This window comes from Salmo trutta, chromosome 19 (genome assembly GCF_901001165.1).
Source record: "Salmo trutta chromosome 19, fSalTru1.1, whole genome shotgun sequence".
NCBI classification, from domain to species: domain Eukaryota; kingdom Metazoa; phylum Chordata; class Actinopteri; order Salmoniformes; family Salmonidae; genus Salmo; species Salmo trutta.
Window position 1 is genome coordinate 47,893,117 of NC_042975.1, and position 70,893 is coordinate 47,964,009.

The following is a 70,893-nucleotide window of genomic DNA, read 5'->3' on the forward strand; positions in this document are numbered from 1 at the left end:
GGGCGTAGACGTCCCATCAGGGTGGCGTGTCAACATAATAGAGCTATAATGAGCTCCCTAATAGGACCTATTTATCACTATGGGAAATGTCCACACCATAGAATTACATGTTAATGATAGGATCTCTGTGGTAAACACAGCTATCTAAGGCTGCAGATACAGCCTAGTGTGAGAGTACAAATACATGTAGTCCAGCTACAGCGGGGTTGAAGCCACCTAGGGTTCTTGCTAGGAGAGATGAGTGGAGGCTGTGGGCTATATCTGCCTATAGAGGATGTATAGGACCGTATTATAGTGTAAGTGTTTTGAGTGCTGAGATGACAGATACCAGAATGACTGATGTTTTCCTCCGGTCTTAACTCTGTTCAGTCTCAATTCTTGCGTAAAAGAGGGGGAAATGGAGAATCTCCTCCCGTCGCAGTGCTTAATACGTCCCAGATAGTTGCAGTGCTTTTTTTTTAACAGGGGAAAATACTCCGATTCCTGGGCCAACACTGAAATCTCAACACATTATGATACATCTGTGTCCTTCATCAACATTTCTTTTAGGCTAGCTATTAAGACTTATCTTTGGTGGGGAAATGATGTCATACGTGATCTGTGTTTGTGTATCAGTGGGTGGCTAAGATTGATAAAGATCGTCCTACTTGAGCAGTACTCTCCCAGAGACTGATTTGTTCTGTCGCTCAAACGTTCACCCGTGAAGAGTTAATTGAAATGTTCTGATTATTATCGCAACCTCTTCTCCACACGGGATTTTGGCAACACATTTGCGACGGGGGCTCTTTCTGAAATGCTCCTCTAATCTTTATAGTTCTGTACTCACAGTCGCACATGTTTTATTTCACAACGCTACAGTGTGATGCCGCGATTAACGTTTAGAGATGTTTCGGTGAGTTACAGTGAGTCCAGTAAGACAGATTTACATGTGCAAATCATTACAGCTGTAAGCCAAAGCAGTAACATCTTCTGTTGCTGTGCTTTTCAAATGGCAGTATGAAAATGTATGCACTCATTACTGTAAGTCGCTCTGGACAAGAGCATCTGCTAAATGACTAAAATGTAAATGGTTGGTTCTGGAATAATATGCAATGGTCCTTGAGCATTACGAAACCTTTCTGTCTATAGAATATATTGTGATAGCTTTGCATAATTCTTACCATGTGATTCAACATCCTAGATGTTTAAATATTCCAGATAATTGTTTTATTGTTTGACAGGGGTTGACATAGCTCTCTTGATTTTATTGATAGTTCTGTCTTGATTTGTTTAACATCTGTATGCCTCTTAACCTCTCTCTCTCTCTCTCTCTCTCTCTCTCTTATTCATATAATAGGGGAGGGGACATTTATTTATATAGGCCATTATTATTATACTTTTTTTTACAAAACCTCATGCACAGAGAAACATGTACATGCTCACATACACACCCCACTGATCTCTGCTTGTGGTCCTGAACCCTCTGCCTGTGGGTCACTGGGATGTCTCTGGGGGCCCCTGGCCTGTGAACTGGCTATTAGCGGAGCTTGACGGTTGCCGTATGTTAATACACTCCAGGCAGTCTCCAGTTACTTCTCTGTGATGCGGCATCTTTGACCTTGTGCTGTTGCCACGGTGCCTCACGAGGACGCTGGAATGAAAGTTTCCTGGATCTTGAGTCTTCCTGAGCGGCCTCTCTGAGCCAGGTTCTCTGAATACTGAGAAAACAGAGAGAATGGAAATAAGACTAGTTTTCAGGCTGAAACCATCTTAGACCAATGCTTCTGAGTCCATTTATAGATGCTCATAAACGTATTTCTGTCGTTTGGAACCCACTTCAATTGATAAGTGTGGTTTTTATGTGAACCCACTCAGTTGACAAGACACCTTGGGCAGAAACTGTCAGCTGCTAAGCACATGCCTTACACTCAGGAAGAAGGAAAATGACCACTGAGTATAACATTCCAGTCCATTTAGAGAAAGATGTACATGGTACAGGGTCAGTGAACAGCAGCCTTTGTGCATTGTACTGGAGAGCAGGGTTTCCAATAGCACAAGACACAGGAAATATTTTCACCCATTCAGCAAATGTCTGCTCTTGCACAGCTTGGTTGTTATCACATTTTAGTGTCTTTTCAACAACCACAAAAATAAATCTGGTGGCTGATTTTCTAGCCAGCATTGCTTTGATTAATATACACTGGGACACAAACAAAACGTGCAGCTCCTGTGGCCCTCCAGGACCAAGACGGGACTGGAGCACAGTGGTCCACACTGACTAAACACCTCCCTCTGCAACTGGATCCTGGACTTCCTGACGGGCTGCTTCCAGGTGGTGAGGGTAGGTAGCAACACATCTGCCACGCTGATCCTCAACACTGGAACCCCCCAGGGGTGCGTGCTCAGTCCCCTCCTGTACTCCCTGTTCACCCACGACTGCATGGCCAGGCACGACTCCAACATCATCATTAAGTTTGCAGACGACACAACAGTGGTAGGCCTGATCACCGATAACGACGAGACAGCCTGTAGGGAGGTCAGAGACCTAGCCGTGTGGTGCCAGAATAACAACCTATCCCTCAACGAACCAAGACTAAGGAGATGATTGTGGACTACAGAAAAAGGAGGACCGAGCACGCCCCCATTCTCATCGACGGGGCTGTAGTGGAGCAGGTGGCATGTCCACATCACCAACAAACTAGAATGGTCCAAACACACCAAGACAGTCGTGAAGAGGGCACGACAACGCCTTTTCCCGCTCAGGAAACTAAAAAGATTTGGCATGGGTCCTCAGATCCTCAAAAGGTTCTACAGCTGCAACATCGAAAGCATCCTGGCTGGTTGCATCACTGCCTGGTACAGCAACTGCTCGGCCTCCAACTTCAAGGCACTACAGAGGGTAGTGCGTACGGCCCAGTACATCACTGGGGCTAAGCTTCCTGCCATCCAGGACCAGGCGGTATCAGAGGAAGGCCCTAAAAATTGTCAAAGACCCCAGCCACCCCAGTCATAGACTGTTCTCTCTACTACCGCATGGCAAGCGGCACTGGAGTGCCAAGTCTAGGACAAAAAGGCTTCTCAACAGTTTTTACCCCCAAGCCATAAGACTCCTGAACAGGCAATCAAATGGCTATCCGGACTATTGGCTAACCGGCTATCTGCATTGTGTCCCGCCACCCACCACCCCCTCCTTTACGCTACTGCTACTCTCTGTTCATCATATATGCATAGTCACTTTAACCATATCTGCATACTACCTCAATCAGCCTAACTAACCGGTGTCTGTATGTAGCCTCACTACTTTTATAGCCTCGCTACTGTTATTTTTCACTCTTTTTACTGTTGTTTTAATTTCTTTACTTACCTATTGTTCACCTAATACCTTTTTTGCACTATTGGTTAGAGCCTGTAAGTAAGCATTTCACTGTAAGGTCTACACCTGTTGTATTCGGCGCACGTGACAAATAAACTTTGATTTTGATTTCTATAATGAGCAGGATTAGGGGGACGCAGGGGCAGAAATATACAACTGGAGAACCATTTTAGGGCTGCAAAGCCAGTATTCACAGACTGTTTTGGCAATTTAAGGCAATCTAGGTTAGAAAACAATTTAGCCATTGATCTTAGTATGTTCTCTCTCTAAGAGTTGACACCTCCCACTGTGCTAAAGCTGTGCTAAAAACTCTGTCCCCTGTTCAGACAGTAAAACCTTACATTGTTCCCCACTAAGGTGTGTCAGGGGAATGTACCAACAACCATATGTATGAAACAGCTACTGAACGAGCTGAATGGATTTGTTATTGGCATTTAAAATACTCTGGAGACAAAACCTAAATATTCCAAGTAGAAAACAGTTGTTTTCTTTTCTTTTTTGAGCAAAGGTCATGCTGGGAGCTGGATTACACATGACCATGTGTATAGTTTTAACAGCGTAATGGGCTAAACTCACTAGTACATTTCAGTGGAATATGAGGCCACAGGATGGAGATGGTAGAAATTGTTTTGGAATGTCTGACTCAAGAGCCCGCGAAGGGAAAACATTAAGGTTCTGACCAAGAAAAGGGAGCATGCAAGATGTAGATTCAGAAACAGCCCAGCTGTCCCTCACTGCGGACATACAAGATTGCACTCACTGAGCTAAAGGCTAGAGCTGCCGCTTTCAAGGAGCGGGACTCTTAACGCGGAAGCTTATAAGAAATCTCTCTATGCCCTCGGACGAACCATCAAACAGGCAAAGCGTCAATACAGGACTAAGATGGAATCGTACTACACCGGCTCCGCCACTCGTCGGATGTGGCAGGGCTTGCAAACTATTACAGACTACAATGGGAAGCACAGCCGAGAGCTGCCCAGTGACGCGAGCCTACCAGACGAGCTAAATTACTTCTATGCTCGCTTCGAGGTAAGTAACACTGAAACATGCATGAGAGAATCAGCTGTTCCGGACGACTGTGTGATCACACTCTCCGTAGACGTTTAGTAAGACCTTTAAACAGGTCAACGTTCACAAGGCCGCAGGGCCAGATGGATTACCAGAACGTGTACTCCGAGCATGCGCTGACCAACTGGCAAGTGTCTTCATTGACATTTTCAACTTTTCCTTGTCTGAGTCTGTAATATTAACGTGTTTTAAGAAGACCACCATAGTCCCTGTGTCCAAGAACACTAAGGTAACCTGCCTAAATGACTTCCGACCCGTAGCACTCACATCTGTAGCCATGAAATGCTTTGAAAGGCTGGTCATGGCTCACATCAACACCATTATCCCAGAAACCCTAGAGCCACTCCAATTTGCATACCGCCCCAACAGATCCACAGATGATGCAATCTCTATTGCACTCCACACTGCCCTTTTCCCTCCTGGACAAAAGGAACACCTATGTGAGAATGCTATTCATTGACTACAGCTCAGCGTTCAACACCATAGTGCCCTCAAAGCTCATCAATAAGCTAAGGACCCTGGGACTAAACACCTCCCTCTGCAAATGGATCTTGGACTTCCTGTTGAGCCACCCCCAGGTGGTAAGGGTAGGTAACAACACATCTGCCACGCTGATCCTCAACACAGGGGCCCCTCAGGGGTTCGTGCTCAGCCCCCTGCTGTACTCCCTGTTCACTCATGACTGCATGGTCAAGCACGACTCCAACACCATCATTAAGTTTGCCGATGACACAACAGTGGTAGGCCTGATCACCAACAACGACGAGACAGCCTATAGGGAGGAGGTCAGAGACCTGGCCGTGTGGTGCCAGGATAACAACCTCTCCCTCAACCTGATCAAGACAAAGGAGATGATTGTGGACTACAGGATGCACCTGAGCTCAATTTGGAGTCCCATAGCAAAGGGTCTGAATACTTATGTAAATAAGGCATTTCTGTTTTTTAATTTTAATACATTTGCTAAAATTTCTAAAAACCTGTTTTCGCTTTGTCATTATGGGGTATTGTGTGCAGATTGATGAGGAAAAACATTTATTTTATCAATTTTAGAATAAGGCTGTAACGTAACAAAATGTGGAAAAAGTCAAGGAGTCTGAATACTTTCCGAAGGCACTGTATATTTGTGTTTTGAAGTCCACGCGTGTATTAAACGTGTCTGGTTTCAAGGCTTCTGCAACTGTTCGCCTTACGTGCAGAGAGCAGGATAACTGCCAAAGTGTCTTCTTTGAGGTGCAGCTGTTCAATAACATGGTGGAAATGGGCTGGAATAGTTGATGTGAAACAGAGATGGGCACAGTAATAATGGTGGAAATGTGAAGCAGTCTACTAATGTCTATAAGTTTCATTGCTCTACCCACGCCAAAGAAGAGAGCAACGATGAAGATGGCAGTGGTGGGTCCAGTGCAGGGCACTAGCATGGGCAGCATACAGGCCCGGAACACAAGTTCCTCAGTCAGTGGTTCCTCAGCCACACCAGGTTCCCCCCACACACCCGCCCAGGACCTGGGGGTCTGCAGCAGGGTGAGTATTGTGATGGGTACAACAAACACATGCACTCATGGTCATATCGACACCGACACACTGCACAGACTCACTAACACCAGGCCAACTCTGGAGAACTTACACACCAACACTAACAGGAGCATGCCAACAGACATATTGACGCTTATGCATGCTTGATCAAACTCACCAAGGCCTGATTTAATTTCTTTGGGGTTTTCCATAGCTGACTGGGTCAGGGGAGCAAGAAGAAGACATTTAGGATTGAACTTGAGGGATCAAAATGCAGCTGAGAATGTCATAGGCTACAGCAGATCCTACTGTACCAGTAAATATCACCCTAACTAATGTTTCAGATTTAGACTGTTGTAAAATAGCATGGTTTCATACTTTCATATTTTTTAGTGTGGGAAGCAGGGGCGCAACTTTCACTGTGGATGGGGGGGACATGATTCTGAAATTGCATTTTCATCATTGGAATGTGATACAAAACGAGCCGACGGTGTACTTCAGGACCATACGGACGCCTCCGAGCGGTCGGGTAGGCTGTTTGGAGTGTTTATCCAACCTCCACTTCTAAAACTACAGTTGCGCCCCTGGTGGGAAGTAGAATGTAAAACAGGCGCAATGCTATGGTGAGAATGGAGTCTTCCTGGGCCATACATCTTTACGTCTACATTATAACAAATATATACCTTTTTTTCCCCCAGTGCCGGCAACGATTTAGCTAAATGCATATAGGGGAAACACTGAATACGACACAATATTACACTATGGACAGATAACTCTGACCCAGTCCACACAGGTACCAGTTGGTCCTGTAGCTTGCTCCGCCACATACAGGTAACTGCCAAAATAAAGGAAACACCAACATAAAGCGTCTTAATAGGGCGGTGGGCCACCACGAGCCCCCAGAACAGCTCAATCCTTGGCATAGATTCTACAAGTGTCTGGAACTCTATCGGAGTGATACGACTTTCTTCCTCGAGAAACTCCACCATTTGGTGTTTTGTTGATGGTGGTGGAAAACGCTGTCTCTGGCTTCATTCCAGAATGTCCCATTAGTCTTCAACTGCGTTGAGATCTGGTGATCTGGCGTTGAGACCAGGACCCTAAGCAGGATGGGATGTTAACTGCTTAATTGACTCAGGAACCGCCTGCTTTCAATAGACTTTGTATTCCTAATTTACTCCAGTGTTTCCTTTATTTTGGCAATTACTTATAAGGTCCCAATGTAAGAACAGGCTAGAAATAAACAGGATTGAATGGACACCCTGCACACTCCATCCAGCATCGACAAACTCTTTACATTATCATCCTTGTGGCATACGTGTTGAGATCATGCTGTTTTTAAGTCATCCCCTGACATGAGACGGGGTAGGCCTACGAGAGCTAGAAGGTGAACGGCGTGAGCATGCACAACTCTCTGATGTCAGATGGTGTAAAACTCAAGCGGATTATCAGTAGCCTATAATAGCTTCAGACGAGCTACTGTTTCTGCGCTAACTCTGACCTCTACTGGTCATTACAGGTATCACACATTCATCTGAAAAATATGTACAAAACAGATACACAGTGAACACACAATAATGGCAATAATAACAATATACTTTATTACTATGGACTCCCAATATCTTCTGGGCATTAAGAGCATGTTACATTGTCCACAGCAAAGAAGAAATAACCATCATGCCGCAATCTTTCCATTATATCGCTTCCCTGACCAAAAGCCAAATGATTGAATTAGTGGATTAGAAATCATCTACTTGTCATTTAAAGGGGAAATGTAAACCAGAGAGAATATATTAAGGAAGCCTCATCTGCCTGCCAACTATTTAAATGGGTCAAATTTCACTAAATGGAAAAACCCAGCAACCTTTTCCTGGTGTGTTTACAAACCAACCGCAAGACACTTCTTTATCAAAAAGGCAAGGATATCAATGGTGATGCTTAAGGAAGTGGAATTCCCAGACAGTCATCAGCTCTTACAATATTTACTCAGGAAAGCAAAAGTGTTCCTCTTGTTTGAAATCCCATACTAATTTGAGACCCCATACGAATTTGAGACACTGGTGATTTTTCTCTGAGGTCCATTCTCTCGCTTTCCCCCGAACATGTCATTAGAATAGACATATCCGAAACGAAAGTTTGAGCAAGCAGTTAAACGTGAAAACAATACACTCAAAAGCTAACTGTGGTAGGCTACATAATGTGCCATACTCTCCCCAAAATATTGTCTAACAAATATCCAAACCTTGTTGCAATGCTGGACCATGGTGACTAATGGCATGAGCCAGTACTGTAATAATACATGTTACCTTATCATCAACCAGAGGGTGTCCATACGGTATTATAGTGAGCATGTAAAAGTTCTGATGGTACAGGAGCATTGTGACTTGAGATCAAACTCAACGCTAAAGGATTGGACATTCCTGAAAACGCCTGATGTTTACAGCCAGCTAGCTACCACTCCAGACAGAAAGAACCAAATGCTGTTGACCTTTGGTTATGCTCTCATTCATCAAACAGCAATAACATACGTATTGCTTACACTTTCTAGATTAAAAAAAGAGAATCAAAACAAAATCACAGTAGTACAACCACCATGTAATAATAGTGTTATATAACGAAAATTCAAACAGACAAAGATGTGGACGCAGTGATTGCAGATTTACATTTGCCATGTTGTCCCCACTTTGTGAACTTTGTTTTGATAGAAAGCCTGTTATTTACTTCACCCTGTCTTCTCTTTCTCCTCCACAGCAACCCTATTACAACCTCTATATTATGCACATGGGCCCAATGACAACTTCTGAATCTCAATTCCCGAAAGGACAGATGATACAAACGGCGCTTGTCTTCACTATTTTTCCTCTGGAGTGTGTCCATAAAGCCTCTGGTTTAACTGTCACAATGATCCTCTTATTTCACCTTCTCACCATCAACGATCAGCAGTCTGACTAGGAACCACAAAGGCCATAAAGGATAGTTATGTAGTCAGCCATAGTTGAAAGAACATCCATGATTTCTTTCGACCACTTGTGTGTGTGTGTGTGTGTGTGTGTGTTTAAACAGCCAGTGCTACAGATAGATACTGGATTAGTGCTGGATTAGCTAAAAACATTTTTCATGCCTTACAACGCCAACCACATTTTTCAAAGATGTTTCCAATTCTGTGCATATTGGTGAATAAAAGAGTGTTTTGGGGGGGGGGGGCTGCTCCTTGGGCACAAACCCTTCTCACTTAATTATGGGTATAGGTCAAGATGAAAAAAAAACAAACAAGTCAGTCAGTTCTTGAAGATCCCACCACCTCCATCACCATATTTTTCTGTTCTGTCAGCTCCACCCCAGTACTGTCACTCTACCCCTGGGCCTCTGGAGGTGAGAGGAGGGGGCAGGGCAGTCCTAACAGCATCCTCCTCCAGACTGCCTTACTGGGGTGCTATCAATCTTCAGGTTGGGCTTGTCTCCTCCTGTCGTGGCCCCGGGCCCCATGCGCTTCTTAATCTCGGCCGCCATGGTCATGAAGGATTGCTCCACGTTGGTTGCGTTCTTAGCACTGGTCTCGAGGAAGGGGATGGATAGGGAGTCAGCAAATTCCTGTTTGAGGAGGGTGAGACAGATGTCAATAACCAGTCTGACTGCAGTAGTAGGGCGCTTCCATTGCAAGTAAAACACAGTGTGTCCTAACAGTTGATAATTCAGCATGTCGACTATAGTACACTTTATTCAAATACTGTGGTTCATCTGTATCCGATTCCGGATGTTTCCTGTGGACTCACCTTGGCTGTTGTATAGTCTACTACTTTCTTGGTGGTGAGGTCACACTTGTTACCCACCAGCAGCTTGTTGACATTTTCGCTGGCATAGCGGTCGATTTCCTGCAGCCACTGCTTTATATTGTTGTAAGACTCCTAGAAAATACCTCAGTTATGTGTGGTCAATAAATAAACGTTAACTCATAGATGTCAATGAATCTCCTTTGCGGAGGGGCGTCACTAACCTGATCTGTTACATCATAGACAACGATGATACCATGGGCTCCTCTGTAATAGCTGGAGGTGATGGTGCGAAACCGCTCCTGACCAGCAGTGTCCCACTACAGACATAAGACAAGAAAGACAAGAAAAACAAGACGTTAATTAGCTAAAACACCACATGGCTGCAAGCATGAAATGAGATGACACTTCCTGACAGCTACCAGGCGTGCTGGATTCAACTCACAATCTGTAGTTTGATAGTCTTGCCGTCCAATTCAATAGTTCGGATTTTGAAGTCCACGCCGATGGTGCTTATATAACTTTCCGTGTAGGTGTCATCCTGAAATGTACAATAAAAAAACAAACATATAAATCAACAAACTCGCACAGACACACAGTATCCAAACGTCGATTGAAAGCTGAAAACTGATCAACATGCCAATAACACTGATAGTTTTTTACCGCAAATCGAAGCAGGAGGCAAGACTTGCCCACCCCTGAATCGCCAATCAGAAGCAGCTTGAACAGGTAGTCACTACGGGGAAAACCAGGTTAGAGGCTATCAAATAACGGTTAGAGACTAACATATCTATTCTATCAAACCGCCAGCATTGACTTTCATTTAGGTCTCTGGCGAGTTAGGCTAGCTTATACGCAATGCTGTCATTTCCATCTGAAATTATGTTATTATAGCGAACTACAGCTGCAAGGGTGTACAATGAAATGTCCAAGAGGAAAACGTGAAAGAAAGAGAAAGGTGACTAGACCCATATCTCCACTCCAATTCATTGGTTCATTCAACAAACTAGCTAACCAACGTTAGATCAACAATCTTATGCAACTTGATGTCAACATAGCTATTGGTATGATGATGACAACATTGTAGCTACCATGTAAAACAACCCGATATCATAGCAGATGTTCAGAACAAATATGTAAACAAGTGATGACGCAATATATTTTGTTAAGCGTTTGAGTTAGCTAGCCACGTCTCGTCATCCACGGTTACTGGACATGGAGCTAACAAAAACAACAAAATATCAAACTTCACTCACTATTCAGGATTCATGGTGTGTCCAAAATACGTGTTTTCTCGGCTCTTGTCTGGGTCACACGAGTATCCTCTTGGTAGCTAGCTAGCTGCGTTGCTAACGCGTAGGAAGAAGGAATACTTGTTGTTAACGACGTTAGCTAGCTCCACAAACCGCGTTTGGCAAATTGTTCTACAAATTCACGAGCCAGGAGGCTGCGTACAGGTTGTTGGTTCGGTGAGTAAGTGTTCAGAGACTAGAATTCGTTTTGTTGGTTGATACACATTCCTTTCTTTCGCGTGTTGTTTTCCTCTCTGTCTCCCTTTTTTACTTGTCTTCCCTGGTCTTTTGCGGCACTGTGCGCAGGTGTCATTGAGTGATGACGTCAAATTGTGGTCCTACACAGGTGGGAAATGTAGTTCAGCCAAAAGCCCTTCTTACGTTATCTGGTTCAGCTGTCTCCGGGGATTCAAATGTGGCCTGTAACAGTACACTGACACGTTCTTACCAAAGGAAGCACAAATTTGTTTACATCCCTGTTACTGAGCATTTCTCATTTGACAAGATAATTCATCCACCTGACAGGTGTGGCATATCAAGAAGATGATTAAACTACATAATCATTACACAGGTCCACCTTGTGCTAGGGACAATAAAAGTCCACTCTAAAATGTGCAGTATTGTCACACAACGCAATGCCACAAATGTCTCAAGTTTTGAGGGAGAGTGCAATTGTCATGCATGACTGCAGGAATGTCCACCAGAGCTGTTGCCATAGAATTCAATGTTCATTTCTCAACCATAAGCCGTCTCCAACGTCGTTTTAGAGAATTTGGCAATATGTCCAACCAGCCTCACAACCGTAGACCACGTGAAACCCCGCCAGCCCAGGACCTCCACATCCGGCTTCTTTACCTGCAGGATTGTCTGAGACCAGCCACCCAGAGAGCTGATGTATTTCTGTCTGTAATAAAGCCCTTTTGTGGGGAAAAACTCATTCTGATTGGCTGGGCCTGGCTCCCCAGTAGGTGTGCCTGGCTCCCAAGTGGTTGGGCCTATGTCAAATCGGAGGGCCTACTGTCTGGACCTCTGGCAGTGTCTATGGGGGTACCACAGGGTTCAATTCTTGGGCCAACTCTTTTCTCTGTATACATAAATGATGTCGCTCTTGCTGCTGGTGAATCTCTGATCCACCTCTACGCAGACGACACCATTCTGTATACTTCTGGCCCTTCTTTGGACACTGTGTTAACAACCCTCCAGACGAGCTTCAATGTCATTCAACTCTCCTTCCGTGGCCTCCAACTGCTCCTAAACACAAGTAAAACTAAATGCATGCTCTTCAACCGATCGCTGCCTGCACCTGCCCGCCCATCCAGCATAACTTCTCTGGATGGTCCTAACTTAGAATTTGTGGACAACTACAAATACCTAGGTGTCTGGTTAGACTGTAAACTCTCCTTCCAGACTCACATCAATCATCTCCAATCCAAAGTGAAATCTAGAATTGGCTTCCTATTTCGCAACAAAGCATCCTTCACTCATGCTGCCAAACATACCCTCGTAAAACTGACCATCCTACCAATCCTCGACTTCGGCGATGTCATTTACAAAATAGCCTCCAATACCCTACTCAACAAGCTGGATGCAGTCTATCACGGTGCCATCCGTTTTGTCACCAAAGCCCCATATACAACCCACCACTGCGATCTGTATGCTCTCGTTGGCTGGCCTTCACTTCATAATCGTCGCCAAACACATTGGCTCCAGGTCATCTACAAGACCCTGCTAGGTAAAGTCCCCCCTTATCTCCGCTCACTGGTCACCGTAGCAGCACCCACCTGTAGCACGCGCTCCAGCAGGTATATCTCTCTGGTCACCCCTAAAGCCAACTCCTCCTTTGGTCGTCTCTCCTTCCAGTTCTCTGCTGCCAACGACTGGAACGAACTACAAAAATCTCTGAAATTGGAAACACTTATCTCCCTCACTAGCTTTAAGCACCAGCTGTCAGAGCAGCTCACAGATCACTGCACCTGTACATAGCCCATCTATAATTTAGCCCAAACTACTACCTCTTCCCCTACTGTATTTATTTATTTTATTTATTTTGCTCCTTTGCACCATATTATTTATATTTGAACTTTGAACTTTCTTCAAACTACAAATCTACCATTCCAGTGTTTTTCTTGCTATACTTTATTTACTTTGCCACCATGGCATTTTTTTGCTTTTACCTCCCTTATCTCACATCATTTGCTCACATTGTATATAGTCTTATTTTTTTTTCTACTGTATTATTGACTGTATGTTGTTTACTCCATGTGTAACTCTGTGTTGTTGTATGTTGTCGAACTGCTTTGCTTTATCTTGGCCAGGTCGCAATTGTAAATGAGAACTTGTTCTCAACTTGCCTACCTGGTTAAATAAAGGTGAAAAAAAAAAAAAATGCACCCCCTGCCCCGTCATGTGAAATCCATAGATTAGGGCCTAATGAATTTATTTCAATTGACTGATTTCCTTCTATGAACTGTAACTCAGTCACATCTTTGAAATTGTTGCATGTTGAGTTTATATTTTGTTGAGTATAATAGCGCACAATCACGATAATATAGATATTGAGAAATGTGAACAAGTACCACATAAGATATGACAACAAATTAGAGGAAACTTATTCAAACAAACTCCCAATTATCTTTTTGAACTTCAAAAATGTATTATTTATCATTCACTGGTTTAAACAAAACATATCGTGTTTGAATGTCCTTTTTAAAAAGAGGCTGGGGACAAAGTAATATGTCATTACATTTTCCGTTCTACCAGTGGTTAGTAACAAATCATCATCATCATCTGTGATAATAGAAATGTGAAACTAAAGGTCTTTGCTAAAAAATAAACAGGAAAAGAACTGCAGTGCCAGGTTATAACAGAGTATAAATATTAATATTTACAGGATGGTATTTATTGTCCTGTATGTATTCCAAGTAGGACTACTAGCTTCTCTCTACAACTAAAGTTTCACGTTTGTTCACTGTCCTCTTTTTCTTTCATTTCTGGGTAGATTGATTGACTGTTCATATATGTTCAATATGACACACACCTAACCCAAACATTTCTCATGCAAATGTCCAAACCATAAATAAAAGTAGGATTGAAAATTTAAAATACATCTCTACCAGAAGACAACAATACGTGGTACTCTCACAAACTTGAGTCTTTCGTCAAACATCTGGGTCCAAAGTAAAACACAGAATGGTCAGTCCTTCTGTATACAGAACCCTTTTAATATTTTGCGCGAAACCACCAGACCGTTCTTTTAATAGCCAGTTCCACCAAAGCATTAAGGCAAAGCGCAAACTATCTAATATAGTTGCTTATCCTATATTGTTGAACCAGATAAGATCAATGAGATGTTTACAGATGTGAGAGTAGGCACTTAATTATGGAACCAATTATCTTCATGGTGGGCTAATAGTATATACACACACATCTGTTAGTACAGTGGGCTTTCTGTCTACTGAATGACAGAGTAAGGCATATTGACTGACAACTGTAGAGGTCCTCGTTTTTTCAATCAAAAGTTTTAAATGGATGAGGGACCTTCACAGTACAGGGGGAAATTTGGTTCAAGTATCTCCAAAGGGGAAGGCACACAGCTCCAGCATCCCAGGGGACGTAATCGATCATTAATGACCAGTCCCAAAATCCCAGTTAAAGGAGAGAAAACACTGCTTGACAATCATCCCATCGGTGCAGAGGGCTTTAGATTTGTTGCTGGGGTGGCAGGTTCCTAGGCTTGTTTCATACTGTAGGATGCTGAGTGAGTGAGAGCTTGGTATAAAGCAGGGATTGTGGAGGTTTAGTTCCTGGATGGGTTGGTATTCGTCATTGTCGTCCCTTCTCTCACTGCAGCACACACTTGTCTTTGTTGCTGAACTTCCTGCGTCTGAGCTCCAGCCCTCGCTCCAGGCGCTCATCCTCCTCAACGGCCCTGAGGACACATGCACACACACACACACACACACACACACACACACATAAACAACCGGCACGCTACTGCATCATATCAAACATATGGAACATGCGCATGTAGCACATGGGGAAGTGTGAAACGTAATGCTCGGCCCTTAAGTGTCCCGCTTGCGTCGCCTCGTTAGCTAGCTTTTGAGGCGGCGCGATCGGCTGAGACGCTTGAGGGAGGACGGTCACGTGTTTTTGTGAGGCAGAGGTCCCAGAGTTCGCGCCAGGTATGGGCTCGAATCGGGAGGGAGTGGTACTCGCTAAGTGAGCAGCGTGACGTCCTATACACATGCTTGGTTTCATACTGTATACGCAATGGCTGTAGCAAACAGATGGGCTAGTCTCACCCTCGCTCTTTGGCGTCCATGTCTCTGACCAGCTCGTCCCGCTGGTTGACCAGAGAGACCAGTTCCTGCAGCAGGAGCTCCTCCCGGTGCTGCTGGGCCTTAGTCTTCTGCCACTCTGAGGAGAGGGAGGACGAGGGAAGATAATATCACAGTCATTATGCACGGCACGACTGCTTTAGGTCTACAGTCGTCTCACCGGTTGTGTTCAATGTAAACGAAGGTTCTGCTTATGCACTGGACTAACCTTCATTAGCCATCATGGCTCTGAGTTCTCTATTCAGTAGCTGAAATCTTTTCTCTAAGTCCTGCTCCTCCTGCCTGTGAATACAATACAATACAATACATTCGGTTAGCTGCCCTCTGCTGGGTACACAAAACAGAGCATACTATGGCATATATAGTTAGATGGCAAACTTCAGGTCAAAACCATTTACTAGTAACATAAACGTGTTACGTGTTCTTAAGAATAATAGATGTGTGAGTGGTCTGGTATGTGTCTTACAGCAACTCCAGGTGGTCCTGTCTCCTGATCAGGGCGTTCTTCTTGTTGACCAGAGTGAACCACTCCTGGATGAGCTTCTCTTCCTCGTCCCGGTCGCTACCTGGAGCAAGGACACAATGTCCACAGTTAAAATGGCACCTTAAAAGGTGTTTTTTTGTTGTTGTTGTATATACTGAGAAAACGAATCCTTTGATAAACACACGTAACGGTATGCCTGACACGGCTCATGTTAGGTTCAGCACCTTTTGATATCTTTTGTCATTCTCACCTGATTCCATCAGTCTTCTGAGTCTCCTCTCCACGATGCCTGCTCTGTTGTCGATGTGCTTCTGTTCACTCTCCAGGGCTTGCAGCTCACTCAGCACATACTGACTGGTGTCCTGCAGACGCTGACCATAAAGATACAGAGACACACGTTGCCAAATCGAAACAGACAACAGACAGATGGGAGGACATGGAAGGACAGACACACAGATGAACATAGATAGATGACAGACAGGAAAAGGTCAGAAGATTAGAGGGAGAAACAGAAATAAAGGCAAAGAGAAGACCAGGAAGTAAATATGATACACATTAAGAGTAGTGACGGACAGGTTAAGCCATGGACTAAGAGCCACAGAGGCCTCGCAGTAAAACGGTAGTGATGGACAGTTTAAGCCATGGACTATTAGCCACAGAGGCCTAGCAGTAAAGGTAAAAAGAGAAGCCTAAAGAGAATACAAATGTAAACAGTCAAGTGGATAATAACATGACGTAAAGGTTTGAACTGACCAGAGTATCCTCCTCCTGGCTTGGGACACTGGACTCCTGGACAGGCACTGGGCTCATTGTCTCTGCATACAGATCAAACAGTTAGACTGGTCATTAGAATATGTACTGAACAATGAAATCACAGAGAATGCAACGTTTCATATCACGCTTGAGCATTGTGTCAATTTCTGTTGTTGGCTCCTTCAGGTCAGGTAAAAATCTCCTGGTAAATCTCCTACCTGATTCTGAGGAACCGTTCTTCACCGCTCTGTCTGATACACTTTCAGCTGACTGGACAGGAGACACAAACACAATAGATATTATAGGTAAAGAGAAACATGGCCTCGTGTCAATAGCAAAACACTGACAAATGAACAGAACATCAATCTCCGTTCAAATGCAAGAAAAGAGTTTTAAAAGATGGGGAAATGGCTTGGGAGAAAAGACCGTATTCAGCATGTACCTCTGTGCTCTTGGATGTGCTGCTCTGTTGCTCCAGCCCATCCCCTTCATCCATGGACTCACTCTTCAGCCGCAAGCGCCTTTTCTTCACCAGGTCGGCATCTCTCACGTGACCAAATCCTGATTTCGCTGCAGAGGCGTGTGACCTGGGTGGAGGCACTGGGGTCTGTGACTCACCCGCTCCCCCTTCCAAACCCCCAGCTCCGCTCCCCTTCTCCTCCCCCTTTGTCAACCGTTTTGTCCGAGGGGGTGGCACTAGGCTCCCATTGGGCTTAGATGCCTGTTCTGTCGCACTGTCCTCCAGGGAGATGCTACCTTCCTGTAGCTTGCGGGCACAGAAGCGAGCAGCAGCATCCACATCAGAACCCTGACTGGGCTCAGTCACTGCATAGCTGGACTGGCTGCTGTTGTGCTCGATCTGAAGAACACTCAGCTCCTGTCCCGTAAAGTGGGTGCGGATCTGACTCAGGTAAGTCATGACGATCAGGCGGTCTGGCACAGAGAGCAGTACCATGTCTGAGGGCTCCATTAGACGGGAGATGCCCAGCGCGGCAAAGCCATCAAAGGCCTGAAGGAGAGGGAGGGGTCAGGACAAAAAATGATGACTTCTGTGTTCCTTATAGACATGATGTGTATTTATTATTATACATAGTGATGTACAGTAAATATGACTTTTTCACCTTCTTGTTGTTTAACTTGATATCGTTGGTTTCCAGTGCCTCAAAATCTCTGAAAAAAAACCCACCAGTAGTTAATAGAAGGACATGGATGGAACTTCCGGGTACTATTTTGTGAGAACTTCTGCTGTATCCCTTTACAAAGGTGGAATAATTATACCTTTCTTACATTCAGCTGTCTGGGTTGACTTCAAATACATGCGTGGACTCATAATAAAGTTGCGTGACTTTCCACATTCAGACTAGGATGGAACATTGTCGGTGGGAATTGAACTGATTAGTGATTAAGTGCTTACATCTTGTCGGGATAGAAGTGGTGTAGGATGGCACAGAAAGCCAGGCCATTGCGCCAGGAGGTGTTAAAGTTGGTGACCTTCACTCCCTTATACCCCTTCGTAACCTCCTGGCACCACTCCAGCAAAGACTTGCTGGAGGTGACCAGCCCGGGACTGGGCAGTGGACCTGACATCTGAGAGGGACAGAGGGAGAGAGACCTGTTATAGCTACTGACATTCTCATTGACATATTCAATGTTCAGCTGTGTTTGAAATATAATGAACTGTTGATACCTCTTATAAAAGGAAATATGAGAATCAAATTTACCTCCTGGCTGAGGACTAGCACATCTTTCCTATAGGCTTCATCCTTGTCCGCCGTGGTAGTGGAGGACCCTGGGGCAACTTCCTGAAGGACCACAGGAAAGGAAAGGGTTTTCAACTTGCTGCGTCGGGGAGGTACAATCGTGTCTGACGCTTGACCAGAGGTGACCCCCTTATCTGCTGGGGTCTGTCCATTGGACTGTGGCTCTTCACTGCCTGGGCTGGTGGCTGGGGGCTGGTCGTTCCTCTGGGTTGTGGTGTCTGGTGTGGATGGCTGGGCGGCTTTCTTAGAGCATATCGTTGGGACAGCCAGGTCACCAGACGTCTTTTCCCCCTCGGCCGTCTCAGATCTATAGGGACAGAAATGGTTGAGATAAGATGATGGGACAGCCAAGTAAAGTTAGCTGATAGGTATAAATTCTGATCTCGTTTCAGTTACTATATTGTCCTGCAGACAAACAAAAACAGTTTATAGTTATGCACTGATCCAAGTCAACATTATTCAACTGGGCAAGGAGTTACAAGAGCCAGATGACATGACCTGATTAACGTCAAACCAGGCATAGCCAATGCTAGACAATGTCCTGCCAACTTACTGTTCATCCACCCAATCCACTGGTGTATCTACAGTGCACAGAGTAGCATCCTGTTCTATCTCAAGACCATCCTCCTCAACCACTGATTCAGGCACCTTCCCATTGAGGACTGTTGCCCCGGTTTCAGTCAATAACAAGCGCTCCTCTTGGCCAGGGACACAGTAAACTGTAGAGAGCGCACCGCTGTCTACTTTAAACCCTGTGTCAACAGGTACCTCATCTGTCACCGTTTCTGTCATCGGGATACTTTCCTCAACCTCCGCTGGGTCCTTTGAACGGACTGTCGAGTTCACAGCAGAGTCTGATGATGTCATTCCCTCAGTGGTTGCCACCACCGGATTAACCTCAGTAATCGTTTCTGATGGGCTACTATTTGATGAGGAGGCGGCTATGGTAGAGGGCTCACAAATGATTTCCTGCCGCCCTTTCCTTCCATCTAGATCTAGGAGGTTTGGCTCAGGCCTGTCTAGACTGGCTTCCTGAGGGATCACTGGTAATGGAGTCTCTTGTTCCTCACTGGCCTCGGAGGCTGGGAGATCTTCTGGGTTCAGAAAAGGGTCGTCCTCGTGGAAGGAGGGGATCAGGCGTTTCCTGAAGCGCGGGGCAGGCACAGGCACAAACACAGGCACATCTGATGGCTCTTCTCCTGCCATCTGACTAATCTTAGCCAGCAGCAACATTTCCTCTTCAATTAGGCTCAGGTCCTCTTTGGGGGGTTCCGTAGTGATTACGTGAGGGACCTTGGGACATGTAGTAGGTGTTCCAGGTTGAGAGGGCCGTAGAGGCCATGGGACCACTGAGCTGACAGAGACATCTTTCTCTGGGACATCTTTCTCATCATCACCCTCCTTTGCTAGATGAGGCTCGTCATTGGCTCCCTTCTCTCTGGCTGTCACCAGAATGCTATCTGAAGAAGTGGTTTCCATGGCGAGGATGAGTGGTTTTGGAATGTCTTCCTCTTTAGCGTCAGTGTTAAAAGTCTCCTTTATTAAGCTAGATTCGCTGCTCTCTTGTGCCATTGCCTCACTATCCGTATTATCGGTTGGTGGAACAGTTTCCTTTTTGATTCGCTTTGGTGGAGCCAGGCAACTGGCAACCGGTGCCGTGTCTTGACTAACTCTCTCTGGGCCTACTTCCTGAAGAGGCACTGGAGGAGTGTTTTTTTGTTTGTTGCTGCGGCGACGGGGAAGTGGCCCCAGTTGAATGGTTCCAGTAACAGGTCCTGCAGGGGGGGGCCCCGCCGATATGGCCTGCTGTGTGGACACACTATCAAGGCGGCTGACCTCGTGTGGAGCAGGTGGTGAAGAAGAGAACGCCGCTTGACTGTGAAACAGAGATATCAACGTTAGCCATCTGGCAAGGCTACGATAGCAATTTCCACAAAATGCAGACTGCCACACAATCCTCGACCACGCCACGGTCAAAAGACAACGGTCCAAAAGCCGAGGCGTGGCAACAGTAAACATCAACACGGCAAGCTCACTATCAGCTATGTCCAACATTTCGCTGGGTTCGGTTTAAAAGTTGTTTGCAAAAACACTTTTTACTTCCTCATGCAAATGCACATTCAGAGGATTAACATCCAACACTTAAACCCTCTCCTCAGGCATGGTAGTAGACTACACAAAGATCTGAGAACCGCAAGTTCATGTGAAGTAACTTGACGAGAAATCCCGAAAAAAAGAGAATTCAAAATAAGCAAAGACAACTGTACCACTCCAGATGCCTGAGTACAAAAACCCTGCCACAACCTGACAGAGCTCCATTCCTACTACATGAATGCAATCTGTCTCATTAAGCCATGCAGGAAAGGAGTGCAGAGAGCGACAGGAGCTCAGGCACTTACCCTGCATCCATGTACAACTCTGCTAGCCACACTGTGCCCATATCCTCCTGCCCCATCTCAAACTCCAACTCATCTGAATCGCTGTCAAGCATGAACACTGTCTTGGTCTTTCCCTTGATCGTCTCTTTACGGGCTTTAGTGTAGTTAACGATGGGGGTGGCGTCGTCTTCATTGTCTTCCAAGCACTCCTCATTGGCTATTTCATCCAGCTCTGCTTTTCTCAGTGGTGGGAAATCGTCTGAACAGCTTTTTGCATCCTTTTCGTTTTCTACAGGTGGTAACACAGGTGGACGTACATCCTTCTCTGGTTTACCCTTCACAGTGTTCGTCTCCTTCAGTGGTTCTGTGCTTTTCTTCAGTGGTTCTGTGCTCTCCTTTAGTGCTTCTGTGCTCTTCCTCAGTGCTTCTGTGCTCTCCTTCAGTGGTTCTGTGCTCTTCCTCAGTGCTTCTGTGCTCTCCTTCAGTGGTTCTGTGCTCTCCTTTAGTGCTTCTGTGCTCTTCCTCAGTGCTTCTGTGCTCTCCTTCAGTGGTTCTGTGCTCTCCTTCAGTGGTTCTGTGCTCTTCCTCAGTGGTTCTGTGCTCTCTTTCAGTGGTTCTGTGCTCTCCTTCAGTGGTTCTGTGCTCTCCTTCAGTGGTTCTGTGCTCTCCTTCAGTGGTTCTGTGCTCTCTTTCAGTGGTGCTGTGCTCTTCCTCAGTGGTTCTGTGCTCTCTTTCAGTGGTTCTGTGCTCTCCTTCAGTGGTTCTGTGCTCTCCTTCAGTGGTTCTGTGCTCTCTTTCAGTGGTTCTGTGCTCTTCCTCAGTGGTTCTGTGCTCTCTTTCAGTGGTTCTGTGCTCTCCTTCAGTGGTTCTGTGCTCTCCTTCAGTGGTTCTGTGCTCTCCTTCACTGGTTTGGTAGTCTCTTTATGTGGTTTGGTGGACTCCTTCAGAGGTTTGGCCTCTTGCTCAATTTTGGTGATTGGGTCCTTGAACATCTCTTGCTCCACAGCAGCTAAACACAAAGTCTCCACTAAGCTTAGTCTGCCAGTCTCTTCAGTTGTTTCATTCTTGTGGGTCAACTGGACCGGTGTTGAGTCCGTGACCATGACTGGGAGTTCCTCCAATGCATCAGAAAAGGCTTCAGGTGGTAGGATCTCAAACTCAGATGGAGAAAGTGGTCTTGAGTCTGGTTCTCCTACCTCATCATCATTAGACATCATTAGGCCAGATGGCTGAAGTATGGAAGTCACAGTCTCATAACTAGGGAATGGGGATATTTTAAAAAATATTTAGGGGATATTTGAACAACGTTTTTAGGTTACATGTACAGCAGGCATGGAAGATGCAGTTCTTTTTCAATGGACTTTAAGACATATTTCAAGGTGACATTCTACAATTCAAATTTCCATCAAATCTTTAAACATATACACAGAGTACAAAACATTAGGAACAACTTCCTAATATTGAATTAAACCCCCTTTTACCCCCAGAACAGCCTCAATTTGTCGGAGCATGGACTCTACAAGGTGTTGAAAGGGTTCCACAAGGATGTTGGCTCATGTTGACTCCAATGCTTCCCACAGTTTTGTCAAGTTGACTGGATGTCCTTTGGTTGGTGGACCATTCTTGATAAACACAGGAAACTGTTGAGTGTGAAAAACCAAGCAGAGTTGAAGTTCTGGACCCACTCAAACCGGTGTGCCTGGCACCTACTACCATAGCGCGTTCCCCCGTTTAAAGGCACTTAAATCACCCTCTGAATGGCACACATCCACAATCCATGTCTTAAAAATCCTTCTTTAACCTGTCTCCTCCCCTTCATCTACACTGATTGAAGTGGATTTAACTATTGACCAATAAGGGATCATAGCTTTCACCTGGATTCACCTGGCCAGTCTATATCATGAAAAGAGCAGGTGTTCCTAATGTTTTATACACTCAGTGTAGATGTGAAATCTTTTGAATTGGTTGAAACAAACGTTGCTATTTAAGCTTTGCATCTTATTGACGACATGTTTTCATAAGCAAAAGCTGGCGTTCACAAAAATAGACATATTTCAGATTCAGCCTCAGAGTCAAGAGCACTTAAAAGTCCCTAAAATGCCTGTGGCCATGCTGATCAAAGATGTCAAAGCTGAGCAAGCCTCGGCTGCCTGTCAGACTTACCCTCTGTACACGGCCCTCACTAATGCTCTCATGAAGACATCAACATCAAGACCCTCCTCCTGTACAGCTACGGGAACCTGCTCCAGCCTTCCCAAAACCTGCTCATCTTCCAACTCCTCTCTTGTACTTAAATCTGATGCGTCCACAGAACCTTTCTTCCACACTGGATCTAGCTGCCGCTCATTGTCGGCTTGTCCTGGGCCGACTACGGAGGAACCAGACTCACTTTCGCCTTCTTCAATCTCAGTGTTGACAACAGCACATTTTCCCAGGTATAAGTTCTTCTTCTTCTTAGGAAGGCGAATGGGGGCCTCCTCCTTTGATGGCGTGTACAATTCCACTGAACTGTCACAGTCAAAGTAAATGTCTGTTTCTCTATTTTCCTTGGAGGGAGATGGGAGGGGAGTGTCCTCTAGGTACTCAGTCAAGTGGATCTCTGCTACAGATCCCTGTCCAGATGGGCTGCCACAGACAGATATGAAATGAGACACTTGATTGGATACTAGTCTGACACCAGCACAAGGACCAGAATCCATAGAGATTTCTACTAAGGGGAATACGACTAGTCTCCAGAAAAGTTACAGCTCAAACGCAGTGTTATTGGCACTTTTGGGTGAGCTTTAAAACATGTATAAAATGTCAACACCACCACAAACATGCATGTCCAATGTAAATGTACCTCACACAGACACTTCATGCCATGCCATGAGGAGTTTAACCCCCAGTAACTTACCCCGTTTGCAAGGTACTCTTTGTTGCCTCCAATGTGCTCATGCCTACTCCCTCTGTCCCTTTCTCTTTAGTTTTCTCCTCTAAAGCAGCCCATAGAGGCTTCTCTGCCTCTACAGCCCCCGTGCCGGGAGGACGCTTCATGTTGCATGGGTCCTCTTCGTTTAAATCTGACTCTCCGGCTGGAGAAATGGCTGCTTCCAATGACACAAGCGCGTCTATCTGCAATGAGCGCTTCATGGTGGAGCTACTGAACACCTTCGTGGGGAGGTGCAGAGGGGGTGTAGACGGTGAAGTTGATGGTTCACTGTCTTTACCCTCCTCTACAACTGTCTCCTTCAGAAGTGATTCAGGAGACCGGGCTGTGGGCTCTGGGGTAGGTGGAATTTGGAACACCTCTGATTCATCTGAGGTGATTTTCTTGTGACCCTCATCTCTGCTAATGCCAGCTTCTGGCTTAACAGCTTTGTCTGAGCTGAGAGGGCAAACATATGGGAATTACCTCAGTATTACTGTATAATTAGCCTACACACAGTGAATATTTACAAGTTCAGACACACTCAAAAGAGCTGTAGGACACGGCCAGGCATCGTCATACATTTGAAGTGTTGCCAAGGATACCCACCAGACTACAATTCACACCTTTTATGACAAGCTTTAACTGGGGTAACTCTGAGGTCATCGATTACTCTCAGTGGTATAGAGGTGCCTCCCGTCCACACTTACCCTGTCTTCAGTGATTCTACGTCCGGCACTAGCATGTTCTCATCTACTTCCCCCCGTTCCTCCCTGAGGACTTCCTCTTTGATCGTCTCCTCTCCAGAGTCCTGCTCTGGTTTCTGATCCTGAGCTTTCTCTTCCAGGGCCTCCCAGAGGGGAACCTCTGCCTGCGCCACTGCATCCTCAGCTATGGTCTCTAATGTCAAGCTGGGTTGGATCATAGGTTCAACAACTTCATATTGAGGGGGTTCAGCCATATTGGGTGTCTCTAGGCTTCCTGGCGTGGCATCCATGGTTTTATCTATAGCAATAGAATTACTGATATTTGATAGTAAATCTATTTCTATGGTTTTATCTACACTGACACTGCCTGACAAGGGAAATGTGTCTGCTTCTGATGACACGTGGTCAGAAGAACTGAAAGAGAGACAGAAGGTGAGATGGAACAGGATATGGAGTGGGGACAGAGGAAGAGAGAGTTTAGACAATAAGAAAAGTTGACAAGGTTAAAGGACATTTCGTAGAGAGGAAAATGTTAACAAGGTGTGCTCTCACTTACCGCTCTTTCTGAACACAGCCAGTATCCCCTCGGTGGGCTTCCAAAATGCCTGCCTCCTCTTTCGTTGCATTCCACTGTGAACTATGTGACTCCTCTTCACTCCTGTTAGCTTGAACATCAAGGGGGGCTGATTTGTGCTCATCAGCTTGTGATAATGAGGCCTTCTCCTCCTGGGGTTGATTAGTCATCTGTTTCTTGTCCTCCTCTCTGCAGCCCATAATCTCCTCAGCCCAGGATGGCCTTTTTGCTTTGATTGGCTTTCTCTCCAGAGGAGGGAGCTCTTGAGTATGAATACTGGATGACTCAGCTGGCGTGGATGTCAAACTGGGAGGACCAGCCTCCAGGGCAGCCATGTTTTTCATCATTTCCTTGTCTTCATCTGACTTGTTGAGGTCATATAAACAAGGAAAATCAGGTGTCGGCCTTTGTTTCTCCTGCTTCTTCTCCATGGGCTTCTCCTGGCCTTTGGCGTGCTCCTCGGCTGCGTCTTCACACGTGGTGTTTACAATCTCTGGAAGTAGCTGCGTGTCAACTGGCCTGTGCTCTTTTGATGTTGGCATTTTTGATGTTGGCACTGCCGGTGAATTTACATCAGCTTCCTGTTCAACACTGAGAGACAGGGACACTGATGTCAAGGGTTTGAGCGTCAATGGAGATATTATTCTCAGAAGTGGGTGTGTACGTGTGTGCACGTGTGCATATGTACATGTGTAAACACATTTGTGTGTGAAGAAAAGAGGTGCCATTCAATAAACACTTAAAGAGTGCCTGTATAAAATAGCCAAGTATAGCGTTCAGGCTAGTCAGGATGAGGATAAATCGTCACATAAGGATGAGGACGGGAAAAAAACGACTTCTCTAAGAAGCTGCCTTGAGAGGAAACAGCAGCACTGTCTGCTTGCTGACAGAATGTCACACTTACCCTCCATCCAGATGTTCCATTTGAGTCTTCAAGATGCTGAACGGCGACCTCTTTATTGTGTCCGCTTTTGATCCCTCTTCGCCTGCGTTGTCCTCCAAAAACAAGTTACCTGCCGTGACTGCTGGATCAGGCGTCTCTATGACTATGTCATCAAAGTCGAGCTCAGGCTCAGCCAGTGGCGGCTTGTCTGCAATAAAAGGTGTTTTGTCCAGGGTCAAGGGAGAGGAGTCCTCTGGCTTGGCAGGTTGATAAGGCACTTTCTTGGTCTCATTGGATGTCTGTTTGAAGCCAGACTTATTTTCGGCCAATGGCGGGTTATCAGCACAGAATGCTCCCAGGACGTTGGTAGAAGGCTCTTTAGGGGTAGTGCTCTCTGGTGCTTCTGTCTCCGGGCTAGAGAACGGCCATGGAGGAGGGAGCGCTGGAATAAGCTCTGCTGATTCAGAGACTTCTGTGGGCGTAGGGCCAGGGATACCAGTTGCTGGGCTGCCATCTTGCCCAGAACTGAGGAACAAAGATACTTGGTGTCAGAGCTCAGACGTCGAGAGCAGGGAGGTTTCTGGGCGCACAGCAGGCAGGTCACACACATCAGGGTCATGATTGGAAGCACGCAGTAGTGTTAGGGAGGGTTGTGTGTTTTATAGAAGGTGAAGTTAAAGTATCAGTAACAAGATAGAGAAAGGGGATGAGTAATCATGGGTAGGGAAGCATGCTATGTAGCTGGGTATAAATGGAATACACAAGACACTACAGACATAAATTCCACTCTCATGCCACGCTTTACCACTCCTTCCTGTTTGATGCCATAAATAGGCCTATTTCTGCCCTCTATGAGTCAACAGAGATCCATCAATCAGGAAATCTCCCTACAGCATGTCTCTGCAACATTGCTGTGAAGCTGAAAGGCTGGCAATGATTTCCTTCACTCCATTAAACACTTGCAGCCATTGGCAACCATTTTGCGAATTAGTCTCAAAATTATAGCAACCAATAGCAACGAAAAGGCTAAAGCTGCCCCATTTGTCAAACAATTGTGAAAAACGATTCATCAAACTTGGGGCTTTCAAAGTCAGCACACACAAACCTCATGCATGTGCTTATCTCAAACTCACCCCAGACGTTTTCTTCGCGTGCTCATAGTGTACCACACACGTACAGCTTAACAACCATATAACCTCTCACACTGTCTCACACTTCAACAACAGCATTTCAAAATGGAAGCGTGAGGTCCCAACTGCGAAGTGGCTGTACAGTATACCACCACTAGGAACTCACCCTTTAATGGTCCTGCCATCTTTCAACCCCACGTCTATCTCTGACTCCGGTCGCCTCTCCCGGTCTCTCTCCAGAGATGCAGAGGCTTGTTGGTTGGCGATCCTGATGGTGCCAGCAGTTCTGGGGGAGCGGAGAGACTCGTCCCCTCTGTTCAGGGCCAGGGGAAGGGTCTCACTTGAGACAGACGGGCTCTGCTTCTCTGACAGTTTCGGCCCTGGAGGGGTCAGGAACATAGACCAGTCAAACAAGGTTCAACAACAATCTTAGTTATTATAGGGAAAACTACATATTATGCTATAATACAATACATCAATATATTCTGTACATATAGCAAGAACATGGCAGAATATCTCACCAAGTGTAGAAGGACTGTGGTATTCCTCTTCTGTGAGAGTGTTTAACTCCCTCTGGATCTCTGTAAAAAGAAAAAGGCACACATAATGTCTATGGGGATAACATAGAACAATGTTATTTCTGTTTAAACATTAGTGGGTACAGTATGACATTGCTGACACTCAGCAGTGCATGACGTGATTCACAGGGGCATCTTGTCTGAACTAAGATATTACTGGCAGCGGTAACAGAATGCTCTCCTCCACTACAGCTGCAACAGGGCGTGTGGGGGGGGGGAGGGGGGGGGTTCGGTCTCCTAGGGATTTTTTCTGAAGGTCTATGTCCCTAGAGTGGGAAAATGTGTGATAGCAGCGCAGCAATTGGAGCTTTCTCCGGATCTCACTCTTTCTTTCATCGCCTACCGACGGCCTGTTGCAGCTGCCGCCCGTGCAGTTCATTTTCTTTACGGAGAGCTTCTCAGCTCTGTTTCGGAAGCGGTGCGTTGATGATATGCTCTTATCTATTCAGTTGTGTGGGTTTGGAGTTGGACACGCTCTCTCTGCTGTACGACAGGCAGTTCAGTTTGAGTTGAGTCTCCCCGCTCTCTCTCCCTCTTCACTTCCCCATGTGGTGGATATCAAGTGATCTGTAGAAGTGCTCGCAATAGTTTCCTAGTTCTATTTTCTATTAGTTTACAATTCTAAACTTGGTGAAAACTGGAACAACATCAAATAAGGAACATGTCATTTTCTTACCCTCGGCTCGCAGGCCTGCTCCTGCCCATTATTCCCCCCCACGGCTATGACTAGAATATTTCATACAGATATGGTCATGCAAAATGGATCCAATAAGACCCCATTCAGTTGTTTGGCTATAAAATGGCTGTTTTAGCTCTGTGTGTGCAATTTCATGCTTCTATCACCAATGTTACAATCCACAAACATAGCTGCCCCACTACATGGCACTCTACGGCTAAGCTTCCAACATTCTAATGTCAATGGCACAATATGGCCGATTGCTGGTGCTTTCAAAGTTGGCTATATTATATATCATTTGAAAGGTCATTTCATGACCTTTCAGAATCACTTGCTTGTCAAATAATTTATCCAGGTAATTCTGATATGCACCCTAGAGGTCAAAGGTCAGAGTTCTGTTGACATGAACATTCCAAAACAAATGTGTCTGACGGATAGCTGTGAATCTAAGAATTCCAAATGATATACGATTAAAGGGTATACGTGAGCAATAACTTGTTGTATAGCGACGTCGTTTGTAATAAGGGTAAAATCCCTATGGGGAAAATGAATGGGATGGAAAGATGAAAGGAAAAGTGATACTGTCACGCCCTGGCCATAGAGAGGGTTTTGTTCTCTATTTTGGTTAGGCCAGGGTGTGACTGGGGTGGGCGTTCTATGTTCCTTTTTCTATGTTTTTGTATTTCTTTGTTTTGGGCCGAGTATGGCAGCTTTCTATCGTTGTCTCTGATTAGGAATCATACTTAGGCAGCCCTTTTTTCCACCTTTAGTTGTGGGATCTTGTTTTTGTGTAGCTGCCTGTGAGCAGCACAGAACGTCACGCTTCGTTTTCATCTGTATTGTTTTTTGGTGAGTTGCATATTTATTAAACATGTGGAACTCTAAGTATGCTGCGCCTTGGTCTACTCCTTTAGACGATCGTGACAGATAACCCTATTATTGTACTCCTATCACACACATGCTACAACTCCAGCGACCTAGACCTTCCAAAAACAATCCCTATGAGACATCCTCACCAAATTTGGGGGAATGGCTCATGGACTATACAGACAACAGGGCCTTTGTGCAGGATATATTCTTAGCTAATTACAGCACTTCATTGGTACTGTGCCTTCAGCACCGCGCATAGGCATCGAAATGAATTTAGTAACAGCTAAAATTGGCAGTGGAATACTGTGTTTGTCTCAGTCCTTTGCCAATAGGCAGTGAAACGCAAGGGACAAACTAGCCAGAATGTTTTTTATTGATGAAACGAGGCTGATGTCATAGACCCAGTCTGCCCCCCCCCCCCCCCCACGCCCTGATGTTATTCATGCTGTGAGACCTGTTGGTTCAGTACCTGACTGGGAGGCAGTGAGAACTGCAGAAGCAGAGGCACGGACAGTCTCAGGAAGCAAATGAACAGGTTTGGGTAGAGGGGCAACGGCTAGGGCACGTTTACAGTGGTTGTTAGAGCGAGGAGAGGGAGGGTTGTGAGAGAAAAGACATTTGACAGGAGGTGAGGACTTAGGGAAGGGGATGGAAGGAGGAGGACAGTGAGGGTCACACAGAGCATCCAGGTCTGGGCTAGTCAGCAGAGGGACAGGGGCCATGGAATCCCTAGGAGAGGGACAGGAATAGGAGGGGGACAGGCCAGAGACAGAGGGGCCACTGGGGCCTGACACGGGCCTGGGCCTCCCCCACTCCCTTTGCCGGATGGAGGCTGAGAGCAGAGAGTTGATGAAGGGGAGAGATGGGGAGACAAAGATTTATGATTGTGGGTAAAGAGAGGGAAGAGGGAGAGGGAAGAGAAAACGTATATAATTAGTCCATCAACCACCATTAAGGGTAAAGACACAGCAGCAAGTAAGAGGGGGATGGAGAGACGGAGGGAGAGGGAGATGGAGAGGAGTATAAATAGAAAAAGATGGAGAGGGGAAGGAAGGAAGGATAAAAAAGAGAAGCAAAGAAGTGGAATGATATGACAGGTTAAAAATGAAATGACTGTCATAAATCAGATACAACTTCACAACTGACATTTCCAAGAGAACTAGCTAGCTGCTGCATAGCATATACATAAGTAATACTGTTGCTCTCTATTGTTTTTTCTTGGCAGTCCGATATCTTTGGGGAAAGTATCTGATTCAATGGAACATTTGACGCCGTAATGTGGTGACTAATGTAGAATCACATCACAGGGGATCCATCATTTTGTAATGTTACAATTGTCAAGACAATACAACTGAAGAGAAGCAATCTACACAGGCTATAACCACTGAAGGAAGTAACACAAAGTGGTCAGCGCTAGTGATAGAACGTGTTTCCATACTTGGCGGAGTGTTGGCGAGCTGAGGTTTGGGTAGGGATGGTTCTGCCTGAGACAGGGCAGTAACAGTGTTTTTGTCTTGAGGAGATGCAGCAGAGGAAAAGATAGAGGGGGAGGACGGACGCTGATGAGTTGATACAATCTGAGGTCTGAAGACATTTGAGCGAGCTGCAGTAGAGAAAGAGAGGAATAGAGGGAGAGAGGGAGGGAGGGCATCAGGCATAAAGGAGACGACAGGACAGAAAGACGATAGTGAAAAACTTATTAGCATTAGAGACTCAAGCCGAGTCCAACTTAAAGATATAGAATGGTCAATGTGATAAGCAAGTGACCTATGACCTTCCATGCATCCGGTACCTCTCTGTGGGTCGGAGGGTAGAGAGGGGTGTTGTGAGAGGCCAGAGGCCAGGGGCTCAGCTGGTCTTAACTGGGGCCGATCGGGGGCCACTTGGCCAACACCCCGGGGCTTCAAATCCACTGCAGGGCCACACAGAGCCCCTGGGAGACTACTCAGAAAAGACACAGGCGCTAGGAGCAGGGAGAAAAGGAAAATAGGGAAGAAAAATAGCAGAAATTGATAAATAGCAGAAGCCAATGAGTGAGAGCGAGGACTTGGTGGAAAGAGGGATACTGCAAATAGACATGCTGTATGACATGCAGTGATGTTACTTTTACTTTTCTTAACCACAGTTTCCTGTTAATAATGCAGAGAACATTTCTGTTAACTTACAGTAGTAACACTGGTATTCTCTTCAGAAACAGTCTTCAACACAAGCAAGCAGGTTCAAAAGTGCCACTGGTTGATGCTGCTAGTCATTTGTACGTTGCTCAAATCACTCTCATAAGACAGCCCGACCCCCAGATATTACTACATCATGCCCTTGCCGGGGAACACTTTTGTTGAACAAAATTAAAAGGCAATTCATAAGCAATTTAGGGAGTTCCATCATGCAGATTGAGAAACAAGTGAAGCTTCATTAAGCACTTGTCAAGGCAGCATCATTCAGTCGATCTGCCTGGCGGCAGGTACCTGAGCCGCTGCTGGGACGGAAGATTTTGGGCAGTGCCGGTGGTTGATAGTGGGTAAAGGCAGGCAGTGAGGGCGCTGATGATACTGAGGGTGGTTGATAGCGGGTAAACACTGGTACTAAGGAAACTGGGGGTCCTAGGGGCCCTAATGGCACTGAGGGAACTGGGGGTCCTAGGGGCTCTAATGGCACTGAGGGAACTGGGGGTCCTAGGTACCCTAATGGGACTGAGGGAACTGGGGGTCCTAGGTACCCTAATGGCACTGAGGAAACTGGGGGTCCTAGGGGCTCTAATGGCACTGAGGATGAAGGCACCAAGGGGACTGGGGGCACTGGTGGCCTGGGGGGCTCAGGGGAGGGTGGCACAGAGCGTGCATGTCTGGAGCGGGTTTGAAGACGGGGAGAGGGGGTCAGGGGGACAGGCAGGGGGGGCCTTGAATGGAGGACAGGGACAGTGCCAGCTTTCCCACTCTCTTTCCCACAGGCTATGGGATAAAGAGGGGGATGGAGAGACGGAGGGAGAGGGAGATGGAGAGGAGTATAAATAGAAAAAGATGGAGAGGGGAAGGAAGGAAGGATAAAAAAGACAAGCAAAGAAGTGGAATGATATGACAGGTTAAAAATGAAATGACTGTCATAAATCAGATACAACTTCACAACTGACATTTCCAAGAGAACTAGCTAGCTGCTGCATAGCATATACATAAGTAATACTGTTGCTCTCTATTGCTCTCTATAGTTTTTCTTGGCAGTCCGATATCTTTGGGGAAAGTATCTGATTCAATGGAACATTTGATGCCGTAATGTGGTGACTAATGTAGAATGACATCACAGGGGATCCATCATTTTGTAATGTTACAATTGTCACTTGTACGGAAATCCATGGATATGGTTTTTCTTTCAAAATGATTGAAAATCCTTCATACATGAGGTACTATGGTGGGATGATGGGAAAGGAGTCACAGGGGTGAAAACCAAAGTCTAGAACAAGAGGAAGAGAGGTAGGGTACCTATGACAGGGGGATGTTTTAGAGAAGGCCTCCTTTCTGGGGGGCGCACTGGACGAGCAGGAGGAGCTGGCAGAGAAAGTGGAGAAAGAAAGCGTGAGAAGGAAAAAGTAGGGCCGGGAGATGATGATAGAAAAGTGAGGATGCCGTTATTCGAGTCATGTGACAGAAAGAAAAGCAGATACAGAACGCCATAGTTTTGATCTCATGACGTTTTGATCTCATGACGTTTATGATTCAAGTATACCTGCGGCCGCTTTGCTAATGCTAGCCCCAGCACTGGACCTCCTGTCGTCCTCCTCGTCGCTCTCGTTGAAGTCGTCAAGGTTACCGATGTCTGTGGGTTTGACGCTCATCAGACTGGCCAGACTCTGCATGTCCTCGTCACTGCGGGAGAGCAACACAGCATTGTCACCTTGACACGTAATGAAGTCGTTACCGACGTTATTACTGTAGTACGGCTGGTAATTCTGAATCTACCGTTAGCGGGATGTTATGGGACGGACTCACGTGGCTTTCCCTTCTCTGAGAAACACACAGGACAGGGAGAGCTTCAGAGTGGCCTCCAGCACCTTGACAGACAGGGGCTTCAGCTTCAACGTCAGGTCTTGCTGAGTGGGAGTGGGACTGGCAAACTTCTTCATATTCACGTCCACTGAAGCCAACACCTTACGTTGACCCTTCGTCTCCTGCAAGACAAAGCAGCAGGGATACATTCATGAGTGGGCTTTAGTGGCACCGTTAGCCGACCTTTAATGAACGTTCATGTTTCAATGCCGGCTGTTGTGAGCGACTGTAATTAGATTGAGGCAGAAAGTACACTCACACTCTCAATGACAAACGTCCAGTCCTTGTCTTCAAACACATCGGAATGGGGATCCTAGTGGGTAAGCATAGAGAATGAAAATAACAGGGAAACATAACACATATTCCACCCATTTTTGTACGTTGTCAATTTACAATAGAAATGTATAAAGATGAAATATCACAGAAACAAATAGCTCTAGAACAGTGTACTCATTGAATAGCCGTGGGGTGAAATTTACCCTGAAGAGTGTGAGGGAGATATCCACATTTTCAGGTACGGGCCACACCACCATCCCCCTGTATGGGTTCTTGATGCCCGGCTGCCATCCATGAAGCTAGAGCGAGAAATCAAGACAACAAGACTACATCAAAATGTGATACAAGTCACGGCAATGGATCCCTGCCATCCAAGTGGGATAGGTGAGCTGCTGTCTGTCTTGTAAGTACATCTGGGTGAGTATTTACCTTGGAGCACATGCGCCTATTTCTTCTGGTCCAAACCACCCTCACTTTATCTGGTTGCCTGAAATCATAGAAAAAGGATGATGCATCAAAACACGAGACAAGAGACAGTGAGAAATGCAAGAAATTGTTTTGTAACTTCCTTACATCTCGCAACGTACGAGAAACTGTTGAGCATGAAAAACCCCAGCGTTGCAGTTCTTTGACACACTCAAACCAGTGCGCCTGGCACCTACTACCATAACCCGTTCAAAGGCACTTTGATATGGCTGCCATATTTTGTCTTTCCCATTCACCCTCTGAATGGCACACATACACAATCAATGTCTCAATTGTCTCAAGGCTTAAAAATCTTCATTAACCTGTCTCCTCCCCTTCCTCTACACTGACTGAAGTGGATTTAACAGGTGGAATCATTAAGGGATCACAGCTTTCACCTGGTCAGTCTGGCATGGAAAGAACAGGTGTTCCTAATATTTTGTGCACTCAGTGTGTTTCACAAAAATACAAACACCAACACACAAGTTCTGTATTATTTGTTTGTTACTGTCACGCCCTGACCATAGAGAGCCCTCTGGGTTCTCTATGGTGTTGTAGGTCAGGGCGTGACTAGGGGGTGTTCTAGTCTTTTCATTTCTATATTGGTGCTCTTAGTATGGTTCCCAATTAGAGGCAGCTGATGTTCATTGTCTCTAATTGGGGATCATACTTAAGGTGTCCCTGTTCCCACCTGCTTTGTGGGATATTGTTTTGTGTCTGTGCATGTAGCACCACTGTGGTCACATTTTCGTTGTTGGTTATTTGTTTTTTGGTAGTTTCACTTTGAATAAAGACGTGGAACTCATATCACGCTGCACCTTGGTCCGTCCTTGTTAACGATCGTGACAGAATATCCCACCACAAAAGGACCAAGCAGCGTGCCATGGAGGATAAGGTGAGTTGGACCTGGGAGGAGATCATGAGTGGATGCGAGACCCTTCCTTGGCGGGAGTCGCAGAGGACTCAGGAAGGACAGTGACGACGCCTGGGACCGCGGCCACAGAAACCCCGAGATTTTCTTTGGGGGGGCACGAGGGGTGGTCGGCCGAGCAAAGGAGAGTGCCAGAGCCCGCCTGGGAGTCGATGGAGCAATGTGAGGAGGGATATCGGAGAGAGATGTTGGCTAGGAGTATGCGGCAACGCAGGCGTTTGGAGGAGTGTGTCATCAGTCCGGTGAAACCTGTGCCGGCTCCACGCACCAGGCCTCCAGTGCGCCTCCTCAGTCCGGTACATCCTGTGCCAGCTCCCCGCACTCGTCCTGAAGAGCCAGAGACCGTCAGGTGTTGGTCAGGTGTGTTCTGCACAACATTCGACCTGAAGAGCCTGTCAGCAGTCTGGTACATCCTGTGCCAGCTCCCCGCACCCTCCCTGAAGTGCATGTCACCAGTCCGGTGCAACCAATGCCGGCTCCACACACCTGGCCTCCAGTGCGCCTCCCCAGCCCGGTACGTCCTGTGCCTGCTCCCCGCACTTGCCCTGAAGAGCGTGTCATCAGTCCAGTGAAACCTGTATCGGCTCCACGCACCAGGCCTCCAGTGTGCCTCCCCAGCCCGGTAAGTCCTGTGCCGGCTCCCCGCACTCGCCCTGAAGAGCGTGTCATCAGTCCGGTGCCACCTGTGCCGGCTCCACGCACCAGGCTTCCAGTGCGCCTCCCCAGCCCGGTACGTCCTGTGCTGGCTCCCCGCACTCGTCCACCAGTGCGTGTGTACACCAGTGCGGGTCTAAAGCCCGGAACCTCCAGCGATGGTTCACAGTCCAGAGCTTCCAGCGACGGTTCACCGTCCAGAGCTTCCAGTGACGGTCAACGGTCCGGAGCTTCCAGTGACGGTCAACGGTCCGGAGCTTCCAGTGACGGCCAACGGTCCGGAGCTTCCAGTGACGGCCAACGGCCCGGAGCTTCCAGTGACGGCCAACGGCCCGGAGCTTCCAGTGACGGCCAACGGCCCGGAGCTTCCAGTGACGGTCCACGGCCCGGAGCTTCCAGTGACGGTCCACGGCCCGGAGCTTCCAGTGACGGCCCACGGCCCGGAGCTTCCAGTGACGGCCCACGGCCCGGAGCTTCCAGTGACGGTCCACGGCCCGGAGCTTCCAGTGACGGTCCACGGCCCGGAGCTTCCAGTGACGGTCCACGGCCCGGAGCTTCCTGCGCCGGTGCCATGGCTGGAGCCTTCCTCTGCGCCGGTGCCCAGTCCAGGCACGGCTTCCAACCCAGCTCCGTGGCCGGAGCCTTCCTCTGCACCGATGCCCAGTCCAGGCACGGTGTCCAGTCCTGCTCCAGGGCAGGAGCCTTCCTCTGCACCGGTGCCCAGTCCAGGCACGGCGTCCAACCCAGCTCCAAGGCCGGAGCCTTCCTCTGCGCTGATGTCCAGGCACAGTGTCCAGTCCCGCTCCATGGCAGGAGCCTTCCTCTGCGCCGGTGCCCAGTCCAGGCACGGCGTCCAGTCCCGCTCCAAGGCCGGAGCCTTCCTCTGCACCGGTGCCCAGTCCAGGCACGGTGGCCAACCCAGCTCCATGGCTGGAGCCTTCCTTTGCGCCGGTGCCCAGTCCAGGCACGGCGTCCAACCCAGCTCCATGGCCGGAGTTCTCCTCTGCGCCGATGCCCAGTCCAGGCACGGCATTCAGCCCGGCGCCATGGCTGGATCCCGGGTCTGGGCGGAGGCTACAATCCGCACCGGAGCCGCCACCGACACTAGTCACCCCCCCAACCCTCCCCATCTGGTTTCAGGTTTTGCGGCCGGAGTCCACACCTTTGGGGGGGGGGGGGTACTGTCACGCCCTGACCATAGAGAGCCCTCTGGGTTCTCTATGGTGTTGTAGGTCAGGGCGTGACTAGGGGGTGTTCTAGTCTTTTCATTTCTATGTTGGTGCTCTTACTATGGTTCCCAATTAGAGGCAGCTGATGTTCATTGTCTCTAATTGGGGATCATACTTAAGGTGTCCCTGTTCCCACCTGCTTTGTGGGATATTGTTTTGTGTCTTTGCATGTAGCACCACTATGGTCACGTTTTCGTTGTTGGTTATTTGTTTTTTGGTAGTTTCACTTTGAATAAAGACGTGGAACTCAAATCACGCTGCGCCTTGGTCCGTCCTTGTTAACGATCGTGACAGTTACAGAACAATTGTCTGAGAAGAACGGGGAATGCTCCCCCAGTCAGTGTGGTTTGTTTTGCACAAACAGAACAATGCAACGGAATCAAGCCCCAAAAAATGTTATTATTCTACAACAGATGAAGAAGAGGGTGGATAGCAGACACTAAAGGGGATCTTGTGAGAGTCACATGATCACAATCAGCTGTCAATGCCCAGGGGCTGGAAGAGACACTGTGTGTGTGTGTGTGTGTGTGTGTGTGTGTGTGTGTGTGTGTGTGTGTGTGTGTGTGTGTGTGTGTGTGTGTGTGTGTGTGTGTGTGTGTGTGTGTGTGTGTGTGTGTGAAACCAGGGATCCTTGCTACTACAGTTCTATACTACACAACATACTGTAGCTTTGGTCCAGACTTCCCTTACAAATGCCGTCCAGATACATCACTACGGAGAATGCCAAACATTGCCTCATACACATCATCCCAGCGGTACCGTATCAGCAAGCCATTGGTATCCCATGGTGACTACCTCATTTAACACATGTGGACTAATTTGTAACATCACACAGACTTTCTGAATACATCTCACACCCATGCCAACTGAATTACTGTAAAACATAATATGGTTTTCTATATGTCTATTGGTGAACTACCAGAAGTACATGGTGGCATTATTTTTACATGACATAATGCATTCCTGAAATATGAATACATAAAATATGTCAAACACTCTATTCTATCCTCCCTCAATATGTAACATTATAACAGTGTCGCCCTGACTGGGAGAAGTTTTCAAACCATTGTTTTGTCCCTTGTTTTTGTTAGACAGACGATGAAGCTCTGGCTTCTGCAACACAGGAAGAATGGAAGGAAACTGCAATAAGCCACGTGACCTGGCTCATGGCACTGTTTTCTTGAGGGCTTTTGAGGGTGGGGTACCTCACAAGAGGAAGGAACCATATTTCTCAATCACTTTTAACCTACAGTGCCTTTGGAAAGTATTCAGACCCCTTGACCTTTTCCACATTTTGGTAGGTTACAGCCTTATTCTAAAATTGATTCAATTGTTATTTTCCCTTCATCAATCTAATGACAAGCAAAAACAGGATTTTAGAAATGTTTGCTAATGTATTAAAAATAAAAAACTGAAATATCACATTTACATAAGTATTCAAACCCTTTACTCAGTACTTTGTTGAAGCACCTTTGGCATTACTTGGGTCTTCTTGGGTAAGACGCTACAAGCTTGGCACACCTGTATTTGGGGAGTTTCTCCCATTCTTCTCTGCAGATCCTCTCAAGCTCAGTCAGGTTGGATGGGGAGTGTCACTGCACAGCTATTTTCAGGTCTCTCCAGAGATGTTCAATCGGGTTCAAGTCCGGGCTCTGGCAGGGCCACTCAAGAACATTCAGAGATGTCCCGAAGCCACTCCTGCGTTGTCTTAGCTGTGTGCATAGGGTCGTTGTCCTGTTGGAAGGTGAACCTTCGCCCCCAGTCTGAGGTCTTGAGCGCTCTGGAGCAGGTTTTCATCAAGGATCTCTCTGTACTTTGCTCTGTTCATCTTTGCCTCGATCCTGACTAGTCTTCTAGTCCCTGCTGATGAAAAACATCCCCACAGCATGACGCTGCCACCACCATGCTTCACCGTAGGGATAGTGCCAGGTTTCATCCAGAAGTGACACTTGGCATTCAGGACAAAGAGTTCAATCTTGGTTTCATCAGACCAGAGAATCTTGTTTCTCATTGTCTGAGAGTCTTTAGGCGCCTTTTGGCAAACTACAAGCGGGCTGTCATGTGGCCACTCTACCATAAAGGCCTGATTCGTGAAGTACTGCAGAGATGGTTGTCCTTCTGGAAGGTTCTCCCATCTCCACAGAGGAACTCTAGAGCTCTGTCAGAGTGACCATCGGGTTCTTCGTCACCTCCCTGACGAAGGCCCTTCTCCCCCGATTGCTCAGTTTGGCCGGGCGGCCAGCTCCAAGTAGACTATTGGTGGTTCCAAACTTCTTCCATTTAAGAATGATGTAGGCCACTGTGTTCTTGGGGACCTTCAATGCTGCTGACATTTTCGGGTACCCTTCCCCAGATCTGTGCCTCGACACAATCCTGTCTCGGAGCTCTATAGACAATTCCTTCAACCTCATGGCTTGGTTTTTGCTCTGACATGCATTGTCAACTGTGGGACCTTATATAGACAGGTGTGTGCCTTGTGGAATGTGGAAAAAGTCAAGGGGTCTGAATACTTTCCGAAGGCACTGTATAGTCCATGATTTCTTATGGTATAAGTATCCCCTCCCTCTTTGTATAGCTTTATAATGTGTATCCGGAATACAGTTGAGCAGATTGCTCACTTATATTGCTTGTAAATGGTAATACAAGCAAACAGCAGGCCGTGTTTTAATATATTTAACGTATATTCGAAACATATTGAAGTTCCTCTGTAAGAGACCCCTTCCTAACACTCGAGAGTCATTAGGCTAACGGAGCCTGTTGAGGAGAACATAGAAAAGCAGGGCCTAATTCAGTTCTGTCTCGGGTTGCAGGCTAGTTATAGCAACATAGCGAATGGGAGCCAAAGGGCATGTTTGGGTGGGGAGGGGGCTGGTTTGAAAGCATAGTGGCATCACAAGGCACAGAAATAGACTGGCAGACTGGGACAGGCAAACCCATTAGGACAGGAGGAGGCATGTCCATAGTCCTGAATAACCAGAGACCAATATGACTCACATCAAAAAGCAGCCCGCTGTGTCATACTCCAGCTGTCATAAACCCGACCAGAGGCAAGACTGATCCTTGGTTGAGTCTGAAGACTTTGACCCACCTGCTAACTAAAAGCTACAATCAATAAGTAAGGCTGTCTCTCAAAAAACCTCCGCCCTCATTGGTTCTCGTGTTAGAACAGCTTCTGACGAAACACGAGATGGACAGTTCGATCACTCTTCCTGTTTGTGTTATTATGAGGGATATCCAGTTCAACTATTGGGTGCAAGGCTCCAAGGATTATGTATGGATATTGTATCAGATTCAAACAGTCTTTAAGTCTACATCTTATCTACTAAGAAATAATGATCTAATCACACTAATGCAGAAGACACATTTCAGTTGAATACATTCAGTTGGACAATTGACTAGGTATCCCCCTTTCCCTTTTAATTTGTTTTCTTCTGTACAGTACACAATAGCATATACTATTGCTCTGTTGCAACACGAAAAGATAAGCAAGAACGTGGCATGATCGGCAGGCCTGATTGCAAACTACACCGTCATTGTATAGCCTACTATGGTGCAACTCAGACACACATTGAAAGATCCCCCGTTATCACGGCTAATAGAAAATAAAAGTGCCAACTAACTTCAGTATTCCGCTAAGAGTGAAGACACTGTTGTTTTAATTTGATCAATTAGTAGGCTATCGAAGGAGGCTCTCCTCTTCACTTAACATCAAAGTAGGCAAAAGGTAATTGATGACATGTCAACACCGATGACATCAACACAGGTGTCCTTATTAACAACACAAATGAATAAATACCAACAAATCCAATCATAGTGTAAAAAAGGAAAGCTAAACGTTATTTCACTCTGGAAAACGATTGCCCCGCTACCCAGTCTCTGGTTATGTCAGGGCATCATCGTCGTAATGATCCAGATCCTCCTGCCAGTTGAGTGGACTGAAGTAATGGCTGTCATTAATCGGTCGGTCTGACAGCGATGTGGCAGGCTAGGGGTATTGATGCCTATTGGGTGCATAAAAGCCACAGTAGGCCTGTGCCCATTGCACAGGCCTACTGTGGTTCACTAAAGTAAACGTGGAAATGTAACGGCTCGATGAGCTTTTGTTATTCATATTACTGTATCGGAGGAAACCAACCTGGGCTGTAATTCGGGACACTTCAATTCGTATGATAAGCTATGTATTAATCTGGGGATGTCCATCATCCATCTTGTCTCATATGTGACAAATTTGCAAAACGTATGATATGATACGAATTCCAATTTGTTGTGGCTAACACTAACGTTACCTAGGTGGCTAACACTAACGTTACCTAGGTGGCTAACACTAACGTTACCTAGGTGGCTAACACTAACGTTACCTAGGTGGCTAACGTTAGCTAGGGTTAGGGAAAGGGGGATACCTAGTCAGTTGTACAACTGAATGCATTCAACTGAAATGTGTCTTCTGCATTTAACCCAACCCAGAGATGTGCGGGGGGCTGCCATAATCGGCATCCACGTCTTCGGCGCCCGGGGAACAGTGGGTTAACTGCCTTCCTCAAGAGCAGAACGACAGATTTTTACCTTGTCAGCTCGGGGATTCGATCCAGCAAGCTAGGCTAGGGGTTAGGGGTAGGGTTAAGGTTAGGAGATAGGTAAAAGGGTTAAGGTTAGGGGTAGGGTTAGCTAACATGCAGTTGCAAAGTAGCTAAAAAGTAGTAGGTAAACTGAAAAATATATATAAATGCAACATGCATCAATTTCAACGATTTTTACTGAGTTACAGTTCATATAAGGAAATCAGTAAATTGAAATGAATTCATTAGCCCCTATAATCTATGGATTTCATATGCCATCCCAGGCCCCCAATGGTGGCACACCCACTGGGGAGCCAGGCCCTGCCAATCTAAATCAGTTTTTCCCCACAAAAGGGCTTTATTACAGACAGAAATACTCCTCAATTTCATCAGCTCTCTGGGTGTCTGGTCTCAGATGATCCCGCAGGTGAAGAAGCCAGATGTGGAGGTCCTGGGATGGCGTAGTTACATGTGGTCTGTGAGGCCGGTTGGACATATTGCCAAATTCTCTAAAATGACATTGGAGGCGGCTTATGGTAGAGAAATTAACATTAAATTATCTGGCAACAGCTACTCCTGCAGTCAGCATGCCAATTGCATGCTCCCTCAACTTGTGACATCTGTGGAATTGTATTCTGTGACAAAACTGCACATTTTAGGGTGGCTTTTTATTGTCCCCAGCACAAAGTGCACCTGTGTAATGATCATGCTGTTTAATTAGCTTCTTGATATGCCACACCTGTCAGGTGGATGAATTATCAGGCAAAGTAGAAATGTTCACTGAGATATAAACAAATTTGTGCCCAAAATTTGAGAGAAATAAGATTTTTGTCTGTATGGAAAAATTCTGGGATCTTTTATTTCAGCTCATGAAACATGGGACCAACACTTTAAATGTTGCGTTTATATTTTTGTTCCGTATAGTTGCAAAGTTGCTAATTAGCAAAAATGTTCAGTGATGAGATAAAAACACGCAATCTTTGGCTTGCTGGACGTCCACGTTACACACACACACACACACACACACACACACATCCACCCCTGCTTTCCCTTAAGTAACCTTCTGTTTTAAGTAACCATACCAAACGTAATTAGGTGTCCCGGTACTAATTTAGGTGTCCCGGTTTTACGTTTATTATGTTAAGTCTAGTATATGAGACCAGCAAGGTTGCAACGAGGCTGAGGAAACAACTAACTAACCACATCTCCTTCCTGAAAGTGTAACTCTTGTCACTTGTAATGAGGGGCTACGGCCCGTTATGGGTTTGATCCGATGGTTTTGATCAAATAATGGAATAACTTATTTGACATGAAGCATAAACAGTGGCCATGTTGTTAGGCTGCGGAAACCTACTTTTGAAATAGAAACATTACAAGAAGAAACGCCCGTAATGGGAGCAGTTCAGACGACGTGCATCAATGGGATGTTGTGAAAAGTAGCCGAGTAACTTTTAAAGCAATAACATAACCTACCATTTCTTAGTGCATTCCAACACAAGTTCTTGATAGGACGCCACAAACTGGAATTTTGAAGCTTTCTTGCCAACGCGTTGTAATCTTTTCCAAACCGAAGTCATAATTTAGTTGAGGTAATAAAAAAAAGTTTCAAAAAAAAGTAAGTTCCTCTTTCTTCTCTCTCCTTTCAAAGTAGGCTATCCTAAGGATGGCTGCGTAGTGACAGTTCGTGGTGCGCGACACACCGATGTGTTCAGGCTGCCGTGTTCAACAGGGACACGCCGCCGATGAAGTTTCATTGACTTGAGTCAACTGTCGCCATATCAACGAAACGCCTTGAAGAAAAAACCATGTAGCACGAAACTACAGTAGCCTAATTATTTAAGTATTTATAAGCGGAACCAAATCCACGTTCGTCCTCATCGCAACACTTCCACATGATCAGAATATGAAAAGCAAAAGAAATGCAACAGGTAGTCCTATTCCCAAGGAAGTCCGTGTCGACAGTTCATTTGGGTATAAAACTATCCGATAAAGCCACCATAACACATTTTACATGATAGATTATAGTAAATTGAATACGCTCCCCCAAGTGGTAGCCTGTCATTTGTTGCGTCTGTGTGGTGCAGATAGAGAAGGGGAGCGGTATGCAAAGCATTGATGATGCGGCAGTACGCAAAGTTCCCTGTCTCTATCTTCTGCCTATTGGCACAGCAATGGTAACAACTAACTCCTCAGACTTTGGATTGGTCCATTGTACGCTGCCACTGCCAGTACGATGGCCAGTGAAGAGCATAGACATGAAGGGTGAATCAAACTAATCCAACTAATCCAATTTTGCTGAACTTTATTCCGAATGAATACTATATGCTGAATTGTTCACTGAAGTATTTTAGAAATTCTGCCAGATACATTGAAGCCACGTGTAAAGTGCTCTTGCCTGTTTGACACTTTTATCCTTATTCGCTTATTTACATGTTAGGAATAGCGTTTCATTTCCTTACTTCTCTAAAAGGTTTGCGATTCAGTTTGGGTCAAGACACATTGTACAATAAGATAATTCATGAGTTTCCATGAGGAAATATGTCCTGGCCCACTGTGCGTATTAGGAGTAGCCTTGCATAGGGATTTTCCCTTGCTGTGTGGAGTATATTTTTAGGAAGGAGGGGAGGGATGGATGGACAGAGGCAGCTGGGGATAGAGGAGTGTGATTCATCAGTGACCTAGAATCATCATTGGACTAGAATCCCTATACCAGCAGCAGCTTATGTGTAGGTCCTACCTCTCCTTTCCACTTGGCAATACAGTCTAATAACAACACAGACAGAGACAGGAGGCACGATCCCAGGCTCTTAAAGATCAAGGCGTTCTGTTGATGTTAGGAGTTTTATTGTGCCCGAGTATGTTCAAAACTCTTCATTATTTAACAAAGGGAATAATTTAAAAAAAATAGTTTCCAGTATTCAGGGCTGAGGTCAGTGAATTAGAGAGCTGGCTAGAGCTGAGATTTTCCTTACTCAACCCACCTTGTTCTCGGATGTGCAAGTCATGACTTAACATGTCATTTACTGTGACTCAGGTAGCAAACACTTCACTATTAATCAGTGTCTGAGAGACATAAGGCCACTAACATTTGCACGCTTTAAGAGCAAATCACAAGAAGAAATTGAGATCTGAAGTTATTTGCATGCAGATTTCCCAGACAAAACCATTAAAAGTAGGTTATTAAAACTGGGTGATACTGGTAATTTATGTCCATGGCCAACCAGACTAAAAAGGGTCCTCAGACAGGCCCCTTGTTGTATCTAACAATATCCATAGCATCTGCGGCCTATTTATAGAAATACATGGGAATTTCTAAACGGAATGTATAAGCTCTCACCCCTGTTTTAATGTTCTGTTGCTATATGAGTAGTAAAATGAAATGGGAACTGACCACGAATGGTAATAAGATATCAGAGACTGTTATTACAAAAATACAAACAAAGGGTGGAATATTGTGGCCTTGCACTGTGGCTATGAGGAAAATAACGATGGATGTCTGAGGGATGTAGGGGGCTTCCTGTTTTCAGTTAGTCATTTCCTGGTGGTTAGTGGATCTGTAAAGTAGCTTGCTTAAAGGTATAGTTTTAATCTATTCCTGTAATTACCCCGTCACAAGTTACTATGTGCAGTTGAGCAGTACTTGCCTCTGACCTTTTTGTATGTTTTCTTTGAAGACAGAATCCAAATGAATAGTAGCAAGTACTATCTGACTGCATGTGTACTAATATACTTATTACACTGTGGTTACAGATATTATTCCATTATGCTGGCATAATGTCTGTGTAATGTATATGGACGTGTGGTAAAAAATGGAAGGAACTATGTGGAGACAACAAGAGGCCTGACCTACTGGTAGGCCAATGCTATATTGCTTGATGTTGACCTTGATAAAAATAGAGATGCGTTGCCATACAACTTTGAAAGTCACTGCGGCAACGTTTATGTTCTACACTAAATATGATGGCAAGATAAGTTACCTGGGATGCCCTGATTGTATCCCTTTCATTCACCTTCATTTACCCCACGTGTAAAGGCTGTTTCAAGTTTAAACATTCATTTTAAAATGTTTTATTCAAATGATCTTTCAACCACTCAAGAAGTAGAAATATTAGATGTTCAGGGTTAATTCTGTAGTAATGAATGCATGATGATGGTATTTGTAAATCTATCTGAATGTGTTCTGGGCTCCTCCTCCTTCTCCCCCCAGGAAGAGAACAAGGATCATTACCTAATAAGACTGTGTGTGGCTGGAATGGTTTGTTTATACTGGCCAGACAGTGGGAGAGTAGTGATCTACTGAACCAAAACATGCAACAGCACAGCCACTGAACTTAAGTTAACCAACCTTATCCACATATAGTACTAGGAAACGTTTTTGACTTCGGTGAGACGTAGTAGTTTGGCATAGTTAGAAACAAGTTGCATACTTTGCCATGAGCCAGAAAAACATGAACTATAGCACAGTTTCTGAAGCTGAAGGTCTTTCTGGTTTAATTTTGGGAAGCACAATATTTCAGATTTGCAATAGCAGAATGGACCAAAAGCTGACATCTCTCAGGCACAACAAATGTTGCCATCTAGTGGTTAGAGTAAGTCCAACAACCCTTTCCAAACCAATACATTACAGCTGAGCTGAGTAAAGTTATGAGACATAGTAATGAGACATATGTTACCATTGCATTTTTATTTTTGGGGCGAATATTAAAAAAAAAAAAAAGTTCAATATATAAACTGCACATACACAACAAACAAAAACAAGTAATGCAGGCTTGTGTGTATGTGGCTACGTGTCTAAAACTACATTCAATCTTAAAATTGTAGGTGCAAATTACAAGGCATTTACAATCCTAAGCCTTTGACATCAGACACTACCACTGATACAGTCTTCAAATGTATCAATAAGTGTGATTGGATACCAATAACATATGTTCAATTAATTGTAGGCATTGTGTACTTACATCCAATCGTAGGTAACAAATGACACCAAATTCAAATGCCTCCAATTCATCAGGTATCTGAAATACTGTATGGCTTTTCTTTTCAAGATGGGCACAATCAGTCCAAATATATTAGCAAGGTCTTTTGAATATAAATTGTATAATTACAAGGTTGTTGTAGAAAATGTCAGCTCCTTGTGTGATGAAGACAGTTCAGATCAGAATGGTGCCAGTTTGAATATGTCCTGCTGCCAATAACCTAGGTGGGTACCAGTATAATAAATCATATAAAGGCTATACAGAACAAGGAACAGTTAATATTATGTAAATATTGAGAAATAGATTTGTAAGTTTATAAGGGAATGTGGAAAGACTCTTTGATCCATTGGTCACGAGAGTTTTGAGTTGGCTGGAGAGTCAGTGAAGTGCTAGGTGGATCCCTAGGTACATTGTCAACATCGTTGTCCTCCTCTTCGTCATCCTCCTCTTCCTCAGAGTAACCATTTTCTGTAGTGAAGGTGCTCTCTGAAAGCAGAGAGGACGAGATGTCCTGGAAGGCTCCTTTGTACTCCTGGATAGACTCATAGAGAGACCACAGCTGACAGAGCAGAGACATGTCCAACTGCCTCAGGCCCACCTAGGACAGACAACAGGAACAGATACTTGTGTCAATCATCTCATACATGAACTATAGCAACTTTGTCAATTGTGTAGAAGCAGCTATGATTCCATTTGGAAATGGAATATTGCATAATACTTCTAGTAGTTTTCTAGAATAATTGTGTTTGAAATGCAATGTATTTGCTTACAATATCCAAAGAAAAAGCAGCAGTGACAAATGGAACAGTCACTATATATGACAAACAGGGCTGGAGACAGGGTCTGAGTTTTAGTGAGGTCCGAAAGTGGGGGTATGACATTTTAAGAAAGTTAAATTGCGTTAATTTAATTTCTATAAAATGTTAAACCTCAAATGCTATTTGGACAACAGCAAAAACAAGCAAAAATTACCCCAGCCATTATCACATTGGTAGCTGTAGCTTCATTAAAGGGATACTTCAGGATTTTGGCCATGAAGCCCTTTGTCTGCTTCCTCAGAGTCAGATGAACTCTTGGATACTATTTTATGTCTCTGCGTGAAGGAAGTTGCTAACTAGCCTTAGCGCAATTACTGGAAGTCTATGGTATCTTCCTTCACACAGAGACATAAAATAGTATCCAAGAGTTCATCTGACTCTGAGGAAGTAGATAAAGGGCTTCATGGCCTTTAACCTCAGTCGATCTACAAACACATAGCCTATTAGCTATACAGTTAACCACTACACATTAACTCACATTTACTCAGCCCTAGGATTAAAAACGATCATTTATTACATACAGCGGGACCTATGTTAGTAGAACAAGTATTTTATTAACAAAAGCTAAACAAATATGTTTGCTTTACATTACTTTTGTGTGTGCAGTTTTACAGATAATTTAGTACAATTGTACACATTTTGCCATGGGGTGATGATACATTTTTGCAGTTTTAAAAGCTAAATTCCTGCATTTCTACACATTTTGCCATGTTAATATGATCTCTGAGTCAGTGACTAACAAATTCAATGGGTGCCCCCTGGAGGTCATGGCCAGGTTGCATAAAACATCCATAGGGTTTCCCTTAAGGAATAACTTTACCTTACCTCAGGGAATTGTTTAAGGGCGTTGCATAGAGCCCCTAAAATATTACCTTAGGTCAAATCAAATCAAATTGTATTGGTCACATACACATATTTAGCAGATGTTATTGCGGGTGTAGTGAAATGCTTGTGTTCCTAGCTCCAACAATGCAGTAGTATCTAAAAAAAAAATCACAACAATACACACATCTAAAAGTAAAAGAATGGAATTAAGAAATATATAAATATTAGATTGTCATTGCCACTCCGATATTGCTCAAACACAGTACAATAGAATACAGTATATACATACGAGATGAGTAAAGCCGTATGTAAACATTATTAAAGTGACCAGTGATTCCAAGTCTATGTATATAGGACAGCAGCCTCTAAGGTGCTGGGTTGTGTAACCGGGTGGAAGCCGGCTGGTGATGGCATACTTAAGGGCTTTTACAGTAGTTTGAAGGCATGTATGGCAGAAAGAGTATCTGGTTACCATGGAGACAGCCTGGTTCACTGATTTAAATGCCTCCTCAAAGAGATGGCTTTTATTTTGTGAGATAGCAAAATAGAACTTCTACAGTCAAGGCAGGATAATAAACCACATTTCTTGTAGTTACTTTTTTTTATATTACTTTTCTATTTCAAGCTAGTTTACAGACTAGCTAGCTAACTAGCTAGTCTAATGCACCTTCCATTGTTAAGCTAGCTAAGTAATGTTAGCTAGCTGGTTGATGTTTTCCTTTTGTAACCAGAACAGATGAAAGACACATTCACCTCCACAAATGCTGTTTACATTGATATTCATATTGAATGAAGCAGTTAAGGGGCCTCATGGCCACCCTTAACCTTTTCACTTAATTTAAGGGGGAAATTCACATAAAATGTTTTGTGCAACTGACTTAAAGTTAAGGAAACTTTAAATCAGTTGCACTGGTGGGCAATTCGGCCATGATTACTAACGTTACAACTTTACACTAACTAGACCAATTTACAAATCTATGTAAATTACTGACATGAGCTAATTGAGTGACTGTCAGTGAGTGACATATAACAAGAGGAAAACTGATGATACAAAACCAAGTTCTTGTGTATTCTACTATGCTACAGTAAGTTGACACGCCGACTGAGGTCCGGTTCGAAAAAATAACGGTGTCCTTATATATATATATATATATAGCTAAGACCCTGAAGACAAAATACTATCAGAAATAGCTTTCCTCATACCATTTCTTTGCGCAGCACAGCGAGCGCTGCATCCAGACTTGCAGGCTTGCTGAGGCCAAGAGAGTTGCTCACTCTAGACTTGCTGATGTCGGCCTGAATGCGTGTCCGTTTACTGTATACTTTTTCGATGTCTCTCCATGAGCCACCACTGGAGTTCAGGATGCCGCTGAGGCCTTTTGGCAAAGGGGGTAGTCCTTCGATTGAAGAGACGCTCCCTGGACATTCAGGAGGACTGGACTGGAACCCATTCATTTTTTTTCCTCTACCTCTTTATCAATGTATTTTTGAAAAAGAAAAAAAACCTCGCCGCGCGTTTAATTATATAGCCTAATATAACTGACAGAAATATTAAGTCATAAAGAAAATTCTGAATTCAAATCACGGAAGAACACTATCACATATGTGATTTCAAAATAGTAGTCTTCGTTGATTGCCTCAGATCAGCGTTTTACTTCTACCGATAATGAGCGTTAAATTACAACAGAATATGTTGCATATGTAAAGAGGGAATAGGTCTACCGCAACATTGTTTCAATAAAAAAAAGTCGGTTCACCTTCAAGCCTATTATTGTAATTCCAACGAGTCCTCAATAGTACAATAGAGGCGCCGTGCACACAGCTTCCATCGTTGTGTGGATGAAAAATTACTTTGACCATGAAAACATTAATAGCGTATGTTTTAAAAAAAGCTGTTACCAATGTTAATTTATTCCTCGTTTCCTTGGTTGTTTTTTCTTCTCTACAAGGCTTTTCTTTGTCTCAACTGACAACCTCGCCCCTCGATATATCCCCGCCCCATCCCACTTCATCGCAGCGAGGCGCTTCACCGCTGTCAGAATCACTCACTATATTTGGGGATAGAGGAAACAGTAGTAGGATGTCCTTAGGAACAATAACGCCGAGGAACTAAACTGTCCTACGTTGATGGCAGTGTTCGATTTAATCCTAGCAGTACCAAATTCTGCACCTTTACCCATTTCTAAATGCCTTTATACATCAAGACAAAAAACACTTTGAAAACTCCCACAAAATTTTGCTATTTGAATATTGTATATAGCCTTACCTCAAATCCTACTCTATTCCATTTTTTCCAATTATACAAATTGAAATTCATCCAGTACCCTACTACATAAGTGACTCTTAAAAGTTATAATTATGACACTAAAAACTACTGTCCTTATCAAAAACATCCCAGCTGCTTCAACACCTAACAAGGAAACTCACTACTACCACAATACAGAATATTAAGTATTTAATCTAGTATAGTTTGCTACTGTATCTACAACCCTACACAATTACATTACATGGAAAATTGTTTAAAAATTAAGTAATAACCACAGAGAAAGTATGAATAACGTGGATAAATTCTGATTTTATAAACAATTGACATACATTAATACCAACCAGTCAAACACCGTTCAAGATATTCGACCACTCAGAAGTGCCCATTGTCATCATGCAAGTTTGTGTCAACTTTACCGTGCATCCACAGAGAAGACTGCAAATAAAAAGTAACAGCAATGTATAAACAAAATATAACTATAGGTCAGGCCCTCAAAATGCAAAGTATGCATATGCAGACAGTTGTCCAAGTTTATTACAATAACCTTTACCGGCAGAGGCAAAGCAGCTTCAACTTGCCACAAAAACCTTTGCAAGGGAAACAAGCTGCTATAACTTCCGGTGTTGCTTATGTGAGTGTGTGTGTTTATGCCTTGTTTCTGTTTTTTTAGAATTGCCATCAGTTCAGTCTCATGATTGGTGGAGCTCTTTCAGGCTGCGCAGTGAATCTGCACAGCTGCGGATCAAGCTGCACAGCTGGATACTGGCCTCCACGGAGGCTGAGTGCTGGAGCTCCTGTGTGGCCCACCGCAGCTTGTGCAGCACTACTTCCTCAGCACTGGATAGGGCTGGGTGAGGTGCAGGGGCTACTAGGGGGGCTGGCACCTGGATTGGCTGGATGGAGGGGGTGGACGGAGGGAGGAAGTTGGGGATCACGATGGATGCAGGGGAGGGGTTGGGTGGTGGAGGTAGGGGTCCTCTCAGTCCTGACGCAGCCCCCTCACAGTGCTCTGGTCTGGGCTGCCCAGTGATGGAGAGGGGGGCGTCGCTGGAGGGTGCTTCATTGGCCTGAGGGACAGGCTGAGAGGCCAGCTGTCTCTCTCGGACCTGTGACAGGGCAGCTTGGGCATTCAGAGCTGAGTGTGAGAGGAGAGTAAGACAAAAGAGGGAAGAGATGGATATGAGAGGAGAAGAAAGTTTAGTTGCAAACCGAGTCATAAGTTATGACTCATAATCAGGGCCCAGCGTCAGGTAAGGAAATTCCTTTCCTAACCTTACTACCCATACACAGCGCTCCGGCCAAACGCCATGCCCAATGGTGTTTCTTCTCCACGATGAGTCTGGATTTGCTTTCCCCACGGACATCTTGTAGAATGCTAACACATTGACTGTTCTGATTGGACCCAGAAACCGATGGTTTGGGCCAGAAAAACCTCATTTTGACATCAGCACAAACTATTTCTAGGATGACAATGTATGGAGCGACCAACAGAGCAGTGGAATTCAATTCAGGATGAGTCGTCAGGCAACTCTTTCGCCTAGTCATAACAGAAATCCTAACCCTGCACAGACTCTTACCTGGGTTGTCCTTGTCTACGTCAGAGTCCAGCTCCTGACATGCAACACAGTAGTTCTTCTTCTGCTTGTCCTGAAGGAGGATCGTCTGGAGGCACAAAAGACAAATTCTTCAACACAAGACCTAATGTCATACCCCTTATTAGTAAAGTTACTTAGATGCTGACTAAAACAAGATCAATCAATCTCTTTAGCATAACACATATGTTTAGCTATAGATCTCACTATATCTAATGTTGGCTAACATGTGGCAAATATATTAACTGGGTTGGTCTGGATTATCCCCCACTCACCCCACATTGCTCACAGCATTCTCCTAACATCTTGTAGCCCTTGAGGAGGTAGGCGCCCATGAGCTTGCTTATTTTGTCCTGTCGTTCCCGCTGAGCATGAATAACCTTCATCTCAGATTCTGAAGGGGGTGTCCACTCGAAGTCATCATCATCTGACAGGGCAACCATTGGGGAAGAGAGGAGTAAACAGACATTAAAGCAACCACAACTCAATCATATGGACACAGCTGGCTGGCTAGCTAGTTGTTTTTAGAAACGTGTGTATTTGCATACACTAGAATTGCTTTTAATTATATTGACACAAGGTCATTTAAAAAAAATGTATTTAACTAGGCAAGTCAGTTAAGAACAAATTCTTATTTACAATGACGGCATACACCGAATAAACCCGGACGACGCTGGGCCAATTGTGCGCCGCCCTATAGAACTCCCAATCACGGCCAGTTGGGATACAGCCTAGAATCGAACCAGGGTGTCTGTGGTGACGCCTCTAGAGCAGCGGTAAGCAGAGAGGAAGTAGGTCTACAACAGACCCACGTTTGGAACGTCTGTTTAATAATACCACCCTTTTTATAATGTCTCAAATTCCTTCCACCGACACAGTAGCTAAGTTGAAACGGAATTGTATTTAACTTCGGGCTTCATGAGGACTGTTTTTGTGCAATACACCCGCGTTACTAAAAAGCACATACAGTAGTACTGGTTGGCTTGCTCATCACGCAGCTAGCTAAATTAGTTAGCTTATCAAACTGACAGAATCGATTTCAGATAACCTAGATAATGTTAGCGGCTGATAATAACTTTAGATAAGTGAGCTAACTAGATGGTTAGCAAGAAAGTATCACGCGACGTCAGTTTGTGCTAACTGAACTGGAGACACCGGTGGACCAAAACAACTAGCTAGCAAGCTAATTAGCCAACAAGCTAACGTTAGCTGGCTAAGCTAACCATGCTAGCTGTCAAAGTGGGCTTTCAGGCAAAACTTTAATTCCCAAAAACGTCGGAGTCTGGCATTCTGAAAGACAATTAGCAAAATAAACTTGTGAGAACGCCAACTAAAATAAAAGATGAGTATTTAAGAAAATAAGTTGTCTTATTTACCTGCATTCAGTGCCATAATTCCACTGCTATGCCTGGTTGCTGCACGCCGTTTCTTCCCCCAAAAAAACGTTGCACACATGCGTGCACTGATTTAACTTAAGGTGTAACGATTGAGCTCCGCTACCGCCACCTTTCGTACTGGAAGAATACAGCCAGCTCAGAAACTGAAGCTACAGAAGCTACCGTCATAGTGATAAGAAAAATCACATAAGTAAAATAGAAAATGCATTTCATTTTCTGCATAGAGAAATACCGATTTTGTTTTATTTGACTGTATCTATAAACACATAATCCACTCTCCACAATGTTGTAACATATGGCCATCTGGCACTTCAGCTCTTAAAGACACAAGACAATGCATTGAATGTTTGTTGTTTATTTCGAGAGACTTTTGACGCCAAGTTTTGCCCTGCACAACCAAAGCATGAAGTTAGGGCAGAAATGCCTGCTAGTTTGTGCTTGGGCTTTGCATTTGCTCCTCCATCATGTCCAACCACACTGTCCTCTTGTCATCCTCCTTGCTACAAACCCTCTATCCAGTGGACAACACTGTCATCTCAGTCTCCTGGGAGCAGCAGTAAGAGGTAGCCCATCACGATGATAGCTGCTGCAGCCACTCTGACCTGGCTGAGCTGTGGGGCTGCAGCGACATAGAAATCCAACGCTGCAGAGATACAGTAGGGGTCAGGCATAGTGGAATGCTGTTTGAGATGCCAACAATGTGACCTCAGGAAAACATGTATGTATGAAGATCTCTCATGACACCATTGTTTCTCTTGATTTATCATTGGTTTTATTTAAACAGATACATATAATTATTCTGTACCTGTATTAGCTGGGATACTTGGTAACATTCCAAGAGAAATAAGGGTGGGGTAGGCAAGCACACTTCCTAGATTCACCAACACATGAAAAGCTGATGATGAGAGGGGAGGGATACGATTGAAAAATTTGCTAATTTAATATCTGGACAGAAATGAGCGGTGGAGTGTTACAGAGGAGCAGGGAGGCCTTCACACACAGTGTGTCCCCGAGGATGTGGGTTAGTGGCCAGTACTCCACATGTGTGAGGAAGAGCAGCACATACACAGCTGCATATCCCCACATAGGACAGCAAAACACTTGCCACACCCGGCTGCATCTCTCCCACTCACTTTCTAAACGACACCTGAAAACAACGAACACATGAATGTCTGCCCCCCACAACAGTTAAGATTTTCCTGTTTTGAACAGGAAGAAGTCTACTGTCCATGGATGAGTCGGGCCTTGTAGAGAGAGGGCTGTGGTTGAAGGTGAGCCTACTCCCAGAACCACTCCTGTGATTGGTTAGGAGAACTTACGCAGCCGGTTAGGAGATTTAGCGTAGTAGGTTAGAATAATAAGGTTAATGTTAGGAAAAGGGTTAGGGTTAGCAAAAAAAATCAATATCACCAAAGCTGTATCCCATCTAGATATGACCACACCACTAAGGAGGTGTTCAGAACATAGAGATAGTTAGAGGACTCAAAGTGGCCAAAAGAGGAGATGGCCTCAATGGCATTGCTGCCCGCTCACAGACGCCATAATGGGACAGATACAGTACCAGGAATAGTCCTCTATCATTCTCTATTGTTCAGAACCCTCAAATATTGGCACTTTCATTTTCAGACCGTTTTAACACACTGCAAAGGGGTTGGCTTGAAGTTACTGTATTTCATTTTGCAGTACACTTACTGTAATCTAAATACAGTATCAAAACAAGTACTGTGTAATGACGCACATTACAATACATTGACCCTGTTGTACTGTAAAAAAAGTAAATGCTACTGTTATCGTAATGAATGAATGGATTAATTAAATTAATTTAAGTTATTGGGGTTTTCACAGTATTTGACTGTAATTACACGGAACAAAAATATAAACGCAACATGCAACAATTTCAAAGATTTTCCTGAGTTACAGTTCATATAAGGAAATCAGTCAATTGAAACAAATGATTTAGGCCCTAATCTATGAATATCACATAACTGTTAATACAGATATGCATCTATTGGTCACAGATACCTTAAAAAAAAAGGTAGAGTTGTGTATCAGAAAACCAGTCCGTATTTGGTGTGACCACCATTTGCCTCATGCAGGGCGACACATCTCCTTCGCATGGAGTTGATCAGGCTCTTGATTGTGGAATGTTGTCCCACTCCTCTTCAATGGCTTTGCGAAGTTTCTGGATATTGTCAGGAACTGGAACACGCTGTCGTACGCGTCAATCCAGAGCATCCCAAACATGCTCAATGGCCGGGCCACATGTCAGATGAGTATGGAAGAGCTGGGATATTTTCAGCTTCCAGGAATTGTGTACAGATCCTTGCAACATGGGGCTGTGCATTATCATGCTGAAACATGAGGTGATGGCGGGGGATGAACGGCACAGAAATGGGCCTCAGGATCTCGTCACGGTATCTCTGTGTATTCAAATGGCCATCGATAAAATGCAATTGTGTTATTTGTCCGTAGCTTATGCCTGCCTATACCATAACCCCACCTCCACCATGTGGCATTCTGTTCACAATGTTGACTTGACATCAGCAAACTGCTGGCCAACACGTCTGCCATCTGCCCAGTACAGTTGAAACCGGGATTCATCCGTGAAGAGCACACTTCTCCAGCGTGCCAGTGGCTATCAAAGGTTAGCATTTGCCCTCTGAAGTTGGTTACGACGTCGAACTGTAGTCAGCTCAGGACCCCGGTGAGGACAACGAGCATGCAGATGAGCTTCCTTGAGACTGTTTTTGACAGTTTGTACAGAAATTCTTCGGTTGTGCAAAACCACGGTTTCATTAGCTGCCCGGGTGGCTGGTCTCAGATGATCCCGCAGGTGAAGAAGCTGTATGTGGAGGTCCTGGGCTGGCGTGGTTCGGCGTACTGCCAAATTCTCTAAAACGATGTTGGAGAACACAAACTAAATTGCACAACTAATTGCATTACTAATTGCATTAGTACTGTACAAAGTTAGAGGTGCGCTTTTTGATAGATTCCCCCGCCCCCCCTACCTCGGGCTTCCACTGGGGAGACCTGAGGTCAACCTACCCCCGCCTCCCTCCCCTTCTCGTACTTCTGAGTGGGAGACCTTCCCAGGCAGTAGCCTGCCTAGCTCACCAACTAGAATCAGGGTGCCCACTCTGACAAGGTTAATTGACCCACAGTCCCACACGGTGACATGATATCATTGACATGACTGGGAAATGAGCGATAGAAAACCGATCGCTAAATGTAACCATTCCGAATTGTTTTTTTGCTTGTTATATTATTATTATGCGGCCCGGGGCGCCTGCCCATGTCGCCTATACCTAAATTCGCCACTGCTTACACCCACGAAAAAATTAAATAATAATTACAAGCATTTCGTTACACCCGCGATAACATATGCTAAACATGTGTATGTGACCAATAAAATGTGATTTGATTAAAAGTGAGGTCCAGGAGAGGAGAGGAGAGGAGGAAGATGAAGGCCTGGCGACAGCAGAGAATGGCGCTGGCGTCGCCTGCTGAGATGCAGCAGAGGGCCAGCAGGTACAGATAACCTTATAAGACTCCACAGCACCCTTCAGGATCACTATCATTTTCTCCTCCACCAGGAAGCTGCTGCACTGCCTGAGACACAAGAAGACAGGGAAACACCTGGTGTCCTGGTCAGCCCATAGGTGGCGCGTGAGTTTCAAGTTTGGGGAAGCAAATTTTGACAATAAATATGCACCTTTATAAATAAAGCATTCCATTCATCATCGCATCTGCAGACTTATGTAAGAGCCTATATTCATAAGGTGACGAGTAGATTGGATAGTCATAGTTTAGGTTAATAATATAACTCAATCACCTTTCGCAAAAAATAACGTTCAATGCATGTCTGAGCACGTATAGCTTAGTCTATAGGCTATAACGTATTACATACGTTTCTTCTTTCTTTGCACTGAAAATAATTTGGTATTTTCTAAACACATTTCACGCAATTCTACTTCATTTTATATGACACCAAAACATTAGCAGCCATTAAACACCGTAACTGTTTTAAAATCACCATTGGCCTCATGGTGAAATCCCTGAGTTTTGTTTTCCTCTCCGGCAACTCAGTTAGGAAGGAATTAGAAACCTGTATCATTGCATTGAGTAGTGACTGGATGTATTAATACACCATCTAAAGCCAGTTAATAACTTTCCCATGCTCAAAGGAGTGTCTGCTTTTTTTTACCCATCTACCAATAGGTGCCCTTCTTTGTGAGGCATTGGGAAGGCTCACTGGTCTTTGTGGTTGAATCTGTCCTCGAAAGCGTTCCACAGGGATGCTGGTCCATGTTGAATCCAATGATTCCCACAGTTGTGTCAAGTTGGCTGGATGTCCTTTAGGTGGTGGACCATTCCTGATACACAAGGGAAACTATTGAGAGTGAAAACACACCTTGCAGTTGTTGACACAAACCGGTGCACCTGGCACCTACTACTATACCCCGTTCAAAGGCATTTAAATATTTTGCCTTGCACATTCACCCTCTGAGTGGCACAAATACACAGTCCATGTTGCAATCGTCTCATTGCTTCAAAATCCTTTTTTAAACCTTCTCCTCCCCTACATTTACACTGATTTAAGTGGATTTAACAAGTGACATCAATAAGGGATCATAGCTTTCAGCTGGATTCACCAGGTCAGTCTATGTCATGGAATGGGCAGGTGTTCGTAATGTTTTTTAGACTCAGTGAAAAAGCAAGACATTTCAGTTATTTGTACACATTTACATAATGTTCTTTTCACTTTGACATTATGGAGTTTTTAGTGTAGATCATCGACCAAAAAAATCCAAGGAGGGTGAGTACTTATGATAGGCACTGTACTTTTTTATTTTAGTGAAGTATTGAAAAAATGTACATGGTTTGCTGGACATGTGCCTGGTGTATGTTAGAGAACACTATAAAACATTTATTGCTATGAAGACCCCTCATTACCTGATGCCAGTTCAGCGCCATGGACATCTCACCTAAATGCACTGCAATGAATGGTTGAAAAAGCAATCTTAGAAGTATATGTGGTGTTTTTATTTGGTTCAATTACTTATCAGCCAAAAACATACATACATACATACATACATACATACATACATACATACATACATACATACATACATACATACATACATACATACATACATACATACATACATACATACATACATACATACATACATACATCTCACAGAAAAACACAATTCTTTGAACATGATAAACTACCGGACTCCCTGTCGGTTGGAGTAGTTTATGAGTAGGATTTTATTGACAAACCAATAAACCCCCTGTATATTGGATGCAGTGGCGATTTTAGCATGTCAATATTAGTGGGGCAAAAAAATATATATAATTATTCATGCACGCAAAGCCACTACACAACACTAAACAATACATTCATTGCACTATATCGGTGACAAACAGTGCCCACAAACCTTTATGGACTATGTAAAGCAGAGCTTTCTTATCAGCACTATGGAGTGAATCCTTACCACCGTTACACCTGGCTATCAGTGGAGGTTTGTCTGGCAACGAAACAGGTAATTCAGCCTCATTTACTGCATTTTCAAAAAACAATATAACTATTTGTTTAGCAAATGAACAGTGACATAATTCACAGTATTCAGTATTCTCCCTGTACACCAAGTCAGAACCGTAGGATAAATAAAGGGGGCATATAAGCAGACAATGAAAGCTCTTACAATATTCGATGATGGCATTTCTCTAAAACAGGCTATAGGCTACATGTGCACCATCAAGTCATAACAGTAGGCTAAGTTATGAGGGAGGAAAGGGACCACATTTTTAGGGTGAGGCACATGGGCATCTACCAGCTTACTACACAACATACTGTACACTTAATATTACTTTCTTGGCTACAGTATACATATCTCCCTGGCTTATTACATCATTTATGCCGCAGCATACAATACATTTTTGGACTCACCTTGTTGTGCTGTGCTCACTTGAACAGGAAGGTGGCGCGGCAGTCCTTCTAGTGGGCTCTAGAAAGAGGCCCGAAATCCCGACTTGGAATTCCGAGTTGGATGACCGTTCAAAATTATTTTCTGCATTTCCCAGTCAGAGCTAGTTTAATCTGAGTTCCCAGTTGTCTTGAACTCACTGAAGTCTGAGATTTCCCAGTCCCGAGTTTCCAGTTGTTTTGAATTCTGCAGAAGTCATGCTGGATTGACAGCATGGCCAATGTATTCAAACTTTTCTTGCCCATGGCATTAGCCCCTTTTTCGTGATATCCAATTGGTAGCTCCGATCTTGCCTCGTCGCTGCAACTCCCCTATGGACTTGGCGAAGGTTGAGAGCCTGCTTCTTGAAACACTGCTCACTTAACTCGGAAGCAAGCCGCACCAATGTGTCGGAGGAAACACTGTCAAACTGATGACCGAAGTCAGCTTGCAGGCACCCGGCCCACCACAAGGAGTCGCTACAGCACGATGAGACAAGGACATTGCTGTCGATCAAACCCTCCCCTAATCCGGATTACACTGGGCCAATTGTGTGCCGCCTCATGGGTCTCCTGGCCACAGCCGGCTGTGACACAACCTGGGATCGAACCCGGGGCTGCAGTGAGCACTCATTGTTGAATTTGCGATTTCCAACTTGTTGTGTAATGTCCAATGGCCGATGAGCACCGATATGTTTTATCTGTAATTTCTCTTCATATGACAAGGATTGAAAAGGATTTGCCAGTAGATTACCGACTTGATGCATGAAGATGACTGCTTGTCTAGCTTGCTAGCTAAGATTTTGAAAGTATGATGTTCACATGATCAGTCCAATCAATGCTACGGTAGATATAACGTGATTTAACGTCATTTTATCTGTGGCTAATGACCTTGAGCCTTCTTGGATGGGCACTTCTAATGTAGGTCTATGGCAGCACTCAAGGGGATTGAATTTTCAAGCTCCACCCGTAGATTTTTCAGTGACATAGTGTCCCCATGAGTGACAGAACACTGAGGCAATCACGGCGCAACTAGAGAACAAATCCTATGCTTCATATTTTCCGCTGGCTGCCCCACCACCATAGAAAGTACTGAGCTAGGCTGAAACACCTGCATTTTGGCGCTGCCTTACTCATGAAAGCAAAAAAGAGACCATGTTTTACATTATTTGCAAACTGATATGTGACACGTATGAATGTCAAAATAACATGCAAAACAGGCAAACAAAAAAAACTGGTTCAAAACGGCCCCACCTGCCCTGAATGACGCGACGCCACTGGTTGGATGTGATCGTTGACCCCCCCCCCCCATGAATTTATGTGAGAAGTACAGAGTGAATGGTAAAGCGATATGATTCATATGCATGGCTGGATATCAACATACAGTACAAGCTCACAAAACCACAACTGAAGACATGTCTGTAATAGTCAAATAAATCAATATCATGTGTTTCTGATGGATGGTTCTTCTTATGAGGTATTCCTGTTTCTTCTTTGGTTTGTTCGTCAGTCTCAATCTGAGCAGCTGTCAACGGCATTGCTCCATTCATCTTTGCAGTCCCTCTTTCTTTTCTCTACTGCTGAGGGAATTTACTCAACCTCAAGGGTGACTTCCCTTCTGGGGATTCACAAAACATATACAATAAATATCTCTGCTTGGTGACCGTCACAGACGACTACAGTGAATGACAGCGTGTGAACTGAGGCAGTGAACTCTGGTCCCGAAGTAATGCCATGATTACAATGATTCGATTTAGTCTCAGGATCATCTGAGTAATCTACCTTTTTTCTTTTTTTTTTACTTAATTGAAATACAACTGTGGGTGCCTTCATGCTAATTCTATCCAGGGCAAAGCCTGGCCTCTATCAAGACCAGAGTTCAACAGCCCAACAATGAACAGGCACTTCACATCAAAGGTATGTCCACTGTACAGTAGGGTCTATAAGTCTGTCGGATAGAAGCTCACCTTCACTCTTAGAGGTTTCTACTCTGGGTGGGGGGAAACATGAGAATAACACAAACTCATAAGGCAATTCAAAAAAACAACACTTAAGCTGAATACTGTGGTGTATGCGACTAATACATGCCGGTTTATTATATTCTATAATTTTATACTCACACTTCTGTTCTTGTAATAGGGTTCATTATGGTAGAAGGGAAAAGAGTAGAACAGTTACATTAGCAGCAACTCTGAATGAGTAGAGAGAGAGAGACATTACACCCTCAGCACATCAGCTCTACTTTGACAGAGTTTATTAGATACGGCAAATCCTATTATTTATTAGGTAATACTATTAGTTTACCTTGGGGTTTGGGATGCATGAGAATCAGCGGGAGCTCCACCTGTATGTCACTGGCTGTGAGACCTCCCAACAAGCTGAACGGGGGTAAAGAACATAGTAGATTAGAATGTGTTATTTTCCTCCAATTCAATGGAAAGCATGACATTGGCTTACAAGCAAAAAATATATATATTTTAAGCTAAGCCTTACCCTCCTGAAGACACCATCAAGTTGACCTTGATTTTGTAGGAGACCAAGATTCCCAACACTTCCTTATCCATACCGGGTCTAATACTAATTGGGGGTAAGGAGAAGAGGGTGAGAGATGGACTCAGATTGTTCCAGTCTAGATCTGAATGTGATGATATTAACCGACTGCCACTCACATAGTGTTGGAGGCCAGGTTCGTGTCCTCGTCCTTCAGTCTGCCGTCCAGCGCCAGACCGCGCTTCTTCTTGTTTTCGGCCAGTAGGGGGGTGACGGCAAGGGATTTATTGAATGTGCTATGGGCATCTATTGTCTCTCTGTAAGAGAAGGTCGGAGATGTTAGGACTCAGAGCATCAGGGGAAGAGCACTCCCTAGAAGATGAGGAGGAGAGGGACATTGCCTGAGGGTGGGTTTCTGTCTACTCACCCAAAGTCTTGAGCAAGTACGGTTTTGGTGTATTTGTCTGCGGAGTAGAGAACCACGTCTGTAGTCTGCTCAACTAAAGGAAAGAGACCACTGTTACCAAATGAAGTAGAGCATTTTAGTTCTAACATTCAGAGTCAGTGGTGATAGACTTACCTATGATTTTGATTTTTGTCACTGTTCTGGAGGTTTCATTTTTGACTTTGATGTTGACGTTGATCGGATCGCCATGGTAGTAGATCTGACATCGATAAGAAGACAAAATTGTCAAATGTCTACATCCCCTTTTTATTATGTGTTCCAATAAAGTTGCTACAGTAGATGTGCTGTAGAATCCAGTGAGGCCTTCTGTGTAACTCACCTCCTTTTCCAGAGAGGCCTGTAGGTGGACAGGCTTGTCAGACATCATGAAGCTCTTGCAGATGTCAGCCTTGGGCCCAGGAGCACCAGTCGCGTCTGGGGCAAACTGGATCTTACGGACGGTCATGCGAGCAGTGTCTCTACAAAGACGGAGGGGGAAATTAGCAAAGTGAAGAAGGGAGGGAGAGAGACAGGGAGGCAGAGATGATATAAGGTCAGAAAGAAACAATTGGTTTTAACATGTAGAGAATTTTTAATGTGTGTAAAATATTTCAATAAACAACACAAAGATTTGGATAGCCACTCACTTCCTATCAAGTTCCTCTTCGGGGTCTGTCTCAGTTGCAATGTACGTCTTGACTTCAAAGTCCACACCGCAAGCCTAGGTGTACACAAAAGGTCAATGTGAATATAATGAATCATGGAATTCTATCAATCTGGGGTAAAAAAAAAAGAAAAGATTATCAAGGCAAGGGCCTACCTTTCCAGCATTATCTGGTCCTGGCTGGAGTGTGACAGAGCAGGGAAGGTTTGTGGCAATGTCGAAAGTGAAGGCACGGCCCTGCTCTCCTGCTTTCTTGAGCAGGCAGCCGTGCATGGGAGTGAGGTTGGGTTTGTGGCCAGCATCAGGGTACAGCTGGATGTGCTTGACCCAGATGTCTTTCCTAAAGGACAGTCCAATGACATCCAGGTCCTCGCGGCCATAATGAAAGGCACAAGCCAGCTTCACAAACACTGTAGAGAACAGGATAAACATTAACCAGTGCGCTATCATTCCGCAGAATTGCTCACATGAGCAACTTCTCTGTAAAAAATAAATAGTATTGTAAAATAAAGTGTACCTTTCCTGCCTGCAATGCCTGCAGGATCAATTTTCACCACTCCCTCTGTAACAACGATGGGTAGAGATTTGAGAGATTAGCCCCTCAACACAAATATCTAAACTGGATATAATACATATGTGAAAAGTATAAAAGTAATACTTACCAACAGGGTCCACATTCTGAACATGGTCGACATAGTCTCTCTTTCCCAGGTAAAGGGTAAGCTGAAGAAAGGAAGAAAGAAAATGTCAACACAGAATGTAACCGGAGCTCTTTCACGTTCATCACAAATAGGTGATGGTCTCTATTTCCACGGGGCAAGTATTATTAGAGAGACGGAAAAAGGTTTTCACTTACTGTGCCATTCCCAGAGGTTTTCTTGTACAACCTTAGCAAAGATCAAAGGAAAAGGAAACAGTCAAACTCAGCAGTATTCAAACTGTTTCACTGTATAGTGGCACATTCTGAAAGGATGAAAACACACAAAGTTCATTGCAAGTAGTGAAAAAGACAAATGATCAAATCAACAGTTCATCAAATGTGTGCAGGTGTGCAACTGATGACGACACAACCTGATACAAACACATCATTTATACTAAATGATGATAACTGACATGTTTTGTCCAAATTGTTTCCCAATCCTGAGTTTGTACATGTGTTTGTCGGGCCAGCCTAATGGCAGGGGCCATAAGTCATGGTCATATGTCGTCTTACAAGAGCAGAGCTGAGGAATTAACCCTTGAGCGTAGTTTTACCTACCCGACTACTTGGGCTGTAAGCCACCCTGCATGAGTGACCATTCATCACATAGTGCTCGGGGTAATCACAGGTGCTCAAGTCAAAGCTGCAGCCTTGTCTGCCTCTCTCTCCAATACTGTTGAACTGAATGGAGCCCTCCTTTCATAATTCATCAGGGGAAACCTATTCATTGACTTTGATTAGCACCTTAAGGCAACCAAAGTCATAAAAATCTTTGGAGGAAACACTGCTCTAGGGAGTTTTTCTTATGAGAGATGAAAAGTTCGAGGTAAGCCTAATGTCTCTGACAAACAGACAAATCCTTTGCGAATGGTAACACTTCGTTTTATTAATATGCATGTGCTCAGCGTTGGATAGGACCCAAGTTATTTCTGGTGTGAGCTTTCTCCGGTTGTAGTCAGCAGTCCTCTGAGCTCTTAAAAGTATTGCTTGCCATATTTGTTAGAGACGTTTTCCTATTCTGCTCCATTTAAAGTATACCAGCGAGTAAGGTGATATCAGCTAGGCCTACATGAAATAGAAAGGTATGTCACATGGAGTGTTGCTACTCCCTAATAGAAAAGGTTTGACTCACTTAGCCATTTTACAGCAACTTCAGGTATATTTCTGTGGAAGACAAAAAAACAAACAAAAACACATGTGCAATGTGTGACTTTGTTAAAAATGACACAACAAAAAGGTGAATGTAGATCACAATCAGGAATAACCCCTAATCCAGCAATGAGATGGAAGGATGCTCCGTCAGTGTCGAGTGCCAAGGGAAAGGCGGATGGCTAATCTGGTGGAATGAGATTACAGCATCACTGTGAGTTACCTTGAGCCAAATCTTGCCTGGGGATTATCTTTTCGCACTGCTGCTATTGACAAATCTCATCCAATAGACTGCACAGAAAACTGGACAATACCTCAAAGTACCTGGGCAGGAATTACACACTAGCGTATTCTTATGTCACACTATTCTTCTCACAGCTCAAAGTCAATCTAAAAGGAGGGTTTTCATCCTCACGTCCCTGATGGATTACACACATTGACCAAAGTCCCCCCCCCCCCAAAAGCATTCACAAGGTCACAAGGTGTCTTATTTTCCTGAAAGATTTACAGCAGATAGATGAAGATAATGACATGAGATCATAACAGTATCGATACACATAGGAGGACTTAAAAGAAGAATAAGAAGAAAATCTAATTTTAGTCGAACTGAAGAATACGTTTTAGTCAGCGGCGGTCGGTGCCGTTTAAGATGAGGGAGGATGAGCATGGCCTTCTTTCTATTACAGCATATTAGATGACTGTCCTTCATATTCCATTCACTCAGCTCCATGTAACATCGATAGGTTTAGGCTACTACATGATACTCTGATTTCCCCTGATAATCTGATTTCCCCATGAAGGTTTACAACGTAGATCATTTTGAATAATCAAGGTGACATTCAATACCGCCTTGCACACTCTTGCCTGCATCTAGCTGATCTAGGGAGTAATCATTAGTCCAACAGTTGCAAATGTGAATTTCTATGAGACGAATTTCAGTATTTTTATCCCTGTTTCGTTCTGTTTGCTTTTGTTTAAGAAACGTTTTTCGACAGAACCAGTGGAATAAATACACCCCTGATCACACGCAAACACAGTTCACTTTCATAGCAGCCACATACAAACAGCATGATCACTTTGTTTGTTGTATATCCAATTATTTCTTGCAAACTATCTATGCGCTCTCCTCTCAGCTTTTCCCTTCACTTGTGTACTTCAGTGCACAACACATCAGCTATCTTTGACCAGGCAAAAAAACCTTTCCAAGCTAAACCTTCATATCATGACCACTATAACACACAGCCTACATCGATGTCATGTCATAGTCAACATAGCTACTAGAACTAACGCGTTAGTAAACCCACTAGCTACAATCATGCAGTACAGTGTACAGTCAGAAAGCAGTTTAGCAATGACACTGGTGGGCCCCAGTGGCAATACATTAATAAAACCAAAAGCTTACCTTCACTTGGAAGAGTTCCAGTGTTGGATAGCCATAGCCAGCTAGCTAACATAGCATCCCTCTCTGTTTGTGTTTGAGTATGCTTAATTAGCTAACTGCATTCTCTAGCTAAGTGACCATTTAAAAAAAATACAACCAAATATAGCTATCTCTCTCTCTCTCTCTATCGCTTCTCCTTAATTTTGGAAGAATTGAATTTGTTCATAATTGTTCAACTATTGTTTTTCTCTCTCTCTTTGAGTCAACTACTCACCCATTTTCTGCACTGCAGTTCTAGCTAGCTGTAGCTTATGCTTTCAGTAGTAGATTCATTCTCTGTTATTTTGATTGGGTGGACAACATGTCAGTTCATGTTGCAAGGGCTCTGATAGGTTGAGGGACGTCCTCCGAAAGTTGTCATAATTACTGTGTAAGTCTATAGAAGGGGGTGAGAACCATGAGCCTCCTAGGTTTTGTATTGAAGTCAATGTACTTAGAGGAGGACAGAAGCAAGAACTATACATGGAAAGGGGTGAGAACCATTAGCCTCCTAGGTTTATAATCCCAATGTACCCAGAGGAGGACAGAAGCGAGAACCATGAGCCTCCTAGGTTTTGTGACATGGTTTAGTGGTGTGAATATATTTGCTATAGTTTTATCTATGTTTCTCTTTTTTAATTTAATTAAATTCACTGAGGGGGATGGTCTTCACTTTCCTCCACTGGTTTTAGTCAACTAGTCACTACACACTTAGAAAAAAGGGTTCCATATGGGTTCTTTGGCTGTCCCCATAGGAGAACCCTTTTTGGATCCAGGTAGAACCCTTTTTGGTTCCAGGTAGAACCCTCTGTAGAAAGGGTTCTACATGGAACCCAAAAGGGTTCTACCTGCAAACAAAAAGGGTTCTTCAAAAGGTTCCTATGGGGAACGCCGAAGAACCCGAAGAACGCCGAAGAAGACCCGAAGAACGCCGAAGAACCCTTCAAGGTTCTAGACCGCACCTTTTTGTTCTAAGAGTGTACAAACTGGGCCACAGACGTCAATTCAATGTTGGTTCAACGTAATTTCGTTAAAATGACGTGGAAACAACGTTGATTCAACCATTGTGTGCCCAGTGGGCATTATCATTTCTCGTGTTTGTAATTTGGTACTGTATCACTTTCTATACTCAAGAATGATGCTATCCATGTTCCGGATCTCAATACCATGTCCGTAGTCAATCAATTGATGAGATCAGGACCATGGAGAGTGACCTCCTAAAGTTGCATTTGGAGAGTGATGCAGAGACAGTGCACCATTTACAGGGAGTAGTTGACTATATTTCAGTAGTCTATATGAAGTTAAGACTGGACTGGATTGCCAGCAGTCAGCTGTCTTCATAAGAGAGATATTTTCCACAATGGAATAGTAGCACATTTCTCCTACAAATGGCGGACAATACCAGGAGGCTGACGGAGATTGAACACACCTGCATTTCCAGTGTCAGATATCAATCAATGAGACAGAGTAGTTATAAGCCTGAGTGTTGCAAACCTTATGCAACTACAGGAAGGGTGCTACGCTGCTTTTCCATCATCGCCCTGAATGACCAAATAATCCTTACCAAGTAATTCACCTAATACCTTTTACTATCCCTTACTAAATCAGACTGACATGTATTAACAGGCTAGACACGAGTGTTTTCGAACATAACATTTGAGGCTCATAGTTGTGGAGCGTGTAATATTCAATTAAGGGCAACAGTTCACTTTCAGCTCTGCAGATTTTACTGCGAAGAGACATAATCATTAGATCATTTGTTCTGGTAATGTCCGTATGTAGCTTGTTTTCGGTCACAGGTCCAGGAATGGCTGAAGAATTTGAATATTTACTTGAAGCTAACCCTGCAGATAGCACTACTGGGTGATCTGAAAAGTCATAGTCAATCGATCAATAATATAATAATACTTTTAGCAAAAATGTTTATTTTCAATTTACAATCTGTAGAAACAACTTTTGTGAAACATCACAGCACAGTTGAATATGGATGGTGTTAAGAGATAGATGGGAGGGGTTGAATGGAGCTGAAGGTTGGGACTAATAACAACAAATAATAACAAGATAATTAACGTAAAACATACTGTGTCCGTAAAACGTAAATGGGTTAAGAACTTTTGTGAAATGTATACAGTATGTATAAGCTGGAAGTAGAGGCCTAAGTGTTGTTGTTCACTATTTTACTCCAATTAGGGGAGGGGTGGTAGGATTAGAAAGCAATAAAGGAAAATATATTTAAAAAAAGATATGTATATATATGTATGTATGTGTATGTATATGTATGCATGTATGTGTATATGTATGTTTTTATATGTATATGTGTATTTTATATATATATATATATATATATATATATATATATATATATATACAGACAATATTAGCAAAAATATATATGGGGGATTGGAAGTAATGCAGACAATTACATTGATGGAAGCTACAATCTATCTGCAATATGAAAGCTGATCTACCCCCTATATATAAAAAAATAAATATCAAATGAATTAATTAATAAAAATAACAGTTCACTCTACCCGTGAACACAGATGTCCCAATTTCAAAATGTAACTGGATGGCTACATTTATAAATGAAAGCATTTACCAACTTCTTTCAGCTACATTACAGACGTTTTGTCTGCATGAACTGGAGATTCAAACCAGACAAAGCAAAAAGGATGGCGATGTCTTACCTTTTCCTAAAGGTATCAGCTCACTGCTGATGTTCCAGTTCCTTGTATGTGTCCGGTGGTCAGAGAATGTAGTCTCTGACTGTTGACATCACTGTTTATACCCGGACCTCGTCCTCCTCCCCCGGCCTAACTCTCTTGTTTTAGACACTGTTGTCTGTCTCTCAATCCAATTATTCAATCAGCAAACATCTTTTTTTTCTTTTTTTCTTTTTTCTTTTTTTTTACCAGAAATGGTTTAAAAATGCCAACAGCCAACTGAAGTAAAATGCTCAATGCGCAATACATTTTTTTTTAAATGTAACTAGGCAAGTCAGTTAAGAACAAATTCTTATTTACAATGACAGCCTAGGAACAGTGTTCAGGAGCAGAACAACAGACTTTTAACCTTGTCAGCTCGGGGATTTGATCTAGCAACCTTCCAGGTTACTGGCCCAAGACTCTAACCATTAGGCTACCTGCCGCCCCAGTACCCCCAGTGACAGAGTCAGGACCCTGATCTAATGTAAATATGAACAACAGTGATGTTCCACAGCCTGTTGTTGGTGCTGTGGCTGATCTTGAAGGTCTAATCCTCACATGGTATTGCAATGAATAGGAAAGAGGCCCCCCTTTGTAACCGACAACAAAACGTTGTAAATGAACTCAGCTTTTGGCCTTTGAGTTTGCTTAACATGTCTGATATTAATTTGGGATTTTGGCGATGGCAATTATCTACAACCCCGAGTCAGATGAACTTGTGGATACCATTTTTATGTCTCTGGGTCTAGTATACAGTAAGTTGCTAACTAAAGTAAGTACAATTGCTAACTAGCGTTAGCGCAATGACTGGAAGTCTGTGGGACAAAAATAGCATGCTAGCTGTTCCTGTACTCTTCCAGTCATTCTGCTAATGCTAGTTAACATTGGCCTGCCAAACTACCTCTAACGTCCTTGATACTGGACGAAGATATATCTGAAAAATATCCACAAGTTCATCTGACTCTGGGGAAGTAGATAAAAGGCTTCATTGAACTATCCCTTTAATCCCATTTGGTATCACGTGCCAAGAATCAGGCTTTGTTTACTGATAATATAGCTATACCATTACTAAACCAAGAGATCATCTGCCACAGCTGATAATGTTATTTATTAGTCTGGGTGGCTAGATGTCCTAAGGTCTGAGACACAGGAAGTGACCCATTGAACATCATATTGAAAGGTGTTTTTGTCTTTGAGTATGTCCAGGTATTTCTGGTAGAGTAACCTGATGACATTATTAGTTCCCTCAGTGCAGTTAGTGCATGACAGGAGAGCTGTTGGACCGGCTGTTATTCAAGAATGGGCCTCACTATGTCTGTTGAGACAGTATGTTCAAACAATAAGAATTAAAAAGGCAGACATTCTGTATGTTTACGTTGGTATGAATCAACTATTCGAGGAAGCTCAGAAGGTCCAGCGTGCAGAACCATGTTTACACAACAGCGTGGGGTCATCAATCAGGTACACTGCAGAATCGAGGGAGATGACTTCAATTGGCTCCTATTCCCTTCCAACTACACTTGACTGAAAGTAATTGAATTAAAAAATATATATTTTTCATTGTACTCAGAGAATAACCAACTATTAAAATAATTGTATCTACAGTACACCTACTCACCTTCTCCTTTCAGGGTTTTTCTTTATTTGTACTATTTTATACATTATAGAATAATAGTGAAGACATCAACACTATGAAATAACACATATGGAATCATGTAGTAACCCAAAAAGTGTTAAACAAATCAAAGTATATTTTCAAATTGGAGATTCTTCAAAGTAGCCACCCTTTGCCTTGATGACAGCCTTGCACACTCTCGGCATTCTCTCAACCAGCTTCATGAGGTAGTCACCTGGAATGCATTGCAATTAACAGGTGTGCCTTGTTAAAAGTTCATTTGTGGAATTTCTTTCCTTCTTAATGCGTTTGAGCCAATCAGTTGTGTTGTGACAAGGTAGGGATGGTACACAGAAGAAAGCCCTATTTGGTAAAAGACCAAGTCCATATTATGGCAAGAACAGCTCAAATAAGCAAAGGGAAATGACAGTCCATCATTCCTTTAAGACATGAAGGTCAGTCAATGAGGAAAATTTCAAGAAATTTTACGGTTTCTTCAAGTGCACTCGCAAAAACCATCAAGTGCTATGATGAAACTGTGTCTCATGAGGACCGCCACAGGAAAGGAAGACCCAGAGTTACCTCTGCTGCAGAGGATACGTTCATTAGAGTTAAATGCACCTCAGAAATTGCAGCCCAAATAAATGCTTCACAGAGTTCAAGTAACAGACACATCT

The 70,893-nt window shown here is 44.2% G+C and overlaps 5 protein-coding genes across 14 annotated transcripts; all 5 read right to left on the reverse strand.

Annotated features, from left to right (window-relative positions):
- Positions 1-7,507: 7,507 nt before the first annotated feature.
- Positions 7,508-11,312, reverse strand: LOC115154842 (ras-related protein Rab-1B). Its single transcript, XM_029701489.1, has 6 exons — positions 10,959-11,312; positions 10,366-10,438; positions 10,148-10,243; positions 9,927-10,022; positions 9,706-9,837; positions 7,508-9,523 (listed from the first exon to the last, which is right to left on the reverse strand). Exons 1-6 carry the CDS (start codon positions 10,970-10,972, stop codon positions 9,329-9,331), a joined length of 606 nt encoding a protein of 201 aa, XP_029557349.1. The 5' UTR covers positions 10,973-11,312; the 3' UTR covers positions 7,508-9,328.
- Positions 11,313-13,487: 2,175 nt separating this feature from the next.
- On the reverse strand, positions 13,488-43,298 carry LOC115154843 (microtubule-associated protein futsch). 10 transcript variants are annotated; one of them, XM_029701494.1, is made up of 32 exons: positions 42,657-43,298; positions 33,778-33,835; positions 33,552-33,647; positions 33,332-33,385; positions 33,016-33,194; positions 32,753-32,892; positions 32,509-32,574; positions 31,501-31,983; positions 30,810-30,998; positions 30,474-30,638; positions 29,505-29,867; positions 27,433-27,492; positions 27,078-27,291; positions 25,803-26,306; positions 24,881-25,489; positions 24,328-24,738; positions 23,606-24,076; positions 22,873-23,334; positions 21,588-21,966; positions 20,731-21,482; positions 18,885-20,207; positions 18,293-18,638; positions 17,986-18,158; positions 17,693-17,741; positions 17,014-17,580; positions 16,790-16,841; positions 16,572-16,633; positions 16,069-16,189; positions 15,801-15,900; positions 15,543-15,616; positions 15,299-15,413; positions 13,488-14,922 (listed from the first exon to the last, which is right to left on the reverse strand). In XM_029701494.1, the coding sequence occupies exons 1-32, from the start codon at positions 42,758-42,760 to the stop codon at positions 14,835-14,837; spliced, it is 8,829 nt and encodes a 2,942-aa protein (XP_029557354.1). In that variant the 5' UTR covers positions 42,761-43,298; the 3' UTR covers positions 13,488-14,834. The 10 variants fall into 10 exon arrangements, with proteins under 10 accessions (XP_029557354.1, XP_029557352.1, XP_029557351.1 ...); XM_029701492.1 differs by having other exon boundaries at positions 16,069-16,180; positions 20,731-21,966; XM_029701491.1 differs by having other exon boundaries at positions 20,731-21,966.
- Positions 43,299-45,850: 2,552 nt separating this feature from the next.
- Positions 45,851-50,250, reverse strand: fam89b (family with sequence similarity 89 member B). Its single transcript, XM_029701502.1, has 2 exons — positions 49,006-50,250; positions 45,851-46,757 (listed from the first exon to the last, which is right to left on the reverse strand). The coding sequence occupies exons 1-2, from the start codon at positions 49,255-49,257 to the stop codon at positions 46,473-46,475; spliced, it is 537 nt and encodes a 178-aa protein (XP_029557362.1). The 5' UTR covers positions 49,258-50,250; the 3' UTR covers positions 45,851-46,472.
- A 107-nt stretch (positions 50,251-50,357) lies between these two features.
- On the reverse strand, positions 50,358-53,148 carry LOC115154844 (protein ZNRD2). Its single transcript, XM_029701501.1, has 4 exons — positions 53,037-53,148; positions 51,936-52,087; positions 51,646-51,730; positions 50,358-51,203 (listed from the first exon to the last, which is right to left on the reverse strand). Exons 1-4 carry the CDS (start codon positions 53,113-53,115, stop codon positions 50,758-50,760), a joined length of 762 nt encoding a protein of 253 aa, XP_029557361.1. The 5' UTR covers positions 53,116-53,148; the 3' UTR covers positions 50,358-50,757.
- A 7,568-nt stretch (positions 53,149-60,716) lies between these two features.
- LOC115153771 (arrestin-C-like) lies at positions 60,717-63,519 on the reverse strand (the record flags this gene model as incomplete). Its single annotated transcript, XM_029699348.1, has 13 exons — positions 60,717-61,018; positions 61,149-61,152; positions 61,333-61,406; positions 61,522-61,605; positions 61,698-61,835; positions 61,946-62,018; positions 62,099-62,183; positions 62,304-62,442; positions 62,611-62,684; positions 62,784-63,037; positions 63,145-63,189; positions 63,290-63,350; positions 63,484-63,519. Coding segments are annotated over 13 exons (1,146 nt in total), but the record flags the coding sequence as incomplete, so codon positions are not given.
- Between the last annotated feature and the right edge of the window lie 7,374 nt (positions 63,520-70,893).

Coding starts and splice junctions, on each gene's coding strand:
- LOC115154842 (XM_029701489.1), bottom strand. Junction 10,244..10,365: donor GCCTCCTGCTTCGATTTGCG/GTAAAAAACTAT, acceptor TGTACATTTCAG/GATGACACCTACACGGAAAG. Junction 10,023..10,147: donor AGACTATCAAACTACAGATT/GTGAGTTGAATC, acceptor TTATGTCTGTAG/TGGGACACTGCTGGTCAGGA.
- LOC115154843 (XM_029701491.1), bottom strand. CDS start 42,760: ATGACTTCGGTTTGGAAAAGATTACAACGCGTTGGCAAGAAAGCTTCA. Junction 33,195..33,331: donor GGACGTTTGTCATTGAGAGT/GTGAGTGTACTT, acceptor TTTGTCTTGCAG/GAGACGAAGGGTCAACGTAA. Junction 20,208..20,730: donor GAGTTGTACATGGATGCAGG/GTAAGTGCCTGA, acceptor TCTGTTTCACAG/TCAAGCGGCGTTCTCTTCTT.
- fam89b (XM_029701502.1), bottom strand. CDS start 49,257: ATGAATGGGTTCCAGTCCAGTCCTCCTGAATGTCCAGGGAGCGTCTCT. Junction 46,758..49,005: donor CTGTGCTGCGCAAAGAAATG/GTATGAGGAAAG, acceptor TGTCTGTCCTAG/GTGGGCCTGAGGCAGTTGGA.
- LOC115154844 (XM_029701501.1), bottom strand. CDS start 53,115: ATGTGTGCAACGTTTTTTTGGGGGAAGAAACGGCGTGCAGCAACCAGG. Junction 52,088..53,036: donor AATTATGGCACTGAATGCAG/GTAAATAAGACA, acceptor TTGCCCTGTCAG/ATGATGATGACTTCGAGTGG. Junction 51,204..51,645: donor CGTAGACAAGGACAACCCAG/GTAAGAGTCTGT, acceptor TCTCACACTCAG/CTCTGAATGCCCAAGCTGCC.